The 72,089-nt window shown below is 35.6% G+C and overlaps 2 protein-coding genes and 1 long non-coding RNA gene across 5 annotated transcripts in view; all 3 read right to left on the bottom strand.

Annotated features, from left to right (window-relative positions):
* Positions 1 to 30,495: 30,495 nt before the first annotated feature.
* On the bottom strand, positions 30,496 to 31,117 carry LOC113353954. Its single transcript, XR_003361629.1, has 3 exons — positions 30,975 to 31,117; positions 30,655 to 30,732; positions 30,496 to 30,554 (listed from the first exon to the last, which is right to left on the bottom strand). It is a non-coding gene; the product is annotated as an uncharacterized LOC113353954 (long non-coding RNA).
* Positions 31,118 to 51,336: 20,219 nt separating this feature from the next.
* Positions 51,337 to 53,641, bottom strand: LOC113353953. 3 transcript variants are annotated; one of them, XM_026597421.1, is made up of 4 exons: positions 53,273 to 53,641; positions 52,902 to 53,063; positions 52,219 to 52,398; positions 51,337 to 51,736 (listed from the first exon to the last, which is right to left on the bottom strand). In XM_026597421.1, the coding sequence occupies exons 1-4, from the start codon at positions 53,408 to 53,410 to the stop codon at positions 51,659 to 51,661; spliced, it is 558 nt and encodes a 185-aa protein (XP_026453206.1). In that variant the 5' UTR covers positions 53,411 to 53,641; the 3' UTR covers positions 51,337 to 51,658. The 3 variants fall into 3 exon arrangements, with proteins under 3 accessions (XP_026453206.1, XP_026453205.1, XP_026453207.1); XM_026597420.1 differs by having other exon boundaries at positions 51,337 to 51,555; positions 53,273 to 53,639; XM_026597422.1 differs by lacking the exon at positions 51,337 to 51,736 and adding an exon at positions 51,753 to 51,957.
* A 14,959-nt stretch (positions 53,642 to 68,600) lies between these two features.
* LOC113349147 (probable lactoylglutathione lyase, chloroplastic) overlaps positions 68,601 to 72,089 on the bottom strand; it is a 5,091-nt gene continuing 1,602 nt past the window's right edge. Inside the window, exons 4-9 of the mRNA XM_026593067.1 lie at positions 71,914 to 71,978; positions 71,254 to 71,466; positions 71,083 to 71,130; positions 69,979 to 70,086; positions 69,581 to 69,721; positions 68,601 to 68,979 (exon numbers count right to left, since the gene is read on the bottom strand). Of these exons, the coding sequence (XP_026448852.1) occupies positions 68,938 to 68,979; positions 69,581 to 69,721; positions 69,979 to 70,086; positions 71,083 to 71,130; positions 71,254 to 71,466; positions 71,914 to 71,978 (617 nt within the window). The 3' untranslated portion in view covers positions 68,601 to 68,937. The remainder of the gene's footprint in view (positions 68,980 to 69,580; positions 69,722 to 69,978; positions 70,087 to 71,082; positions 71,131 to 71,253; positions 71,467 to 71,913; positions 71,979 to 72,089) is intronic.

Below are 72,089 nucleotides of genomic sequence, written 5' to 3'. Positions count from 1 at the left end.
TGAAATTCAATAAGGAAGGACTATTTTATTAAATAAGGAAGGTAAAATTTTAATTTTAACAAGTGTACTATCTCATTGACATGAATGCTTAACGTGTCAGGATATTTAGATATTTCTTTAGGGTTTCAACAATATTATAGGAGTCTAATTAGAACTGACAATCAGTAGTCTAATCCTACAATCATAATACAATATTTTTCTGCCGGGTCTCGCAAAATCCGCAAAAAAATCGCACTTTCCATATATCACCTTGATTTTCGTTTGTTATATTCATGGTAAACATAACCCACCCACTATATTTAGATTTGCATACTAGATATGTATAGAAAAATAAAAGAAAAACACTATATTTAGCTAGATTTGGATCCTAGAAATAAGAAATTAGATACCTCGTTCATAAGTAAAAGAAAGAAGGAATTGAGAGGATGAGTTCTAATGAGAAATGTGTTGTTCCTTCCAATGGTCTTGTTAATAATGATCCTCCTCCTCCGAAAGGCTTTGCTTCATGGGATGACTTTGTGGAAAGCATTGGTGATATACTAAAAGAGTATGTCGATGAAGAATGATAATTAGTTCATATTAAGAAAATGATTCATGTTGAGAATGATCCTCCTCCTAAGGGTTTTTCTTCTTGGGATGCATTTGAGAAAAGCTATGGTGAATATTTGGATAATGATTACAATGAATAAGAACATGGGAAGCCACCAAGACAAGCAAATTTATGGAAGGGCACTCGGCATTGACTAAATTCAAGTTTTTTACGTTATTTTTAGTATGCTCTTTTTATTAATGTGTAAGCAAAATTGTGTAGCAGTCAAAGGCCTACTGTTCAATTTTGCTCTCAATTCTGATTTTTTTTTTTGGTTAAGTTTGTCAGATTTGGCATTGCAATTTATGAAAAATTTGGCTATATTTTTCAACTCTGATACAAGACTCAATATACAGTGCCTATCATACTCATGATAAGATCACTTTAACATCAAAGCCACAACAAAATCATGGTTAACCCTAACTCTTTAGATCCAAATCTCTAAACCAAGCCCCCTTAAACACATTACTCGTTCATTCTGTTTTGTCAAAAGATTGATACCCCAACAGATGAAAAATGGACATAAATTAAACAACATATGCACTTGGAATCTAAAGAAAATATTGCATCCGTAAATATTAAACATTCAAAAAAAGTATACTTCCAAGCAGCTTTACAAATAGACTAATTAAACATCCAAAAAAAAAAACATAAGATACACTAATAACACACACACAAAAAAACATATATATATATATATATATATATATATATATATATATTGAAAAAGCGGGGGTCTAACAACACCGCCCAATATTTCGCTTAGCAATCTGTATGGACTAACTCCGAAATACTTTGCTAGAGAATCAACTAGACAGTCAGACTCAATCTAGATAAAAGTATCTCAAGGAGTTAATATATCTCTCTTGATTTGATTTTTACTCAAGCTAAAAACAATAGTGAGTCTTTATCAAATACAAGGAATACTTGGACGGTACCAAAGACCAATGTCCAAGGATCAATCAATATCAATCAACAACCAAAGGTTGGATTTCCAATTGATGGTCACGAACGCACAACTTGTATTATTTCAATTATATAAAATATAATGCGGAAAAGAAATAACACAGACACCAGAAATTTTGTTAACGAGGAAACCCCAAATGCAGTAAAACCCCAGGACTTAGTCCAGATTGAATACACATTGTTAAGCCGCTACAGACACTAGCCTACTGCAAAATAACTTCGGACTGGACTATAGTTGAATCCCAATCAGTCTCCCACCGATCCAAGGTACAGTTGTACTCCTACGCCTCTGATCCCAGCAGGATACTGCACACTTGATTCCCTTAGCTGATCTCACCCACAACCAAGAGTTGCTGTAACCCAAAATCACAGACTTGATAATAAACAGATCTGTCTCACACAGAAAAGTATATAAAAGGATAAATCTGTCTCTCACAGATAAACCCTAGGTTTTGTTCCGTCTTAAGATATAAAATCAAGGTGAACATGAATCAATTGATAATCCGGTCTTATATTCCCGAAGAACAGCCTAGATTAATCAATCACCTCTCTACTATCCTTCATGACTACACAAGAGGATTGTCGAGGAATCAAAAACAGTGAGACGAAGATGTTTGTGACTTTTTTTTATCTTGCCTATCGGAGAACTCTCACGATCACAAGTCAATCAATCGATTGTACTCGTACGATAAAAGATACAAGATCAGATCACACAACTACGATAAAGTAGTATCGGTCTGGCTTCACAATCCCAATGAAGTCTTTAAGTCGTTATCCTGATTTTAGAGAAGAAAATCAAAGGTTAATGGAGATCGACTCTAACGGGCGCACTAGTAGCACACAGACGTGTGGGGATTAGTTTTGCACAATGCTAGATGTCTCCTTTATATAGCCTTCAAATCAGGGTATTTCCTTAGTTACAAATAAATCCTTATTCACCGTTAGATGAAAACCTGATTTAGATTCAAGCTAATATTTCTCAACCGTTAGATTGAAAACTTAGCTTGTCACACACACTTGAGTAGACGTTTACTGGGTTCATGAAAACCATGCCCAAACATGTACGTGTATGTTGGTTCAACATAGTAACCCAAAAGGTTAACCATATGAGTATTTCATATTAACCTTATTCTTCTTCACCATAACTAGTTCAATTGAATCAAATGAACTAGTTAAAGAGTTGTTCAATTGCTATGAGATCTTATGTAACTACACAAGACACAATTGAAACAAAGATGATTCGATTGAATCAGCTCATGAACGTTATAGCCACGGTTTGCATAAATCATTCCTTAGTAATTTAATGTTTCATGTTCAGAGCACATCTTTAGATCATAACCTCTTAAGTTCACAAACAAGTTCGCGGACTTAAGCTAATCGATTGAGTTTTCCAAACTCAGCAGAAATTCTCGGAAAGAAAACTTCCGCCAGTTCGCGGACCGAGCACACAAACGAGTTTCGGAAAATCCCAGCAGAAATTCTCGGTCGAGAACTTCCGACAGTTCGCGGACTGAGTCTGCGGACTGGGTTCGCGGACTTGGCAAGCCAATTCCACAATCCTCCCAATTTCTCTTGATCAACAAAGTTCGAAAACTTCGGTTCAAGGAATACACGGTTATGTAATCTAAACTCTCATTTCAATCATTGAGACATTCTCAGATGACGCTATGTAGCCGTTATTCACAGACCGATTCACGTCAGAGCAATTCTCAAAGTGATTGAAACTTTTCATGACTTTCGTCACTAGGTGAAGATAAACTTGACCAAAGCGAAATGCTTTACCAACACACGATTTCGAGATAAAAGATAAGCAGTGAATGCTCATCTCGAAATGTCAAATGTGCATGATCTAGCCTATATAGCATACGATTTTTGTCTCATAAGAAGTAGGAGATATAAGAGATAGACTTTTGAGTGATAGATAAGTTCAAGTCTCCACAATCCTTTTTGTTGATGAAGTTCCACGGTTCCTTGTATAGATCTTCGTCGTTGTATGATGAATCTCTATGAAGCCCTTGAGATCAACTACACTTTTCTATCCTAGTCCGAGACTTAGCTATGTAGGCTAGAAATCAAGACTTATAGTTTTGATCACTAACATTGAAAAACATGCTTGATATAGCAACGCATGCGAGGTTGACCGAGCTATGCTCTAACATATATATATATATATATATATATAACTAAACAAAAGATGATGGATCAAGATGTGATTGAACACCATTCTTGCATAGAAGAACCGTGAAAACAGAGGACTAGATCAATTAGAATCCTCTTCTTCTTCATTGTTGCTGTCGACAATCGTAACCACATCTTTGTATGGCCAATAATCATCATCATCAACAACATCATCGACTTCATCTTCATCCTCAAGCGCTGGCCCAAACCAAAAGAAGTGTTCTGGATCATCATCATCATCATCATCCTCAGAATCATACTCATCATCCTCTTCATCGTCCTCCTCTTCTTCATCGTCAACAACATCATAATCATCATCCTCTTCATCTACAAAATAAGGAACAACCTTGCAACCAAAATAACCAACAATCTCTCTGTCTTCATCAAGAAGAAGAAATCGGAAGGAAGTAACTATTAGAGCAGTCATTTTTTCTGGTTTGATACTAAAACTTTCAGTTTTTGATACTGAAACCCTAGGTTCAGTTTAGAGAGAGACTCGGAAAAGAAAAGGCTGAGTAGTACTTTCCTAGTCTCCCTTGCTCGTTTTTTGTACCGTGACACACGTTTTCACTTTAATATTCAACCTCTAGCTTAGCCACGGACAAGCATGATAACTTGGCTAGTGAACAAGTATAACTTTCGAAAATAAATAAATATAGTATAATAATAATTTAAAATAAAAAAAATGGGTGGAAAGTTAACATCAAGGAATTTAACTTGGAAGAAATATAAATTGGTACAAGCTCGTCCAAGAGTGACATCGAGAAAAATGGAAAATTAGCATTAAGCAATTTGTCTCGGTGGAAATACTCCCCGAAAACTTACATTTGGACGAAAAATTCTTGCTAATATCGTGACATTGAAATAAATAAAAATTGGTTCAGAAGCTCGTCCAAGAGTGACATCGGTAAAAATTGAAAATTACCATAGATCGTGACATCGAAATATAAATTGGTTTACAAGCTCTTCCATGAGTGACATCGGTAAAAATAGAAAATTAAATCAATTTATCTCGATGAAAATACTCCCCGGAAACTTGGATTTGGATAAAATTTACTTTCTAAGATATCGTGACATCGAAATAAAATTCAGGGGTTTAGAAGCTCGTCCAAGAGTGACATCGGTAAAAATGGAAAATTACCATCAAAAAATTTATCATGGTGGAGATATTCCCCGTAAACTTAGATTTGGACGATAAATACTTGTTAAGATCATGACATCGAAATATAAATTGGTTTACAAGCTCGTCCATGAATGACATCGGTAAAAATAGAAAATGAAATCAATTTATCTCGGTGAAAATACTCCCCCGAAACTTAGATTTGGATGAAATATACTTTCTAAGATATCGTGACATCGAAATAAAAATCAGGGGTTTAGAAGCTCGTCCAAGAGTGACATCGGTAAAAATGGAAAATTACCATCAATCAATTTATCTTGGTGGAGATATTCCCCGTAAACTTATATTAATTTGGACGATAAATACTTGCTAAGATCGTGACATCAAATTAAAAATTGGTTTACAAGCTTGTTCAAGAGTGACATCGGAAAAAATGGAAAATTACCATCAATCAATTTATCTTGGTGGAAATACACTCGGAAACTTAGATTTGGATGAGCTATACTCTCTAAGATCGTGACATCGAAATAAAAATTAGGGGTTTAGAAGCTCGTCCAAGAGTGACATCGGTAAAAATGGAAAATTACCATCAATCAGTTTATCTTAGTGGAAATATTCCCCGTAAACTTAGATTAATTTGGACGATAAATACTTGCTAAGATCGTGACATCAAATTAAAAATTGGTTTACAAGCTTGTTCAAGAGTGACATCGGAATAAATGGAGAATTACCATCAATCAATTTATCTTGGTGAAAATACTCTCGAAAACTTAGATTTGGATGAACTATACTCTCTAAGATCGTGACATCGAAATAAAAATTGGTTTAGATGAATAAGCCATGTCCAAGAGTGACATTGGTAAAAAACTTGGATATCGAGTCTTGTCGACGAAGCCAATCATAGTCGTTCGTGAATTCATAATGCCGACGAATCAAATAAACTAGTTACACCTGATAACCTAACATCCCCAAACATCCTTGCCAATATTTTCTGCTGATCGGTCCGATACGACCAATAATGCGATATTATCAGATATTCATATGTATGTATCACTGATTTTTTATATTTCGTCTAGATTAAAGGCACAGACATGATAAAATCATATATTATCGGCCGGTATTTTAAAAAATAAATACTGATCAGTTCTTTTAATACAAATTTAATTGTAAGAGCTAGCTAGAATTACTTCTAAGAATATGAACTGGGATTTTAATCAAATAAATTGCATCAAAAAGCATTTATGATCTTCCAAGGCACTAGCTAGTACTATATTAATAATTTATTATTTTGCTTCTAAGAATATGTGAGTTGGGAGTAAAATAGTGCAATGTAGTTGACTAAGTAGTAAAGAAAAGATATTACTATATCCAGGGCACTAGTAACAAAGGAATTAGCTAGTACAATAATAAGTACTCCACTTTGCAGTGGTATGTTTTGATCTTTGATCATTTCTACTTTAACAATTTGTGTAAAATATTCTAGTGGGACCCTGTCCTAAATACCAGCCCCATCACTAATTATAGGAGTATATATATGGAACATTCCTATAATTGATTTTTGGATTTTAGGGGTGGATTCCTATGGTAGTTGTACTTTGGGACTTCTTGTTATTTGTGACTGAAAGAGGAGTATTATAACAAGAGCCTATATTGTATACCCCACAAGATCTGATAACTTTTGGTCTTATCAAAAACAATAAAAAGTTGGTATAGCCTTCTCACACTTATTTTTAAGTAACTTTTTTTGGTAACAAGATATAAAGCAAAGAAAGAAACAACCTAACTATATGCTTCTCACACTTTTGACTATCTAAACAAGTATTATTCTTAAATGTAGCAGTATCTTTGATCAGAGCAATAGAGCCTTTTTTTCTTGAATTTATTAACATTTTATTTGGTAAAATTTGGGACCATATTATTTGGAAATATATATATATATATATATATATATATTACCTTAGATAAAAGTGGTTGATTGTATGGAGTAATTTGCTCTTAACAGGGTTATTGATAGGGTTATGTGTGTTACCAGACCTTGTGTAGTATATTCTTTCCTTCAAAATAAGTATTTTGTCAATCACCACGCTACTGCTTTTGTCAATCATCATTACGCTTCAGTTTCTCATATTTCACTTCCACTGTTCTACGCAATCACAATGAGTATCTTATTTTTTGTGCGCATGCAAAAGAAGAAGATCTAGGTAGCCATAATGAGTATCTTGTTGCTTTTTTGGGTACATGCAAAAGAAAAGATAGATCTTTTCAGTACTCCTCTCCTTCTGTTTTGCCAAATACCAATATAGAGAAGATAATTTTTTGTTTCTAAAATGTCTGTCACATTGGGTTGGCTTGACCCAAATTTGTCATTGGTGCCAAGATCCCTTGTGGTCCAGTCTTTCCATAAATTATTGCTATATTTCTTCCATTTTGGTTGTGTCTAAATTAAAATTAAAATCTGATAACTATCATAAGGGATTATGTTATGTTATATAAGGTATATTACGGAAAACTGAATTGTGTTGACTCGACGAGTAAATTAAAATTGATTGATTAACAAACAAATATCAAGCAAAGAATCTGAACACAATGAACATATATTAAAGAACCAATATTTCTATTATTCATTCTAAAACTAAACGAAGAAAAATAATACCAACATCCTAAATAATTTTTCTTAAAAAATTAATCAGAATAAATAATTTCTAAAAACAAAAACCACATTATTCAAAAGTTTCTTTGATAATCTGCTCAACTAAAACCATCACATCTGGATCTGGTACTCGTGTTGCAGCTTTAGCAGGCTGTGATGGAACTTCAAGTACCTTTTCTTCTAGAGGTGTCTCCCTGGGTATTTCTGGTGTGCCAGACACAGTTTCACCAACAGGCTCATTCGAAGGAATGGGAGCATGGACACCATCCATTTCAACAGAAGCAGAAGCAGGAAGAGTAAGATTGTCAACATGAGCTTGAACTTCAGCTAACAAGGGCATGCCAGGAACCTTACACACGCCATCAATATTTATGGTGATCCTTAGCTTTCTTGGTACAACCATAACTATCTTTGGAATTGTTCTAATCCTCTCGGTATTGTTCTTATTGGAAATCATTTTTCTATCTTTTACGCTGGTGTGATTTGTACGACCTCTTTAATAATATATATATATATATATATATATATATATATATATATATTAGAAAACCCTAATTTTTTTTAGGTTAGGAGCATTATCTCCAATTACCTAATTTAGTTGTATTCCACATATCACTCTCAAGTAAAAAAAATATAACAGTTTCCATATCGATAAATATACGCTCATATACGTGTACAACACCACATTGATTTTAGTATATATATGATTTATCTAAAAACGAAAAAATAGCACGAAAAAATTGCGTAAACGCAAAGCCATGCGCAACAATTCCCTCCAACCAAGCGCTATAACCATGCCAAAATTCTCTTATGGCTTTCGTATATTGGTCAACACCATAAATTACATCTATGATTGGCAATAGAAATATATATTGGGATCATTTTTTTCTTCAAAAGATTAATATAGTATGGTTATAACCCTAATTTCTTGTCTTCAAAAGATTAATATACTATCCTAATTTTTAAATTTGCAATGGACACATAAATAAAATGTTGATAAACTGGAATAAATCTCACACAAACACGTGAAAATATCCGTTTCTTGTTTGGATCATGAATTTTTAAAGAAGGCATGCTGATTAAGGATGCGACCATTGGTCAAACGGTGTAATGGTTCGCACCCCTTCGTATTACGGGGTACATTAACCGAATAGATTTTGAAACACCAAAAGACGTGAAAATTCCAACAGGTGTGTTGTGTGGGGACACATACTACATCCATTGGATGTCTATATAAGCTTTACTCGTATCTGCTAATAGCATTCAACAAAAACGAAATACTAAATGCTTCTGCATTTAAAAAAAAATATTTCACCAGTAATAGTAATGGAAATGTTGCCAGATTTTAACTCCCGAGATACTATACCTCCTCCCAAGTACAGAAAGTATTTTGGCAAGCAAATGTGTATGCAAAGAGTGGAATTTTGTCCTTGCAGACAAAAGAATTGGACTCCTTTTCGGTTTCACTCGAAAAGTGAGAGAAGAAAAGTTACGAAACTCTTCTACAGAGAACAAATTGAGGAGGAAGATTACTACACTATGATGGGAGATTTCTATCCGATGTTATTTGGAAACAATGGTACCTGAAATGTTATCCAATCCTATGATGAAAACATGTCACGCCCAATCGTTGGATCTTGTAATGGTCTTGTATGTTTCACACCACGACATACAAGATCCTATTTATATTATGAATCCAACAACGGGTGAGCATCTCCATCTGCCACGAATATGCGATCCAACACCAACGCCACGAATTAGTTGGGATCGACGATACGTCGTAGGAGGTTTCGTCTATTGTGAACATACCGGTGAATACAAAGTAGTTCGAATTCAAGTGGACGGTAAAGTGGACGTACACACTCTAGGAGACAACATGGGATGGACGAACATCCGAGATTTTCCTTTTACCTTTTGGGATTCAGCTGTGCACGCACATGGTTGTATTTTTTGGATAAATCATTATTTTCATGACAATATTCAGATAGTATCTTTCAATTTGGACAATGAGACATTCCAGTCACATTCGCCTCCCCCACATCATATTTATGAGAATGGTGGTTTTAGTACTCCAAGACTTGGAATGGTCTTGTCTGGAGATCGCCTTTTATTTTACAACATTCACGATATTCATGATCCGCGGATTGATTTTTGGGCACCCATTTCCGATAATGCTATTCATGCACGGGCACCCGGTGTAGAATGGAATTGGGAACTTAAGAGGAGCATTGTCGTGGAAGAGCCTTCGAATCTATGGTGGCCGCCTTATAAGCTGGTAGCCTTGGGAAAGAACAACGACATCCTATTGAAAAACAACCGTTGTTTAGCACGTTATAATGAACTCACCAGAAATTTGACAAAAATAGGGAAGACAAGGTGGCCGGTAAAGGTTAGAGTTATTCCTCACATGAGGAGCATCGTCTCGTTGAGGAATTTTGGAGAACAATCGGAAACATGTACTGACAATATCCATGACACAAACATATTCCTTGTGTAGTGTTTTTTTTTTATTAGAGTAATGTAGTTTGATGTTCAATATATATATATATATATATATATATATTTAATAGTGATATTTATCATATTTGATTTTTTTTTCTTCGTATCTTGTCTAGACTAAAAGTTGTTTTTGAAATTTGAAGAATCGGACTTGGTTTTATTTTGGGTAATAATGGTTGGTATTTTATTTAATGGAGTTAATGCTTTTAAACATATTTCCGACGAGTTTAGAGGGGGACTTTCTTTTTATGGTGGTCAATTTGGTATAGAGAGAGGCATTTCTCTATTTCAGTTGTATTTATGGTTATAATTGCGAACTTATAGGGAGAGATAAAAGTAAATCCGAGAGAGAAAAAGAAAAATGTAAAAAGAAGTGAGAATTTGAGATGCAAATGGTATAAGTGATTGATAGATAAATCAGTGATGATATTCTTGAAAATGCACACGAATGAAAAAGATTTTGTAACTGATGGGGGATTTGAGAAGTCGAAAAAAAAATGTTGGTTACGTGACTAATCAGGATTCTTTTGGTATACGAATTATAGATTTGAAACTGGTGTTTGACACCAAAACACAAAACCAGAACATAAATGGCAAAACAAATTAGAGACATGTAACACATCATTTTAACTTCCAGAATTGTGTTATTACGTCTTTTTTATTAATAAATAACTAAGAAATATAAGAAATAATGATCAATAATAAACCTATTTTGGAAATCTAGTTTATTTTTGAATCATGAACTTTAAATGCCACGTCATAGTCGTTAATATCACGAAAAAATTGATCTTGAAGCCGATCAACTCGCTCTTGAAGTATATTCACCTGTTGTTGGAGACCAATATACTCTCCCCATGCACCAATTCCACACAATGCTCATCGACAGAAAATGCACTAATCTCACGCAAACGCCAATAATCTGCATGCTTCCTCATGCAGATTATGAACACGCGAGTCTAGGCTGAAGAACTCGTACATCGTAGTCTGAGATCTTAAAATCGTCTTCTAGGGTTCTTCTTAATGAATTGTACTCAACAGTTTTAGGACCCATAGCAATAAATTGGTAGCAATATTTTGTGCAGTTCATTCTGATCGAAAAGGAAGAGCGGCTGGTAGCAGGAGAGAAGAAAAGCTCCTTGTATTGACAATTAGATATGGACCATATGGTGTCCTAAAAAATTAGGTTGATTTATTTATTAAGTTCTTTATGTTCAGATACTACATCCGATAAAAAAGGAAATTAGATAAAGATGAAATATTAATTCCATATAAATATATATCTCATTATCTATTTTCTGTCATATTTATATATAGTGATACAAAAATTGAAATATTCGATGTTCTTTATCCAAAAAATGTAGGGGCTAAAAGAGAGATACATTATGGTACCATCATCCCATATTTGTAGTGTTAAATTCATGTTTTGTATTTTATGGATAATTCCGGTTTTATATTATACCAATGTCGTTGTAAATATTAAGATGTTGTTGTGATGGGTATTCTAATTCCAGGAGGTCAGCATTAGTGAATTGGTGCATAATAAGCTGTAATGAGAATCGCAGCTGGTTTCTGCAATTCAAATGAAAGCCAGGAAGACCCCTTCCCCTTGATGGACTCTAGTCTTAAGAATCCATGTAATTCAACAATCCTTTGTGATTTCAATACAATGTCAAATTTGTGTAATAAAATTAGGCGTGATTTTTCCAAGTTTTCAACACAATACTTGTTCTTTGTATATACTCCTATCCAGTTCTTTGGTCATAGGTTGAGTTTGATAATGCAACCAACAACTCCAACACCATTCAATCATACACAAGAAAACAATCATCATTAAACAAGAAAATTAATCCATTAGACAGTCATTAAACAGTCATTAAACAGTCATTAATTAAGCAACTCTAACACCATTCAGTCATTAACATTACAAAAACATGAAAATAAATCCGAAATCCAAAACATAAATTCCAAAAAACAGAACAAGATTCAATCGTCCGCAGTCCACAATTTCCCATTAGATCACTCTTAATTCCAATTTTTCTCTGTACTTTGATGACACCTATTTCTTCGAAATAATAACTTGTGTAACCATTTGCAAAATATGTATCATCATTTCCATTAAAGCAACTTAACCCAAAAAATCCACCAGCTATAAGAAAATTGGAATTGGTAGAGCCTTACCTGTTGTCGGCCATCACTCGGAGTCGTAATCCGACTTTTCCCCATCCGATCGCATATCAGTTTCAGAATCAGTCACTATGTTAAGTATGACCTCATTTTCATGTGTTGTTCGTGATAGGTACGCCTGATACTCATCCTCTACATTTCACAGGGTGGTCTGTATAATCCTTATATCTTCCAGCATAAATTGATGCTCTTCTAGCCCTAATCATTCTCATTAAAAACACACCTTGTCTCATTTTCCTTTTCTGCAACAACTGCAAAAATTCTTCTGGGTATTCTTCATCTTTTACTTTCTCTATGCTTCTCTTCTTTGTCTCTTCATTTTCTGCCTCACATACTGATTTTGCATGATAAAACTCATTCCACAACATATCCATATCATCATCTTGGTTATTGTTCTGCAAACCTACTTCTTCCTCTTCTCTCATATTCCTTGCCTCTTCTTTCTTCTTCTTTTTATTCAATCTTATTGCTTTCCATATATGGTACTTAGCTTTCTCTAATTGCTCCAAATTCATTTCACATACTGCTAATTTGAACCTCATCATCACTTCCTTTCTCTTCAAGCACTCCTCCTTATCAACTTCTTCCGCTGTCATTGGGGTCTTGCCTTTTGATGGTTTGGAACCACTCCCTTTTTCTGGGTTATTCGGAGCCATTGTTATCTCTGAAACTTTTTTTCTTCTTCTCCTCTCTTGGCTTAATTTTCTCTCTGGAAAATGAATATAATCCCTAATTCCTATTTCACATTTATTATCTATTTTTTTTCTTTTTTCTTCTGAGACCTATTCCCAAGAGACGCATGCAGCGGTCGAATTCAAATAAATAATAACACCCTACTAAAATGTCATGTCCTTTCAGACCTACTTCATGACGTAATGGTTATCCTTTATATTTTGTTCCCTTTTAAATAAAAATCCAGTTATAGGTTTAAGTTATAACCGCTTATAAGATAAAACGTGTAAATATGCGTTACTTGCCTGCTCATTAAGAACGCGACCATTCAAATAATGCCTACTCATCAAGGATGCGACCATTCGCCAACAGGTGTATTGGATGTCAATATAAGCTTTACTCGTACCTGCTTGAAGCATTCTACAATATTAAGAAAATCTTAAAAGCTTTTAATTTTTTTTTTTGATAATCTTTCATCAGTATAATAGTGATGGATATGTTGCCGGAATTAACTACCAAGATACTACAACACCTCCAAACTGCATAAGCATTTTAAAAAGCAATTGTGTTTCCAAAGAGTGGAATACTATCCTCGGGGAAAAAAGAATTGGACTCCTTTTTGGTGTCACACCAAGGATAGGGAAAGAAGTTACTCAACTCTTTTATAGAGAGGAAGATTTCAGCCCGATCGTAACAGCCAACAATCACGACTCCCAGAATGATGGAACCCATGAAGATTTGAGTAAGTTGCACCCAATAGTTGGATCTTGCAATGGTCTGGTATGTTTTTATGTTTCACACCACGACATACAAGATCATGTATATGTTATGAATCCAGAAACTGGTGAGCACCTACATCTGCCATAACTATGCATCCCAATTGCACGAGATCAAGTACTTTCGTGGTATCCACGATACAATGTAATTGGGGGTTTCGACTAGTGTCAACGTACTAATGAGTACAAGGTTGTTCAAATTCACATGGATGGTAAAGTTCAAATACACACTCTAAGAGACAAGAAGGGATGGAGGAACATAACAGAGGAGATTCCTTATACTTTTCGGAGTTCAGGTGTGTACGCACATAATTGTATTTTTTGGAAGGATTGTTGTCAGTGGGATGGTAGCATAGTTTCTTTCAATTTGTACACTGAGACATTTCATCAACATTCGCGACCCCATCCTGATAGTGAATTCCCATCACTTGGGATGGTTATGTTCGGAGTTCACCTTTCATTTTACTACATCCATGAGGCATATGATGAGGGGTTTAATCAGCCCCGGATAGATTTCTGGGTACCCATTTCCAAAAAAATATTCATACATGGGCACCTGGCGGGGAATGGAATTGGAAACATAAGATAAGCGTTTTCTTGGAAAAGGATGAGGATGAAGGGTGGCCTACCTATTACCCGATAGCTTTTGGAAAAAACAAGGACCTCCTATTGTGGCAGAATTGACGTTTATTGCGTTACAATGCACCCACCAGAACTTGGACGGAAATTTGGGGGAAACTATTGTGGGAAACAAACAGGGTTGCAATTATTCCTCATATGAGGAGCGCTGTCTCGTTGAAGAATTTTGGTGGACAATCAGAAACATGTACTCATGATGTCCATGCCACTAACACATTCCTTGAGTTATCTATGTAGATTTTTTTTTCTTGTAGTTGTGTTGTGTTTTTTTTTTTTTGGTATTTGGATTTTTTTTTCTATGTACAATTTATTCCTTGGGTTATCAATGTAGCTTTTTTTTCTTTTGTAGTTGTGTTTTTTTTGATGTTTGGATTATTTTCTATGTTGAAATGTACAATTTAATTAGTTTGGGTCATTGTTTAACTAGCCAACCTTTGATTTTTTCCTTTTTCTGCGTTACACTTATGGTCCAGCCCCCCGGGCCACCCCGACCGACCTAGGTAATTTGTCGAAAAGTAGAAAAATTATTTGGGTATTGCCTAAGAGATCATGATTTATTTTAGTTTGTTATGTTCGGAATGTATATTAGATCAAAAAAGAAATTAGATAAACATGAAAATATTCATTCCATATCTCATTATATTGCTACAATATCTCATTTTTTAGTAATATAGAAATTGAAATATTCGGTGTAAATACCAAAGAATAGTGATTTAAGATGGAAAACCTAAAAAAATTAGCCAACAGGTGTATTTTATATCTATCTATATATAAGCTTTACTCGCATCTGCTTCTAGCATTCTACAATAAGAAAATCCTAAAAGCTTGTAATTTTTTTTTTTGATAATCTTTCATCAGTATGATAGGGATGGATATGTTGCCGGAATTAACTACCGAGATACTTCAGCGCATCCAAACAGCAGAAAGCGTTTTAGCAAGCAAACGTGTATGCAAAGAATGGAATACTATTCTTGGGGAAAAAAGAATTGGATTCCTTTTTGGTGTCATGGGGAAAGATAAAGTTACCCAACTCTTTTATAGAGAGGAAGATTTCAGCCGGATCGTAACAGCCAACAATCACGACGCCACGAATAATGGAACCCATGATGATTGGACTATGTTGCACCCAATAGTTGGATCTTGCAATGGCCTGGTATGTTTTTATGTTTCACACCACGGCATACAAGATCCTGCATATATTATAAATCCAGAAACTGGTGAGCACCTCCATCTGCCACAACTGTGCATCTCAATTGCACCGGATCCAGTACTTTCGTGGTATCCACGTTACAACATAATTGGGGGTTTCGGCTACTGTCAACGTACCAATGAGTACAAGGTAGTTTGAATTCACATGGATGGTAAAGTTTAAATACACACTCTATGAGACAAGAGGGGATGGAGGAACATAGCAGAGGAGATTCATTATACTTTTCGGAGCTCAGGTGTGTACGCACATGGTTGTATTTTTTGGAAGGATTGTTGTCAGCAGGATATTGGCATAATATCTTTCAATTTGTACACTGAGACGTTCCATCAACATTCGCCACCCCTGCATCATATTCCCGAGAGTGAATTTTGGATAAATACTTACCCATCACTTAGGATGGTCATGTTCGGAGTTCACATTTTATTTTACTACATCCATGAGGGGATTGATCGGCCCCGGATAGATTTCTGGGCTCCCATTTCCGAAGAAAATATTCATACATGGGCACCTGAAGGGGAATGGAATTGGAATTATAAGATAAGCATTTACTTTGAAGAGGATGAATGGACGACTTATAACCCGATAGCCTTTGTAAATGACAAGGACCTCTTATTTTGGCAGAATAGGCGTTTATTGCGTTACAATACACTCACCAGAACTTGGACGGAAATTTGGGGGCACTACCGTGGGAAACAAGGGTTGCAATTATTCCTCACATGAGGAGCACTGTATCGTTGAAGAATTTTGGTGGACAATCGGAAACGTGTACTCATGATGTCCATGCCGCTAACACATTCCTTGGCTTATCTATGTAGTTTTTTTTTTTTTTTTTGGTATTTGGATTTTTTTCTATGCTGAAATGTACAATTTATTACTTGGGTTATCGCTTTTTTTTTCTTGTATTTGTGTTTTTTTTTTTTTGGCGTTTGGATTTTTTTCTATATATGTTGAAATGTTCAATTTCGTGTATCAACATGATAGTGTTGCCGCTAAATGTTGGGTCATTGTTTAACTAGCCAACCTTTGGTTTTTTCCTTTTTTTGCGTTACACCTATGGTCCAGCCGGCTGGGCCACCCCAACCGACCTAGGTAATTAGTTGAAAAGTAGAAAAATATTTGGGTATTTCCTAAGAGATCGCGTATATTAAATTAAAAAGGAAATTAGATAAATATGAAAATATTCATTCCATATCTCATGAGATCGTGATTTATTTTAGTTTGTATCGAATTATATTAGATTAAAAAGGAAATTAATAAACATGAAAATATTCATTCCATATCTCATTATATTGCTACAATATTCGGTGTAAATACCAAAGAATAGGTGATTTAAGATAATGATGGAAAACCTAAAAAATTAGGGTTTTCCTTACAAAATATATAAATTCCACCAAGCATAGAAAAAAATTAACATAGAGTATTAAGAGGAAAATGAGTTCTGCTAAGAGGGATTGTAGAGATGAAACTGAGAGGATCCAAAAATGTCCTCGACTGATGGCTGGTCCTCGTAAATTGAGGATTATCATTACTGTGGACGGAGTAAACTAATGTTCCTGGTGTTCCTCTAGACGCTGTAGTTAGTTCTGTTGTCAGTAGTTTTGACAATGATGATGTTCCTATATATATATTGATGCTATTCCTGGTGTTCCTCTGGACGCTGTAATCACTAGTGTTGAGAATGCTGATGTTCCTGCTTATGCTGATGTTCGTACTGTGAATGATGATGATCCTGCTTCTATTATTTATGAAGATCCCGATGTTCCGGATATGGAAGAGGATCCAAAATTTAACAAGCATGATCTTAACAAGCATGTGGAGCATGATGAAGCAGAAAATGCCAAATCTGAGGATGACAAGGCGCCCAAGCCTGCTGGTTGGAGTGATCAAGTTCACCTCAGCATTGCGAGAATAATTGTTTGAATATGGGGGATGGTTCATTTGATATGTTTTTTTTTTGTTTTTTTGATGATAGGGTTTGATTTATCGATTTCTTTTTGTGGACGCTTTGAAAGTTGTTTTCATTTCTTGTTTCGTTTGCTAATTTTGTCATTTAGAAGAAGGTGATGTTTATGAATTCTTTTATTATTTAGGTATTGGAATCATGAAATAAATCAGATAATTATTTACAAGTTCACAAACTTTACCGAATGCAATATACTCTTGCAAATTTATTTGTTTATGAGGTGTGCATTCTTTTAGCTGAAAGAACGGATGAAATGTAGAAAAATACAGTTGTTCCCCCGTAAACGATAAGAATCAATTTATCACTTTAGGTATGATTTTATTATCTCCTTGAAAATACTTTCATCAAAAATACGAGTTTGAACAAGTAAAGTGCTATTGAATGTAAAGTACTGCTATACGACGATGTTAATGATAATGATCTTTGCATGGATTTGGATGAGAATGAGGAACTAGACTAATCTGAAAAAGAACCAGACTCATCTAACAAGTTCTTTGCTTTTTTAAACAGGGTTTTTGATGTGTGAACTTTTAGTTTACGTATTTTAAAATATAAAGCATTTCGTCTGACCATTTTGTTTTCAGCGGTGGTTGTATTTATTTTTTAAGTACTGCACTAGATGCCGGATTTTTACGCTGATAGATAGGTTGACATTTATGTGATGAATGATTCACGCTGAACTTTTATGTTTTCTGGAAATGATGAACATGAAAATGGATGGGTTTAGTTTATTTATCTTTAGTAGCTTACTGTATGATTAGAATAATACGTTTCCTACATAGGTGCCACTAATAATTCATACGTTTCCTCCCTAAACCAAGAATAATACTGGAGACAACCCAACTTAAAATTATTAAGGAAAATATTATTCAAAATAGGAAACTAATTTTTTTCTATAGCCTCTTCTCGAGTTGGTTAGAGATAGGAAACTAAATTTCGAAAATTTTGGGAAACAATTTATCATAATTGTATATGATATATTCTCTCATAAAATAAGGAAACTAACCATATTGGTTACACATCAAAAATTTGGAAATAAAAAAAGAAAAACACCAAAAATGTTTTGTTTGGCGGGTGATGAAAATGAATTTTACTTGGCGGGATGATTTCAAAAGGAAAATCAATTCCCGCCTGATGGTTTGGTTAAATTCCAAAAAGAAAAAGAAAGATGAGTTCGATCTACTTTTTCAGTTTCTATTACTCGATTCATTCTCTCTATTAAATCATAATTCTACTACTATCTCTAATCTTTACAAGGAGCCTACCTCTTCAGACTCGATCTTTGTTGTTGGTATTATTTCATACAACCCATTATCGAATGAATATTAAATTGAAATTAGATTTTTTGTTCGATCTCATGGAATCAGATGTTAGATCTTATAGGTTTACTAGTTAAAGCATGATTAGGGTTTTTATTCTATCACTTCTTATAGGTTTACTAGTTAAAGCATGATTAGGGTTTTTATTCTATTACTATCTCTAATCTTTACAAGGAATCTACCTCTTTAAACTCAATCTTTGTTGCTGGTAATATTTCTACAACCCATTATCGAATGAATATTAAATTTATGCTAGATTTTTTGTTTGATCTCATGGAATCAGATGTTATATCTTATAGGTTTACTAGTTAAAGCATGATCAGGGTTTTGATTCGGCTGTATCAAAGAACAAGTTAATGACAATCACAGGTTGTACGATGAGATGTGATTTCATTTTGTTACAACAATAATGTTTTAGGCTTAAGTTACATGCATGAACTATTATAATATTTAGGTAAGGATCTTTCTTTCATGTTACTTAGTTAGGCTTTACTAGTTAGTTAGGTTTTACAAAATAAAAAAAAAAAAAACTTAACGATGCTAATTGTTTTCTAGGGTTTTTGTTATTGTTTGGGTTGGATTTTGATTGAGATCTAATAACTATACTTTGATCGACGATGTTGTGTCAATCATATATATATACAAGGCTTCTCAAGATTTAATCATTTGAGTCTCTGTTACTTGGAGAGCCTGTAACATCTGCATTTTAAGTTGTCACTTTTAATAATACCATGTTGCTGGTTGGCCAATTTGACTATCATCTTCAAGCTAAAAATGGATAATCATTATGTGGTGCTTTAGTGATCTTGGCTTTTGTAACAAAAAGTTATATAAGACCGTTTAACCGGTACCTTTCGCTTTGTGGATAACACAATAATCATGAGGAGATTTTGTGTGTTGCAGTGATGTTTTAGCCTCAAGTTACATGCATAAATGATTTCATGTTTGTTTTCTTTTCATATAATAGAAAATAGGTGTAACACATGTTTCCTATCCTGTTAGGTTTAACTAATATTTTCCAAAATAAGCTCAAATTCCTAACTGAGATGCACGTACCTACACAGATTTTGTCATGGGAGAAGATGATGATTACAACGTGTCCCTAGAGGATGACCAATGGAGGGAACCAGATGATGAGGTGGATTCTGATGAAGAAACGATAAACTTAGATGAGAGTCATGATGACATTGTACAATCAGATGATGATGATGGTGAAGATATGGTCCCCACTGATAAATTTGAAGAATTAACAGGTAATGTTCGAAATCTTGTACTTACTTGTTTCTACTTAAACATCACATGGTTTCATATGTTGCCTCGGTTATTTCCAGAGTCAGACGATTCTGAAAATGATGATCTCGAAGTGTTAGAAGAAAAAGAATTGGAAAATGCTCCAGAAGCAGAAAAACAGCCACAACAAGAAAACTCTACAGAAGAGATCATAAAAGAGATGGGAATGACAAGAATGTTGAAGCTGCATAAATACTTCTCGAATTCTAATGCCAGAAAAAGGGATATTGAATTTGACAAAATGTTCCGGCCTATTGGAGACCATAGAATTGAATTCAATAGTTACCTAGGCTATTTGGCCCGTGATATGGTTTGGCATAAAACATTTATTTTGGAAGGAAGTCCCTTCAACAACAAAAGAAAATATGTGGGAGAAAATTCTGGTATGCATATACGGTTATCAATTCGTCGTTTTTGTTGTCTAACTGTGAGTCTGTGACATACATTAGATGTTATTGCAGCTGCATTTTGAGGTGCCCCATGAAATGAAGCGAGTGGTCATGAAGCGTCTATCTGTTCAGCTGCGGGACTTCAGAAGGAAATTGTACAACAATCATGTAAAACCCTTCTTGGAAAGGCCGGGCAAACTAAGAACTTTCCACAAAAAGTACGAAACGGTAATGGACCAAAAAAACTGGGACAATTACCTTAATCATGTACTATCATCGCCTATATTTAGGGTATGGAATACACATTGCTTTTTCTAATTTGTGTTTCATTCTTATTGTCTATCCGAGCATACTAATGAAATTATTTTTATTTCCTCCGCAAGAAAAATTCGGAGAAGGGAAAAGAGGCAATATCACAATCCAAGTTCCCATATCAGACGGGACGAGGGGGATACTCGGGACTAAAACTAAAATTAGTAAGTCTGTTGTCCTATTTATTCTACACTGCACAGTAAAACCGGCCATATCAGATACTTCTGTTTTGTATGTCGTGTTACGTGTCTCATATATGCAGAAACTTATAACGGTATAGGGATGTGTCCTCTTATACCAACCTGTAATTTTGTCACACTAGATGCTTTGGAATAGGTTTTCTGTTTTACACAGTTAATATCTGTGCGGATGTAAATCTATACTTGTTTCTGGTAACTACTAGGTCAAAAGGGAAGATGTTGCCAAAGAAGATCTTGAATACCGGTGCTTCATGTGGTCAAGAGCACGCGAAAACAAAGACGGAATTGTTCCAGACGAATTTGTCAGGGAGAAGACATATGAAGTTGTGAGAAAACAGAAACTTCCCAGTCCTCATGTTTTTAACCAAAGTAAGTGCAAAGTAAGTGCGCAAGGTTTAAATCAGAATTTAACACATTATTTGAACAGGAAGAGAAGCGGAAGATGATTCTAGAGGGAACTCTAACGGTTGGTCATAACGAGGATGCCCTAACAGTTGCGATCGGCTCGGATAAGGGTGGACGTGTCAAGGGGGATGGATTTGGAGTGACGGCAACCCTTTACTTTCCAAATGGAAAAAAACCAAGACACTCGAAAGAGAATGATGAACTGCGTGAAAAGATGAAAGTTATGGAGAAAGAATTAGAGTCTACTAAAAATGCGTATCAGAGATTAACAGATAACTTGTTATCTCAAGGAGTCGACATTGCGAAAATTGTGGGCAACAGTATCAGCAAGTCTGGAGGAGAGGTAAATGAACTGAGTTTTGATTAAATTGTGTAATTTTTTTTTAAAATTGGCAGACAGTATCTGTTTTTTTTTCAAACAATGTGTTCAACTACAATCACAGGATGCGGGACCTAGCAACGCCTCTAATCGATCTAAGAATAATATAGGTCCAGAATCAGTTAAGCAACTTCCAAAAAACTCATGGGAAATCCGGTCCGCAGAAGTCATCTGAAATCATTAAAGGGTCCGCGAAGCGGGACTCTCCTTGTACTAAAACACCGACCGTTTCTACTGAATCCCCGACGTCTTTAGTATAAAAAAAAAGTCTCCGTCTCCTCCATCCACTGGGGAATCTCAGAATATGGCATCTAAAAAAGTTACCATTGATGTATGGTTTTCCAATGCATTTAAATTTTTAATCTGCCATTTACTATCTCTCATGCGCCTTGTGTTTCTGCAGGGCATAGGATGCAAACTTTGGTTTGGAGAAAAGGACAACATTGTTGCCATTGGTAGAGCTTACTCTACAAAGTCGGTACTCTATAAAATGAAGTCAGGAATGAAGGCTTCAGTTACATGCTATAGCGTCTGGGTTAGTGAAGTACTAAATGAAACCATCTAATTACCCATTGGCAAACCTGGGATACAAACTTTAAAAGATGTTGGTGATGCTGAAATTTGTTGGCCATCAAATCAAACCACCTTGGATCAAAAGGTTGGTTTCTTGGCTTGTTTGCTTTATTAGCTCATTGGATATGTTTTTACATAAACCAGTTTTATATACGTATCTTGTTTGACATAAGAGACGAATATGTTATCATCTATATGAATCACGGACGTTAGTGTCTATTTTAGAGAACCTTATAGAACGAGATATGTGGTTAGATATTTGATTGTGAGTCAGTTGTGCATTGTGCTTAAATGGTTTCACTGTAAAAAGAAGGCACAACTTTCATTTCAATTTTCTGATGCAGGTAAGTCAACCAAAAAATTCCGAGGCTGTGAAATCACCGGCTCTACTCAACGGAAGCCAATCTCATATCGCAATATCTGAAAAAGTTCCGAAGGTATGTGTTTTAAACCAGTTACATGATCTTAAGACCATATGAGTCTGAAATATTCTATCAACTATATGAATCACGGTTGCTAGGGTGTATTTTGGAGAACCTTGTATATTTGTTACCTATTCAATTCATCAGTGTCTTCGCATTCACGGTGGAATTTGGTATATTTGTTACCCGAATATGGAATATTACTCTACTGCTGCAGGTGACTCAACAAAATTTGGGGAAACATACTCTGGATGTGACATCAAAAGCTACATCTAATCGGAGCAAATCTGAGATCACGATGACTGCAGCACTTCATCCGGTATCTGTTTTATTTTTACATGCATTTTAAATCTCAAATTTTCTTTGAAGTTTTCGCTTGAAGATGTTCATATGCCATATATTTCCGCAGGGTAGAAGGTGCTACCTTTTTGACGAGCTTTCTAAGGCGAATATCCTTGCTAGAGGTAGAGATTTTCTGTTAGCAAGAAAACAACAATTACATGGAAAGGATGGGGTGGAGGTTGATTGCCACAAAATCCTGATTGAGGAAGTAATAAAACCGAATTTCTGTCTACCCGTACGATTTTATGGTATGGAAACATTAGGACAAACTCTTGGAAAAGCGATTCCTTGCCAAAGTATGGTGTTAAGCTTAACGAGCCTTATAAGAAGGTTAGTTGCTTGGCTTGTTTGATTTGTAAGTCGAATATACATAAACCAGTCTATCAATTATATGAATCACCGATCCAAGTGTAAATTAGAGAACCTAGAAAAATAGAAATATGTGTAACTTTCAAAAGTAACTAACTCTTTTAATCTTATGCAGAACCCTACCAGTAATTCACAACCAACTACTTCTCTGCGGAAGTCTCCTGCACGTAGCAACCCTTCTGATGGATCTAAGAAGCAGTCTCCTAATCTTGTGAAGAACTCTACCAGTAATTCCCAACCAAATCCTTCAATGTCTCTAGAGAAGTCGTGCACATCTACGACAGAACCTCTGGCTAAGACATCTAATGGAGTATGTTATTTTTGATTTTTTTTCTTCGTAAATCTATATTGCTAATTCTAACATCTTCTTTTTATATGATGTTCATATGTCGTATATCTCCGCACAAAGCAATATACGACTTTTAGAATGGATGTAGGGGAAACGTCGTTGATAGAGGCAGTATTTTACCCACGGTGCCTAACCAGAAAATACATGGAGAATATCTTCCTAAAAACTGTTATGTTGTCATTATTCAGGAGGTTATAGTTCCATCGTCCGTGTTAACCGAACCAAGTGGTGAGTTTAAGTTATTAGGGGAAGCTGAAAATAGTTTTGTGGCATGGCCGAAAGAGAACTGTTCCATCTCTGATGACAAGGTTAGTTTCTTAGCTCTTTTGCTTTGTTAATCAAGTATATAAATTGTTTTACATAAATCGGTATTCAGTTTGATTAAAGAATAAGTACGAGACAGAAATATATTAACACCTAAATGGAACATGAATGCGAGTGTAAATTATAAAATTAATATTTGGTTACGGATTTTATTATGGGCGTCGGCTGTGAAAAATGGTGCATCCTTCAGTGAAGTTGGCTTTATTACATTGTTGGAAAAATGACTTTTGTCTCTCTCTTGTTGAGAATTCAAATGACAGACGAAATCTCTTGCTGCAGGAAACTCTACAGAATGGAAAACCTCATAAGCAACCAGAACCAGTTTTATATTCTGAGAAGAAATTGGACAGTGACCTAAGAACAACTAGCAGCCTTGCAGATGATAAACGGAATGAGGAGCACCTAGCAGTCAATCCACATTCGGGGAGTCATGCATCCTCTGAAAAGCTTCCTCAGAAGACTAAAAAGGCGCATAAAAAGTTATATGTACAAAGTGTAGATCAGGTATACCAACTTCCAGATGGGAAACAGAGGATGACAAGGTTTAGCGCGTCAAGAATGTCACAACCTGATCCATTGCATGCAGAGACACCACCATCAAAAAAGTTGAAGAAAAACTGATGATTTTTGGATAAATGTTCTTTAATATTTTATTTTGCAAACTGTTAGACAAAAGCTCAACATTTTTTACTGTGTTATTAATAATAATATGAATTTTTGGCATATATGAATTTCAGATTTAACCACAATTTATAAAGTAGAAGAGAATTTGGATAGTGCCAGGTGGATGGTTTAGATGCGTCATATCTGAACGGCTTAGAGGCGTCACACGCGTAATACACACGCTTTGAGATTAATTGGCGTGGCTAAACATAACATAAAGACACATTAAGCAGATATAAATTGGTGTGGCTAAATATCACGTAAATCCATGCTATATGGCGTGTCTAAAGGATCTCCAATGAACGTCTTGCAACGTTACATGTGGACGGTGAAGGATGCATATAATTTAACGGTCAATATTTCATCATCTTAAATGAGATCCAACGATTCCTAATACGTCCACGTGGATCAAGGTAATTGTAAATTGGCGTGGCTAAATATCACATATAGCCACGCTATATGGCGTGTCTATAGGATATCCAATGAACGGCTCACAACGTTACATGTGGACGGTGAAGGATGCATATAATTTAACGGTCAATATTACATCATCTTAAATGAGATCCAACGATTCCTAATATGGCCACGTGGATCAAGGTAATTGTAAATTGGCGTGGCTAAATATCACATATAGCCACGCTATATGGCGTGTCTATAGGATATCCAATGAACGGCTCACAACGTTACATGTGGATGTTATTCAACGGTTCCTAATACAACCACGTGGATGAAGGTTATTGAAATTGGCGTGGCTAAAACATAACATATGGCCACGTTAAACCTATATGGGGCGTGTCTATAGGATATTCAATGAACGGCTAAAAACGTTACATGTGGATGGTATTCAACGGTTCCTAACACAGCCACGTGGATGAAGGTTATTGAAATTTGTGTGGGTAAAACATAACATATGGCCACGTTATACCTATATGGGGCGTGTCTATAGGATATCCAATGAACGGCTCACAACGTTACATGTGGATGGTATTCAACGGTTCCTAATACAGCCACGTGGATGAAGGTAAGTGAAATTGGCGTGGCTAAAACATAACATATAACCACATTAAACCTATAATGGCGTGTCTATCGGATAACCAATGACTACGCCAAAAAGCAATTTGCGTGTCTAAAATGAACCAAATAGCCATGCCAAAAAGCAATTTGCGTGTCTATAGTGAATCAAATAGCCACGCCAAAAGCAATTTGTGTGTCTATAGTGAACCAAATAGCCACACCAAAACAATAAATCGTGTGTCTATAGAGTACCAGTACTTAAGTTTTTGGGACACTATATAGCAACGCCTATATGGCTCTGGCGTGTCTATTTCATGCAGAAATAAACATGCAAGGCAGGCGTGGCTATAAGCTACCTAAAACCACGCCGTCATACCTAAAACCACGCAAGCAGAAGCCACGCCAAGTCCAAACCAAATTGGCGTGTCAAAACCCCTACGGACACGCCAATTTGGCGTAGCAAAAGGGTCTGTTTGTACTATTGTTTGTTACCAAGGTAGCATTGATTGCAAACCCTGATTTGAAGACTATATAAGGGAGAACTCTAGCAAATGGGAAACCTAATCCCCACACCTCATGTGTGATACTAGTTGCGACTAGAGTCGATTCTCCTTTAACCTAGGTTTTTCCTAAAACCATTATAGGTTAACGACTTAAAGGCTTCATTGGGATTCTGAAGCCAGACCCAACTATTTTTTTTGAAGTTGCGTGTTCTGATCTTAATTTGTTCTATCGTATTGATTACTATCTTCTCTAAGATTTTCTCGAGATTTAATCTCCGATGGGTAAGATAAAAAGTAGTCATAAACATCTTCGTCTCATCGTTTGTGATTCCACAATATCTTGTTTCGCTCCCAATAATTATGAGGTGATTGATATTATTAGGCCGTGCTTCGGGAATATAAGTCTGGTGTATCAATTGGTTCCTGTTCACCTTGATTTATCAAAAGACGGAACAAAACTCGTAGGTATTTCTGTGGGAGACATATTTATCTACTCAATAGACTTTTCTGTGTGAGATAGATTTGTTTATCAAATCTTCGACTATCGTTCATAGTAACTCTTAGTTGTAAGTGAGTTCAACTAAGGAAATCAAGTGCGCATAATCCGGCGTGGTTCAAGAGGCGTAAGGAACGCGACTGTACCTTAATCAGTGTGAGATTGGTTAGGGCTCAACTACATTCCATTCCGAAGTTAATTGGTAGTAGGATAGAGTCTATAGCGGCTTAATACAGTGTGGTGTTCAAATCTGGACTAGGTCCCGGGGTTTTTCTACTTTTGCGGTTTCCTCGTTAACAAAATTTCTGGCATCTGTGTTATTTCTTTTGCGCATTATATTTTTATATAATTGAAATATCACAGGTTGTGCGTAGTTTAATCAATTAGATAATCCAACCTTTGGTTGTTGACATAAATTGATTGACACTTGGATATTGGTCTTTGGTACCATCCAAGTTATGTCTCATACTAATTCGGCTCACAGATTTCTATATGTTCGACTGCAGATTGGTTTGAGAAATTGAGATATAACTCTTGGATATATTTTCCTTGTTTAAGTCTGACTGTCTAGTTGATTCTCTTGGAAATATATTGGAGTTTGTCCATACAGATTGTCTAAACGAAATATTGGGTGCGGTTGTTAGACCCCCGATTTTCCAATTGTATCAGAGCAGGCAAACACATTTAAGACCCCATAAGTCTGTGTTTGTAGCAAACTGACTCTATGGACAGTAGTGTTATCTCAATAAACGCATCACCAGTTTAGAAATGTTTTGACTTGGTTCAAAGCTCTGCTTCTCCTGAGGAATCTTTCTCATCCTCTCTATTGTCAAAAACTGTGTGTCTGGGAACACGTCTAGATGAACAGTTGGATGATCTTTTGGATGAAAGTGATTCAGACGATGGATACGACGTTGATGAGGAAGTATCTCAATGCATCAAGCTCTTTTACCATCTCATAAAGAAAAAGAAGTCAACATATTTCTTGGCTGAGTTTCTGACTCCTCTCTGTCTAGAAAACAAGAAATTGAGAAAGCTCTTTAAAGGTTATGATTGTGGATATAATATCTTACAATCCCTTCTTAAAGATCGTGAGGAAGATGTGCGTTCAAAGAACTCTGAATGTGAAAATCTTCGTCGAAATCTCTTTAAGTTGACATAAGAACTTGCTGAATCTGAAGCAAGATATGACTCTCAACAAAATTGTTTTAGTGACAGAGAAATCGTTTTTCTCGCTAAAGAAAAACAATTAGAGACTGACCTAAAAACTGCTCTTGATAAGGTCAAATCTCTAGAGGAGAACTTGAAAAAGTTCAACGTTAGCTCAACGAAATTATCCACTATGTTGGGAGCATGCAAGAAACATCGTGATAGAAAAGGTTTGGGCTATGAAGGAATAAACGCTCCAAGCTGTGGTGTGGTCAATTTTATCTGCGCAAATGACAACCTCCAGCATAAGAGTACCACTGATGGCAAAAGTGAAAATTTACCTTTGACAACAGAAGTTTTAACAAACCAAGGTAGTCTCTCTCCTAAAACTAGTCATATGAGAAAAGTTAATAACTCTCCTTACGGATGTTATTACTGCGAAAACAAAAGTCATCTTGAGAGGAAATGTCGTTTTCGTTTGCGAAATGAAAAACTTCACAACGTTCTTATCTGGATGTCTAATGAAGTAATCAAACCAACTTCTCATTTTACTGGTCTTAATTGTCCAACTCTCAGCCAAGAAAAGTGTTGTGATGAGCCAAGTCTTTCCTGTAAAGATAACATAAATGCTTTCTACAATTATAAAAAGAATTGTGTTATACGGACCAATGACTGTCTTGTTGATCCAATGAGCAAGAAAACTTCTTCGAAATTTTCTTCCGAGACTAGAGGAAGTGTTAGATCAAAAGCGTCATTTGTTCCTGAGAATATTCATATCAATAATCGTGTTTCGGAACTAAATACCAGTATAAAAAGACTCAAGCACATCATTAAGAAGGCAAGGAAGGCAGCAACTTCAGGTATCTCTTGTTCTCCTCTTGTTAATTCTCTTGAGACTAACTCTATTGACTTTCCTGATGATACTCGTGTAAGAAAAAGGGAAAATGTCAATTCCTATGATGAGCTACATGCTCGTCAAATTATAACTTGACTGCTTACAAGTGAGCATCCTCTTTGAGACCGTGTGAGGATGCTCATAATTCTCAAGAAGCTCTTCGTCTTGAGAAAGTGGTCTTTGTGGTACCTGTTTTTTGGTTTAAAAATAAAATGATCATCTTACTGTTAAGCCTTGCTCCGGTTAATTATTACATATTGTGATATATTTGATCAATAACTCTTTAGAATATTCTCTTTGTTGCTTACCTTGAAAACTCTCGTTTTTCTTCCTAATGAAAGTTAATATGTTGATTTCAACAATTATTTTATGCTCACTTCTGAGCTAAGTTGTTCTATCATTAGAATATGTTTTCATCAAAACATATTCTTAAAATAGGCTTCATTGGCTTCTTGGTTTTGAGCCTGGCTCATGACCACGGACGTTTGTGCACCCGATCCTTACCGAACGTAAACGTGTCACCGTAGGTTGTCCCTATGAAGCACTTATATATACAAGTGGAGTTCACGTGCGTTGCACGTTGGCTAACAACAATTCATGATATATGCATTTTCCATGTTCGAAAAACATGACATGCTGAAACAAAATGTGTTATTGTCATATATTAGAATAAAATAATAAAATATGGTCATAACTACTGGTTGAATGAGTTATGTATCTACATCCCTTACCCTCAACCCCCACACCATGTGCACATTCTATTCCTTAGAATCTATTCACTGTAGGTTTAGCATCTAAGCCTAATAGCCTAATACCATCCCTCGCATTGAGAACTCAAATATTCCGGGCTCTGCCCACGGTATACAAACAGTCCCTTCATTTTCTTGAAGATGATGTCCAAGTAAAAGCTGCAGAACCCTACTCTTGATTCACTTGCATTTAGAACTCAGCTGTAACGGCTAGCAAACCCACGAATCTAATAATCCTGCACAAATTCAAATTTATTTTTGCAACTTCCACCTATCATAAGAAGTATGTGAACCCTCTACTTACCAGCATAGTTATCCCAAAAGGAGTTGTCACCAAGTTGCAACCCAGCATTCCCATGTGGCAGGAGCACCTACACCTGCTATCGGACCATCAACCGCACTTGCAAGTCCAATTGCTGCTCTTCCAGCTTCAGGTGGGGACTCATCAACACCAAAAGATTCAAGTGATATTAAAAATGGTGCAATCTTAAAATCTCCATCGGCAACAACACAAACCAAATGACTAAATACCCAATACTATGCGTCCCTACAATCCACAACAAAAAAATTGCTCATATAGTAAATGTTGATAATGTTATTGAATAACAAACCATCCAAAATCCCGATATAGCCAGGGTTGATGTGTATGCAATTAGGGTATGTAAAGAAGAAGTTAAGATCTGCGAAAAACGGACTTAAGAAGAATAAATTGAATCAGTTTCATGACCAAATTGATGCAGCTGCAAAAGGGGTGTATACATCGAATAGGGATTTTTGCTCATCTCCCCATACTAAAGTTTTTCTGATTCGTACATTTCAGTTGACATAATAAATTGAGCATTATGAAGACTCACACCAATCCCTCTATAGTCTATACTATTAACATCATTTCTAATGCTTACCATGCCCAAAGCCGACTCCGCATCCCACACCTGCTTCAATATTCTTAGCTCCAAACCTTCTTAACTAAAAATGATACCAAAAAAACAAAAACATAAGAAAATGCAGATTGAAAACATTTCAAAAGTCCACAATTCCTTTTTAATCCCATAAAATTAAAACTTACAGTGCTGTACACATGTCTTCCAGCATCCGAAAAAGAATCAGTTTGCACTTCTAGCCGCACTCTTTACCTGTTGTAACGCTGGTATTCAAACAAATTGCATAAATTGCATCTCAATTGAAACACAAACTCAAACAACTTCTGCAACAAATTGATGAACTGACTGAAACAAAAACACATTTTTATTTGTATTACCAATTGATTTGAGCTGAGGGTTTTCACCATTATTATTATGTTTTGGAAATCTCCCAATATTCATCATCAACAATGTACAAAAACTCAACGAATGGTGAATTAAGAAAGAAAGAAACAAAAGGGTTTACCTAAATTTTAAAGGACGGCCAACGCGGAAATCATAAGAGAAGCAAAAAAGTGTGAGAGTGCATCATCATCATCGTGTCTTACTTCAGTTGATTACTATGAAGCACAGACGTTTTGTGCACCCGATCCTTACCGAACGTAAACGTTTTGTGGTGTGCACAATGGATGAAAAGAGGAAGACAAAGTTGAAAAGGGCAAGGTTATTGAGTTTCACGAGAACCCTGTTTTCATAACTTGCTATCATGCCGTTGATCATGAAAACAAACTTCCAGTTCAGATGTCATCTCAATTGGTAGGAAATATTCTTCGATATTTTGAGGTCGTACGTAAACAACTTGAAATTGCAAAAAAGAATCTTGAATTTCTGAAAAACGAACTGAAGAAAGCAACTGATGAACTTTTTTGTGTTCGATCTCTGGTTGCTGGTTATGTCTGAAGATCTTCGGTTGCGTTCTTCTTAGGAGTTATATTTCTTAATGTCTAGCAAATTTCTTATGAAAATTTATTCTTGTGTTTTAAGAAGGATAACTAGGGTTTGGAATAGCTTATTTTGTGATTACACATTTCTATTGCCAACGATTTTCATCTTGCAATGTTTTTAGATTTATTTATTTAAATTCTAAAGTTTATTCGGAAGATGATTTTGCAGTATTAATCTTTATTGGTTTTTTATATCACAAAAATTGTTATGGGATATGTGTGTTTGCGTCCGTGAACTATGATTGTCCCATATATGTTAAAAGTTAAGTCTATTATGTCATTATGCAAATATTGATGGAAGATAGGATGAACTTTTTATTTGCAAAGATTAAGTCTATTATGTCATTATGCAAATATTGATGAAAAATAGAATGAATCTTTGAATATTCCTCAGTATTGATCTTTCCCTGATCTACTTCTATGTGAAAGTACTGTATGGTTATGTAAGGTCTCTTATGTTGAGCATTTCCGATTAAATTAATCATGGGTTCTCTTGTGGTTAATTTAACTGAGTATTCTGAATACAAATTCATGTTTCATGTAATTTTTTAATGCCCAAAAAAATCCTTCTTTTCTTGCAAAAGTAAGGTCCCTCTTGTTGTTCTTTCGGGAATGACATTTTATGGGGGAGAGTTCTTAATTGAACTTGTGCTTAATTTCCAAATCTTTGTGGGGAGTGCGGTTGTGGATATTGTAGGAGTTTTCTTGTATCTTTATAAACTCCTTGATGAATACACTAAGTTTTGACTATGTGAAATCATCTAAACAAAGTTGATATGTTCTCTTTTAGTCATGAAGTATCTCTATGAGAATTTCATTATGATCCCACTAGTTTTCGTACCTTTGCCAATTTATATTGACAAAAAGGGGGAGAATTAATGTGTAGTTCACACTACAAATACATATGGTTTACGGATCATTATGTAAGGGGGAGTTGTTTTCATTATGAGATGAAGTATTGACTAAGGGGGAGTGATACATATCACCGTAGTATTATTGTCAAAGTTGTGATACAATTGGACTTTGATGCTGTGTAATAATACTATGACACTGTATAACAATAATTGAGAACAATTGTTTTCTTATTGTTATGGCTACGGATCTTCAACAACTATGATGTTGACTTGAACACGTTCCGAATCATTGGAGTACTTGGAAGTGACGAAAATTTCGAGTAATGTTGAAGAACCAAGGAAATCAAGCATTTGGATGAGAAGCTATAAAGTTTATTTATTTTGTAATCCATATGTATTGATAGTTTTGTCACTAAAATTGACAAAGGGGGAGATTGTTAGAGCACTACTCGGTCGAACTCGCAAGCGTTTCTATCTCAAGCTTGTTGTCAAGTTTAGTTGCCGAAACTATAAGTCTTGATTTCTAGTCTACTTATAGCTATGTCTCGGACTAGGATAGAATGTGTAGTTGAGCATTAAACTTCACGACGTTCATCGATTGAAGACGAAGAACTATTAAGGGGAGCTTGTGGAACTTCATCAACAAAAGGTATGTGGAGACGAACTCATCTATCACTCAGAAGTCTATTTATATTCTATCTCCTATTGAGACAAAAGTCGTATAGCTATTTAGACTTTAATTTATACACATTTGATATTTCGAGCTGAGTTTAACTCGCTTAGATATTTTTCGAAATATGTGTTGCTAAGCTTTCGCTTTAACCAAGTTCATCTTTAATCTTGACGAAAGTCAAAAGATGATCATGTGAAAATTGCCTGGTAACATCTTACATAATTTGTGTGAGACAGTCATTTGATGTAGACTCGGAATATTTCGTATTGATCTATTGATCACTTGAAAATTGCTTTGAAGCTAATAGTTTGTGTGAGACAGATTTTCCCGTCTTCCAAGAATGTTTCAATGATTAAGATGGAGTTAGAACAATTAACCATTGATTGAATATAGCACAGTATGCGTACTTGTATGCTAACTGTTGCAAGTTATTCAAAGTCCGGGAACCATAGTATGCATAACTGTATGCGTACTGGTTGGTTAGTTGAAAGTTCGGGAACTTAGTATATGCATACCCGTATACGTACCGGCGTAAATTTCAAATCCGGGAATTGAACAGAGTTTGGAGGTATGTGTACTCGTTCGCATACTGGAAAACCCAAACTATGTCCGACCACTTAGGTATGCGTACCCATTTGCATATTTGAGTGGGTTAAGTTCTAAATCGGTTTGTTCATGAACTATTTATATATTAAGGAACGCAATCTTTTGCAAACCGTGGATATAATGTTCATGAATTGATTTAAGTGAATCAAAATCGATTTTGCTTCAATTGTGTCTTGTATACTTCTATGAGAATATAAAAAATTGAACAACTCCATAACTAGTTTCATTTGAGTCATTTGAACTAATTGTGATTAAGATGAACAAGGTTGATATGAAAGTGTTCATAGGGCTAACTTCGGTTAACTATTGTTGAGCCAACTATGTGCACACGTTTGGGTATGGTTACTAATACCTAAATGAAGTCACATTTCATTTGTGTATAACAAGCTAAGTTCGATCTAACGGTTGAAAGATATTAGCTTGACTCTAATCAGTTTTTCATCTAACGGTGAATATTGAATGCTTTGTTACCAAGGTAGCATTGATTGCGAACCCTGATTTGAAGACTATATAAGGGAGAACTCTAGCAACTGGGAAACCTAATCCCCACGCCTCATGTGTGATACTAGTTGAGACTAGAGTCGATTTTCCTTTAACCTAGGTTTTTCCTAAAACCATTATAGGTTAACGACCTAAAGACTTCATTGGGACTCTGAAGCCAGACCCAACTATTTTCTCTGTAGTTGCATGTTCTGATCTAACTTTGTTCTATCGTATTGAGTACTATCTTCTCTAAGATTTGATCGAGATTTAATCTCCGATAGGTAAGATAAAAAGTAGTCACAAACATCTTCGTCTCATCGTTTGTGATTCCACAATATCTTGTTTCGCTTCCATATGATTAAGATAATTGTGAGGTGATTGATATTACTAGGATGTTCGTCGGGAATATAAGTCCGGTGTATCAATTGGTTCCTGTTCACCTTGATTTATTAAAAGACGGAACAAAACTCGTAGGTATTTCTGTGGGAGACAGATTTATCTACTCAATAAACTTTTCTGTGTGAGACATATTTGTTTATCAAGTCTTCGACTTTTGGTCATAACGACTCTTAGTTGTGGGTGAGATCATCTAAGGGAATCAAGTGCGCATAATCCGGCGTGGTTCAAGACGCGTAAGGAACGCAATTGTACCTTAATTAGTGTGAGATTGGTTAGGGCTCAACTACATTCTAGTCTGAAGTTAATTGGTAGTGTTAGAGTCTGTAGCGGATTAATACAGTGTGGTGTTCAAATCTGGACTAGGTCCAGGGGGTTTTCTGCTTTTGCGGTTTCCTCGTTGACAAATTTCTGGCCTCTGTGTTATTTCTTTTCCGCATTATATTTTTATATAAATGAAATATCACAGGTTGTGCATAGTTCAATCAATTAGATAATCCAACCTTTGGTTGTTGATTTAAATTGATTGACACTTGGATATTGGTCTTTGTTACCATCCAAGTAATTTCTTCTATTAATCCGGCTCACAGATTTCTATCTGTTCGATTGCAGATTGATTTGAGAAATTGAGATATAACTCTTGGATGTATTTTCCTTGGTTGAGTCTGCCTGTCTAGTTGATTCTCTTGGAAATATATTGGATTTTGTCCATACAGATTGCCTAAATGAAATATTGGGTGTGGTTGTTAGACCCACAGTTTTTCAAAATCAAACAGATGATACAATCTATAGATTTACCGCGGGAAAATTGGGTTCAATTGGCGCAGATAGTTCGTAGATATGCAGAGATAACTCCTCTAGAGACAGGTTGCACCTCAAAGATTTAGCACGCATACTGCATGCTAGAAGTAATCTTTCCACCAAGAATCGAGACCCCCGTCCTAGTAAGAGGTCCAAGCGTTCTGTCGAGGTTCGAGATGGTGATTGTTGCATGCTGGGAATCCCCACCACCACCACCACCACCACCCCCACCCCCCAATAGACAGAATGTATCAGAATTCGATATGGACATGAGTGAGTCCAGAGAAGAGGGAGGAAGGCATGCAGAGACTTCAGAAACCCCATCAACATAATTGGAGTGCATTGTCGATGGAGATGGATAACCGATCTCAGCGCAACTCTTTTCCAGTGAAGATCATGACATGGAACTGCAAAGGGGATGCTAAATCCTCCTTTGAAAGCATTGCTAATGATTTAATCAAGAACTATAAGCCTAATATTTTTTCTAAGATCAAGGCTATACCGATTCCCATTTTTAAAAGGACAAAGGACAAAATGGTTTGGCCTTATTCTAGAGATGGTCAGGTTTCAGTTAAGGAGTGTTATAATCAGTCGATTAAATCCAAAGTTAGTGATTTACTAGCTATTTCTAAATGGAGAACTCTTAGGAAGATCAAGTCCCCAGCTCATATTAAGCATTTTTTGTGGCTATTGGCGCATAACATGACTTTGGTTAGAGATAATTTGAAATGCATGGGTGTAAATATTGGTTATAGATGCCCTCTCCGCTTGCAAGTTCCTGAAACAATATCTCATCTGTTTATTGAATGCTCTCTTATGTCTCCGATTTGGGATTTTTTTTTTAATCTGGATTTTGGTAGAGAAGGAATTTCTTTGCCCATGGCTAATTGATACTATTAACCAGGAGTCTAGCAGGGATGGTGTGGAGTGGAAGACTTAAGGCCTTTCATTTTATGGAATATTTGGATTGCTAGAAATAATATTGTGTTCTGAGGAACTAGATTCGATTGGAAAAAAGTTATTGATTCCTCTTATAATGTTGCTAAGGAGTTTGAAATAGCCAATGAATGGGAATGTGTACTTCTAAAAATAAAAAAGTTATTTACGTTAATTGGGACCCTCCTCCTAATAATTTTGTTAAATTAAATGTAGATGGAGTTGCTAACGGAAGCGAGAATGCAGGTTGTGGTGGTGTTATTAGAAGCAGTGATGGAGGCTATGTGGCGGCTTTTAACATGCATCTTTATAGCAATTCCAATAATCTGGCTGAACTCTAGGCAGTTAGAGATGGCTTGAACCTGGCAGTCAAATTGGGCATTAAGAATATCAGAAAGTGATTCTCAACTTACAATAGACTTTTGTAAAAAAAAGAAGGTTTCATGGAAACTGGATTTTTGATAGTATTTTGATGGACAATAATATTAGTAAATTCAGCTGCTTATATTTTGGCCAAAAAAGCAGCCAATGAAAAGTTAATTGGAATGTGGGATGAGAAGCCACCGGACTGTGTGAGTCCTCTTTTTCTTTTTGATGTTTCGAGGAGGGCGTTCCCCGAGCTTGTAAGGTCCTAGTTTGTGTTTAATATATTTCTATTACCAAAAAAAAAAACATATATTGAAGTTTTTTTTCTTTCTTTAAAAAAAGATAAATACCATCCCACATGACTTTGTGGGATGGTTTCTTTACCGCAAAAGCGGCTTCTAAGACGTTGGATGAGCAAATAAACGACTCACCACTTTCAGTTCGGGATCCACCATTTTCCTTAAAAGGTTCAAGATTTTTATATCTGGATTTTAGTCGTGGGACATAGTGATCTAACGGTTTAGAAGCCGTTTTTGCGAGAAGATATCTCGTAAAGTCGTGCGGGATAGCACTGCTCCAAAAAAAAAAAAAAAAAACATGCATTGAAGTTATACTCTCATCTAATCCATGTGGACCAATTTATGATGGTACTGACATTCTCTGATCAAATGAATAGTATTTGTCATTTTTGAAAATATAGTTTTAAGCCACCATTAACTCCTATTTTAAATTTATTGGAAAGACATGCTAGCTGGTGACTTGATTCCGCATAGCTCTGATGATGCAATGCCAACAAGAAGCAGTCAATGCCCACAAGAAGTAGTCCCATTTGGAACAGGATTGTGGGGGCTCACTTGCCCATGCACTCTCGTGGAGTGCTTCATCTAGGATTTGGAAAATCCCCGGATATAACGTGGGTTCAGCTCAGGTCTTTAGTTCTAGTAAGAGTGGGATCCAAAAAAATCTTTGCAGTCATCCTAAGATAGTATAATGAAAGATATTCTCTTTCTACTGTAAATTCTTAAAGCATCCCACGTAATGCCAAAAATCAAGGTACTGCTTTTTTGAAAGTAAACAAGGTACTGAATCTACTGGTGATGATGTGCTTTAATCTTCGTAAATAAAAATGAAAGCCGCCACGCTATACTTGCACTGAACTAATCAAAAAGGGAATGGTATTTTGTCGTGTGGTGTGAACCCTGGCATAGGGATGCTCGTGATGCTATTTCCAAAAATTCTTAACAGACCTAAGGAAAAAACGGAGTGAAAAAACCGCCCCTCACAACTCATCCTGCACGTCCCTCGAGGGATGAGGTCCATTGGGACACGTGAAAAAAAAAAGAAAATTATGAGAGACGGTTTTAACAGGATGTTTTTCTCGATCTTCTAAGAACGATTGATTTTTTATTTGAGATAAAGTTTCAAACCAGACTATTCTGGTTTACAAAGTTTATCTATTCTCGTTACTCATATTTGAAGACACTCGTTCTCATATGGAGACTGAAGTGAAACTCAATTTGTGATTCAGTTCAAGATCAAACCGATTTTCATGAGTTCTAGTGACGCCCAATAACAGACAAATATAGCTTATGTCATTTCTATGGCCAAACTTAACATTCGAATTGATAGCTTGCATGGTACAATTTAGGTTTTGCATTATTGTAGACGGTCTTAGGAAAACAAAACAAGAAGCAAGATATACTAAGACAGGAATTTCTAAATGGTTCGCAATCGCATGTTGTTGTATCTGTACCAAATGAGCTAGAATGATAAATAATGATCAATTTGATTGAGGAATTACAAATTTCTACAATAATATTACAGAAGCGTCAAGAAAAGAAATATGCAACCATAGGGTGTTGAATCTATGGTATGCCAACACAACATAGGGTGCTGAAATATGTAACAAAGTCTTCCGCAACACAACTGCAAATGCACTGAGTACAGTTATCAAAATAAAATATCTTGTTCAGCAATGCTTTCAGTGTGTTAATACAAATCAGATAAATGTTGGGGCACCTGTGGATAACATTCAAATGTGGAAGCCTCCTCCCTATAATCATCTTAAGATTAACATTGATGCATCATATGATAAGAACAGTAAAGTTTTTGGAATTGGACTAATATTAAGAGATGTTTCAGGTATCTGCAGAGGAATCAGGGGCAGACACTGCTATGGAGGACTAAATGCTGAACAGACTGAATGCTTGGCGGTTGAAGAAGCTGTTATTTGGGCCAAGTCGTTGAATCTTTCAAATGTTATGTTCGAAACAGACTGTTTAAATGTAGTGAACTCTCTTAATGGTGCAACCCTGTATGTATAGTGGGAAAATCAGGATCTTATTATAGAAATCAAACACATGTTACAAGACATTACTAGTAGCTCAGTAAATTATGTAAGAAGATCTGCTAATAATGCAGCTCATAAACTAGCTAATAATGCTAGACTAACTAGATCATCTTTTGACTTTTTTGGATACATCCCAGAATACTATGTAGAAATTTTAAGGGATGTTGATGATCTACCTAAAATGTAATATCTATCTTTAGTAGTACATCTTGCTTTTGGGTTAAAAAAAGAAGAAGAAAAAATCTATGCTATGCCAATGCAACCATAAGTATAGTGAAAATTGATACTCCATTTCACAAAGATATGCTTGGTTGGTTTTGCACGGTATTAAGAATTAAAATAAATATAGCCTTTTCTCTCCCTTTTCTTATCTCACCCTTTGAAATTTTTTGAAAAATACATGTTAATGTGTATTTGGTGAATCAATATAAAATACAACTTTTTACTTTGCAAAATAAAAACATAATCACCTTTTGACTATACCCAAAAAAACAACCAGACATATGTTTTTAAAGCGGCTGAGTATATATTGTTAGCTAGTTTGGGACCTATAAAAATTATTTGAGGCCTATCACTGAAAGACAAAATAAGACCACTACAAAAAAACCGACCAAAAGCTACTTGACCAATGGTAGTGGCCTATTCACATCTATAGTTGCCAATCACTTTATGCAATTAATGTTAGTTGCCCGGCCATAGTGGCGTAAGAGTTTGTTGTCTCATGTTTAAAGCAACAAGTGCGCCAGGGTTAGTTGGTAGCAACGTGTTAAGCTACTAGTCTGGGTAGTTGACAAACAGTCGTCATCTAATAGGGAAAGCCACTAACTTTGGAAGTTGTCCAGATACTAGCGAAAACACTAAGGGAACTAAAATCTTTTAGTGGATTAATAGTTTTTGCATTCAGGGGTCTATCTAGTGGCCAACAACATAAAACCACTGCCTTTTGTGGTAGTTGTTTTATTAGCGTAATCATTTAAGCCACTAATTTTTTTGTCTAGTTGTTCGACCAAAACATGTACAACTACTGTTTTAGTGGCTTGATTTTTAGATCCACTAGTGTATCTAGAAGCTAAATAGTTAAGCTAATAACATAATTTGGTTAATTGCCATATTTCTTGCCGTAATTTTTGCGATTAAGATTATTTTGTTTCCAGTTTGATAGATCTCTGCCGTTATTATCTTAGCTAATTGCCTTCTTTTTGGCCTTAATATTTGGGGTTAATAATATATTTTGTTTCCGATTTATTAGATCCTAATAAATGAAAGATCTCTTCCGTTGTTTTCTTAGCCAATTGCCTTCTTTTTGGCCGTAATTTTTGGGGTTAATAATATATTTTTTCCTATTTTTTAGATCCTAATAAATGAAATATCAATCTTTCTTTCCTTTTTAATATCAATTGAAAGTGAATTTTATTAATTAGCATCCATGATATAAGGAAGTTTCTAAGGATTTTAGTCAAATCCTAGATCTTTTGATACATCCAAAATACGAAAGAATAAGCATTAAAAAGTTCATTATATTGGGCCGCCTTAAGGATTACATTAAAAAAGAAAAAAAAAATGCATCAAGTGGCAGTATGACAAACAAAACTACCGGTAATGACAGAAACCTTCTTCAGTTGTAGGTGGCTTCTTTAAAGGAGGAATGACTATCCCAATTCCAATATATAACAATGCGATGGCCCATTCTAGTAACTGTGTCATGAACAAAATTGTCTCGACAATTGATAACATGAATGAGGGATGATAGAATTCATAACTTTTATAACGAAGACAGTTGTACCCTAAGGATTTGATGCAGAAACTCAGTCACCATACCCCTTAACAGATTTGGTTCCAGACATACTGGATTATATCTTATATTAGCTCTCCACAAAAAAAAGTCTGTAAATTACATTCAACTCTTTATCATGTGCGATTCATTTTTCACATCTTCAGTGTGGAAACCCACGTCTGCATTGGAGATAATCTCTTTGTTAACAAAAACACGAATATTGTGCTTGTAAAGCCGACATGCAAACCATCAAACAACGCAGATAATCGAGACATAGAAAAAGGGAAACAGATTTAGTGGCGCAAGCAGTAACCACCAACCTCAAAGTAGGTTCATCTAATTCCATATAACTTGCAAGTTTCCCAATTGAAATGGTAGAGTATAACCTTCAGGTAACTTCTGATAAAATTGTTAAAGTTCACATCATCCATGAACAACTTTGTGCTCAAGACGATAAGCATCCTACAAAATCCAAAGAACATTATGTTATGGTCGAGATTCCTCTCAGACTCAAGTAGAACTACTGGATATATATTGTGTCATATATAAAGGTGTATGCAATGAGGTGTATCTATGGCTCTATATCTAATAACTCCAACTCGCAAAAAACAGAAAGGCCAAAATTGGAAACATAACACAAGTAGCTGTGAACCATTGGGAACACATAAGGTAAATTGGTACGAATTGACTATATCTAGTTTAGGGAGAACAGATCAATAGATCATACAGTGGTCGTTGTGTCTCTTCCCCCACAAAGCAAATGCCATCAGTGCGGGCACTAGCCGTCACATACCTAAAAACTAGGTGGTAAATAAACACAATAAAACACAAAACCATGACATGTCTAATTGAAAAATGCAATATGATTTCCAGTAACTAGTTAGCCTGAGGTTCTTATAGGACTCTCAGAAACCAGCATACACGCTTAACTTGTGAGCAGATAAAGGCAGTATTGGACTTATGAAGGAACAAGGGATGAACTGTTACCCTACATTTTGGCACAAGGTTTATGGCCTTTGGTTAAGTTTCAGCCACCTATAGAGTTGTATCCAAACCAAGTATCGGACAACACTCCCTTGCCTGCAGAAGAACTAGAAATCAAAACAATTAGTCGTATTTAACTTAAAATCTAGATGTGTGATCACAAGAAGTATATTTTATGCGCATGAAATATCCCTATGCATATTAATCCCAGCAATATGCCAACAAAACGAGAAATTAGCCACATTGCTCATGGTGGAATGCATTAGATCCAATCCATGACACTTACCAAATTACCTTGTTAAATTGATTGAAAAGAATAATAGAGACAAAAAGAGTTTAAAAAAAAATAAAATAAAAATAAAATAAACTAACAAACAAACAGTGGAAATAGAAAAAAGACGGGGTAACAAACCAGGGCATCTCTATCTCCATAGATATTCAACAGGACATTGCTATCTCGTTAGGTTCAAAAATTTTGGTATATGGAGAACATCTTCTTTCTCCCAGAAGTGGAAACACGATGAGAATGTTGTGCATCTGGTTCACAATACAGACTTACAATGAAAAATAAAATAAAAAAGCTATCAAAAAAGTTCATATAGAACATGAAAAAAATCAAGCCTCAATGACAATATGTTGAATATTGCATACTTAATTTATCCTTTTCGTTACTTCATATAGGGATTTTTTTGTGATTGATTTGAGTTTGTGGTTCTGGTTTTCGAGGAGAAAAAGGTGGGAGCTATTACTTGGATTTGATCTCAACGAGAGGGAAAATGATACGGTTTGCTTAGGGTTTTCGAAAAGCTCTGAATCTTCGATCTTCACAGTAGAGGCGGAGGCCGATCTAGGAAAGGAGGGAGGCGGATAGAGTGAAAAGTGAATATAGGTTTTCTTTTTCTCTCTTTTTCAGTTTTGAAGTTTAATGCAACATAGTGCATCAATTCTTTTGATGGTCAGCAAATAAAACTCCGTCACGTTAGAATGACTTTCTCATCTATAATATGAACCGTCCATCTCAGGGCCGTCCCGACGTACAAGCATTTGCAAAGTACATTAGCTACTCCAACTGAAGATAACTGCAACACCTCTTCCAACTTAAGTTAACATGCGACCTTGTTGGTAGGGGTCCAAAATTTGGATGGATTTGACATTCTATTCACGCTTGTATATTACCTCAAATTGTTACAAAAGAAAATAAAGATAAAAGTTGAAGCATGTTGCTACAATTTTTATTTTATCAACTCACAACTAAATATTGCTAATCCTGATACCATTGTGTCCATCCTACTTTTAGTTTGTACTAATTTGAATTCAACTTTTTTTTTTTTTTGGAGGAAAAGTATATATAATGAAAAAAAAGAAATATATTTATAAGAATTCAAGATGAACTCAAACTGAACTCACATCAGAGAAAGAAAAAGCAATTACACCATAAATCTCAGTTTCGCGGTGGAAACTTCCAAATCCGCTTGAATAATAATATTATATTGAAACGCTTATTGAATACCCAACAAGTTTTTGAGGAAACAATTAATATTTTAAATTTTGAAAAATTACTAGGAGCTATCTCAGAGATTACGACTTTATTTAATTTCACACGTTATCCATTAAATTAATTAGTTGAATATCCATTGATGTTTGTAAGATTAACCCATTGATTTACCGTTTATCAATCAACTTCATCGGATGTATTTTTCTCTACATTACCTATATATAAATTTTTAAGCATATATAATGGGGTAAAAGAAATTCTAAAGAAAAATAAAATTATTTTGGAATTGATTTTTGAAAATCTTTAAACGTGCCCAATATAAGCGAAGGAAACATAAAGTCTGATGAAACTTCTTGAAATCGACTATACGTACATTTTGTATGCATATTTAATGATATCGGATGAAATTTAGTGATTTTAATTGAAATTGAGTGAAACTGAGAACACTTGGACCTCATTTGTGGATACTTAGTGAATAATCGACGAAATAAGTGGCAGTATTACTCAATAAATTTTCTTCTAGAACATTACTAAAAACCTAATCTTTATGTGCTCTCATCAAACCTCTTTATTAGAAGGACCAATTAATATTAATCAATTTCTCCAAATTTCATGGATATGTTCTCAATCAACTTCACTGAATGTCCATCCACCTCACTAAATTTTAGTGTGTATTCATTAATTAAATCCAACATCGCTCGACCTCGCTCAATTTCTCATCGATTCGATAGGTTTATATAGTTATCTATTAAATTGAATTACATCACATTTACTTGATTTCACTTGTCATCCGTCAGTCTTACCAACGTTAGACGGCCTTACTCGATTTATCCATATTCGATCGATTTCTCGAGTTATCTATCTTTTCAACCGAGTACCCATCGCTTCAGCTCACTCAAATTCTCATGGATCCCAAGGGTTTATATGGTTATCTATCAATTTGAAGCCAAACTTTCATCAACTTTAGTTAGTTTCATTAGTAATCCGTAGTCTCACGGTATATCGGTCGACCTTACTCAATTTTTCTCTAATTCCATCGGTTTCTCCATTGATTATTAATTTAACCGGATGTCCGCTGACATTAATCAATTACATGAATTAAAAATGAGTATTAGTATGATTTTACAGAATTTCTAAATTTCTTACTCGATCACGAAATGAGTACATGAATTTATACTCGAACTGAAATCGAGTATGGAATCATACTCATTTTCAGATCGACTATGATTTAAATTATGTTTGAATTTCAAAATTTCATACTCGATCTCGAAATGAGTATATGAATTTATACGCAAACTGATATCGAATATGAAATCATACTCGTTTTCTTTCCCATAATCGGTTTTTGTGTACATTTGTAAAAAACGGTTCTGTTTTTTTATTGTGAATTTGAAAAATTAACCCAGAATCGATTTATGAGAGTACGAACATATACCGACTCTGGTTTGATTTTTTTTAAAAAGTTTTGATGAAGAATCAAGATTAGTTAATTTTTAGTTTAATTTGATTAAACATCAATTAATCACCCGATTATGCTAACTAATTTCATGATGTAAATTAACCACTTTAAATAATTAGATGAGGGCTGTTTTTTTTTAATTTTTAATGGCCTGTTTTGTCATGTAGTCGTAGGCCTAAATTAATGGCATAGACACCAATTTAGGCAGGAATGGAAAGCCAAAGATTTTAATAACCCCATTTCCAGCTTGTCTAGTGGAGGTAAAAATGACGCGCAAAATATTCTGGGTAAACTTTTGTTGGCGGGAATTTTGGCGCATTAGTTCTTTTTTTCCTCGCAAAGTATTTTGGAAATCCAAGTTCTCACTTGCTTTAGTTATCAAAACTCGAAACCCTGCAACTTGATCGTTTTTCCACCAATCTTTCTCATACCGCTATCTCCCAATTACTAACTCACACGCTATTAAAATATCTGCTGGACTGCGCAGTTATTAGTTGATTCCTAACCTTTTTCGATCGATTTGATCAAATACCATTAAAATCTCCAAAATCCAGGTTGTGATGCTGGACTTCGTAGTCTTAGAGAGATTGTTAATTTATACTGTATACTGGAAATTAGGGGTTTTGACTCTATGCTTTTCTCTACTGACAGTACACTTCATGGTTAGTTTATTGACACTCCAAATCTGTATTTACAAACGCTTATAACCTGTTTGACAAAATTACTCTGACTGTTATCTCTCAGATTTGGTTAATTCGATGTTGATGAACTCGACTTGTGTTTGTGCTTTAGATGGAATTTGGATTCTTGATGAGGTTGTCTGAAAGAGGGTACGAAGAATCGAAGATGAACTGGAGAATATTATGAGGTAATAATCGCTTTCTTAAGTCATGATTTATCTAATCAATGTGGAGATTTGACTGTCTTTTGCGGCGTTTGTTTGTGTTGGTAGTAGGAAGATTATATGTTTTGGTTGTTGGGGAATCTGGGTTGTGTTGGTACAAAATTAGGCCTTGATGCTTGCCTGATGCTAGCACTTCAAAGTGGAATGGATCCCACGGCCTATCAATGTTGGTATCCACTTTGGAGTACTAGCAACTTGCTAGAACCAACACGAGCATGGAGAATCTGAAGCTTAATTAATTTTGGACTAAATTTGCTGACATTGTTTACTATGAATGTTTTAGCTCTGGATTTTGATAGTTGATGTTGTTAATTGTACTGCCAAAGCTGAGTGAATCTTATTGTGTATGGAGGGACGACTTGGTATCTGGCATGTTGCTTGATCCTCATGGTTTAGATTTGTAGGGTGTTTAAAAGGATTTTGAAGGTTGGTGCTGTAACATATTGCACGCTATAATTTTTGTCTGTAGTTGTGGATCTTAGGTCGTCCAAAGTTTCCTAACTAGGAATGTTGAATTATAAAACCAAGTATGTGTTTGACCCTCTTGACAAACTAAGGTTTCGATGTCGTTACGGTTATTGTTGGGCTACAAGGTGACCTAACCCACTTTATTTATTTTGTTTAATGTTCTTTTTTGTCTGTGGCTTAACTCCTCCTATTTTTAAAGAGATTCAGAACTCATGCAAATGTATGAATACATGGAACATTCAGGTGAAATCCGTAGTGCCTTAGTAGAAGCACCAAAGGAGGCCTTACCTCTTGATTGTAGGCCTAGTTTTGGCACGGCATGGCTGACCGAAGACAACTTTAAAGTAGGTGATTGAACGTTCTCGAAACTGCCAGCTAATGTTGTTTATTTTGATTCTCATACAATATCATTTCATATAATTGGTAATTTCTTGTTATTCTCAGAGTGCTTTTGTGTATTGCAAGTGAACGGAACTTACAAATGTAAGTGCATACTTGGCATTTCCGATGTGGATATCTTTCGTGGCAATCTGTTCAATTGTCAAGCTAAAGACTCCTCAATGTTTGACATGATTCGAAGTTATTCCTCGTTGTGAGTGAATTCCAATCCTTTTGTTTGTTATATTTTGTTTAATATAAATCTGTTTTAGTAAAGTAAGAGACGGTATGAATGAGTCTTACTTGGATTGTTATTTGTCATCACTGGGGTTTGGTTGATTCTCCTCTTGAATTTTTCACTGATGGCTTTTAAATATGCAGCGGACTGAAATTCTATCATCAAATTCATACAACTGAACTCATGCTTTAAGTTGGTGAAACTAAGGTTGGTTAATTGATCCTTTGTATATTTGCTTATTAAAAAAAATCTCTGGTCTGACAGTTAATTGCTTAATTTTGTGAGTTACTCTCTTATTAAGGGATCAACACCTAGCTGTGAACGTTCTCAGCTATACCCAGAAAGTAATACTTGATTCATGTCAATTTGATCAAACTTCCAAGGTCCATGAACTCTTGTGACCCCTGAAACCGCCCAAAATTAACTTTTTGTAGTTGCAAGCAATTTGTCTCAAGGATTTAACTTGCCGCAGAGCTGCTATCCCTTGTTTCTAGCTTATTAGAACTTATATATTTTCTTATATATGGTATTTTTTCAGGCACCTAATTAGGATGGGTCTCATTTAAACGAGGAGTTGACTACCTATCTAGTTACTGCTACTCGTTCTAATCTGCATACAACAAATTTGGTTTGTTCAAATTTACATACAATTCTTTGTAAGTTCAAATTCTTCGTAAGTTCAAATTTGGTTTGTGATTGTGATCAACAAAGTTCGGTTCGTTCTTTTGGTTGCACTTATTTTATAGGAAATGGACAAGGACTTTATTGTTGTTTCTATCTTCAATGTGATTCAGATGGAAGTGCAATGGTGGAAATATTGAAAATAAGGCAATTTCTTGGAGCCAGAAGACGAAGTAGAAGGTTTTCTTGGAGAACATTAAAAAAAAATAAGAAAGTACCACAGCTTGCACTTCAGGTTTGTTCACATTCTAATTTTTGTTTTGTTTTGTTGTTGTTGCTGAAATCTTGTATGCTTATGTTTCAATTTGTTCTAATTACAACATCCGTATTCCAATGGTTTCTGACTCATTTATTTTTCTTTTGCGGATAAGGTTTGTTGTTACTATGACCAAGGAACCAAAAAGTAAGGCTACAATTGTGTTTCGTGCTTAAAGTATACTTTATTTTGGTGCCTCCAGTATACTTTGGTTTGGGGTAGGACTGACGTTCAGTCCAAATCCATCGGCCATGAAGAAGTAAGGGTTTGGGGTAGGACTCACTTACACCACTGACGAAGAAGACGATGACTTTAAACTTGGCGATATGGGATTCTAATAGCCCGCATTTGGCGAAGGTGCAGTTTATGCACGTTGTTCAAGTGTATAGTGGTCAAGTTTTTATTTTTGTTTACGAGGAATTCAACCCTTTGAACTATGTATGGAAACTTCTTCTTTTGGTTGTATGGAACTTTTGAACTATGTATGGAAACTTCTTGTTTTGGTTGTATGGAACTTTTGAACTATACATGGAAACTGAAAGTGATGCCCAGATTCTGTGAGGAAGGAACTTTTCTTTTCTTTTCAATCAAATTTTTACCACTATAGTTACTTTTGTTAACTTCAGGTGATGGAAGTTCTGGCCTTAGCCTTCATTTTTATTAAAACAAACAGAGTTTTCTTGCAATTGGCATGGTAATGTTTAGAATCTGATTTTGCATTGACGCGGAGTGTTTCTATATGTAGTCGATACACATTTTAACACATCTTAATTACTAAATTACTCTACAACAAGCTCATGTTAGTTGATACACAATAACATGTCCAGACTATTGAGTATGAGGGCTCACTTACAAGGCTTCTCTCATTAAATTATTTACTCTTCTCAAGTTAAGCTACTAAGATGCTCAAGTTGGTTCTCAAAAGTAGATTAATGTATATGCCTACTGTAGTTTCCATGGTTAGTTCCCAAAGGTTTAATCAACTAGGTTTACCTGTAGTTGCGTTACTTTAGTGGCTGAATAAAGAATTAGGCAACTAGTATCTTGTTGTTGGTTTTCTCCATGTGGTTGAATGTCTCAAGCTACTAATGCGTTTGTTTGGTTGGCGCACATTTATTGCTAATGGATTTTAGAAACTATAGTTGCTTACCATTTAGTGGCTTAAACCAATACACACCCCCGTTGCCTTTTCTAGTGGCTTAAAATGTTAAGGCAACTATATTTTGCTGCTGTTGAAAAATTTTAGTAGCCTTTGGTCAGTTTTTTTGTAGTGGACATTTTGAAGCAAAATACAAAACCTATTAGCCAACTATTTTTCTTAATGGCTAATTTACCGCTGATTAATTAGTGATGATTTGGTTGGTTAAAAGATGTTTAATCTTGTTAATCTAGAAATCAACTAATCTTAGTTCATCATTAAAACATGTAAAATTTTGATTTTTTTTGAAGAAACATCAACCCAGAATTGGTAGATGTCTATGCACTCGTAGACTGATTCTAGGTTGATGTTTTTATTCACGAAGATTACCTAGAATCGGTGCATATTTCTCACTACATAGACCGATTATAAGAATCGTAAGCACAATACACACACATAGACCGATTCTTAACACTGCACTAAATGAATCGGTCCATCCAAGTGCTCATAAAAACAGATTATAGGCTTAGCAGTTAAGAAATCAAAGGTTATATAGTCGCTTTATGTGAACATTCACATAATCCGATTCTAGCAGAAAAACATACAGAAAACTGAGTATTGCTTCCGTATCAGTATCCTTGGGCATGAACATCAACCGGTTCTGGTTAAATGTTCTTCAAGTACACTTACAGAATAAATCTGTGAACGTGGTCATGAATGTCGACCGATTATGATAAGAATCGGTCAATATGGACATGGATGCCGACCGATTACGGTTAAACACATAAACCCAAAACTGTTTGTAGTTCTCAATTTTGAGTGGATAAACCAATTACAAGTGCAATTACGAGTAATGGGTTGCAATCCACAATGTTTAGTTTGGAAAGAATCAAAAAAGGGATGATGAAATTTCCTTTAAATCGATCGATATAGTTAGAATCGATTGATGTACTTAGGTTTTGATTTTAGTTTGTGAGGAAAACGATTTGAATAAGTTTCAATTCTGAAAGGACTTGAATAGGTTTCAAATCTAAAAAGATAAGGCTTATGATTTTATTTTAATAGTGAAGTTAACTTAATACTTTTATCTATTTTAGACACCCCTATCCCCTTAGCCTAGGTTGGGCGAAAAAGATGGTAGACATCATATAATTCTTATAGGTCCCAAACTAGCCAGGATATAATTACAGTTCCTTTAAGTCCTTTAAATACAACCGTATATCAATGTGATGGAAGTATAACTAATTCAGAAGCATGCTTATTAATAATATAGTATGATAATCTTTATTCTTTTAAGAAAGCAGAGTGATAGTTAGTCGTTGAAAAAGATTTCAATTTGCAAATATTGTTAGAGGAATTTATTTATAAGAAGAAAAAAGAACAAAAATAACTTAAAAGTGAGCAAATATTAAAGGATTACTTGGATCCAATATCAATGAAATTGGCAGGTGTTTTTCCTAACACAACTATGCATATATATGTGATTGTCGTGTAGTCCAAAGATCATACCATATGAAATTAAATATTATAAGACGGGTTTTAAAATTGTAAGGGAGAGAGCTTAAGAAACCACTGTGTTTTGAGAGTTTGATTTTATTTTCCTTGTAACCATCAACAGTACATAGTGAAATCACTTCTGTGGACATAGGTTTAACACCGAATCACATAAATCGCCTATGTCTTCACTTAGGTAGCTTTTTTTCGTTATTTTTGTCATATTTGCTCACTTTCATCTCAACACTAGATTGTAGTTAATATTGGTGTAGCTACATGTTTTTCTTGCGGTTATGGCAAGTCTTATGGCGAAATCCAAGCTAATTTTGAAAATGTGTGGAATGTCAAGTTTAATGGTTTCTAAATTACGGTCATCCACACTTTTTCCAAAGCATGTTTCAAGGTTTCATGGAAGATACCTTGGAATCCAAAAATTGGCAATCTGAATCACACTCAATCTTTTTATTTCTAAAATCGGATGGTCTCTTCTAACCGTCGATTTTCTGGGCCAATTTAGCGCGATTCTGAATCACGTATAATGCAATTCTGAATCGCTTTATCTTCCGCCATTAAACTTGAACTTCCATGAACAATTCCAAGTGCAGAGAAATCGTACTTGGTCCCTGAGATCACAGACTAGCGGCTCCGACTTTATGATAAAGAATTGGCTCTTTGCCGCTGGGGCTCCATCTTTCTTACGGAAGGAAAAGTCCGGTCATGGAATTTAGAAGATGGAATTCTTCTACCATGAGACTTGCTCTTTAAGGGGTCATTTGTCAAGTAATTAACCTATAAAATGAAAATGTCAACTCTTTAAATAAGTGTACAGAAAATTGGATTCTACTCTCGGTTCTCTAAAGGGATTATATTGTCTAAAAGATTTTGTTTTTCCTAATAGGGTTTATGCTTCCTTGACTAAATAACGAAAATACACCACGAGAAAAAAGGTCCAAAATAATAAATATAATAGTTAATTTATTTTTTAAATTCACGTTTATTCTAAATCGGCGTACTATGATGGAAAGATTATCAATTTGATTTTCAATTTTGAATATACGAATATAAACTGGAGAAACATTCTGTAGACCGGTAACAACATCAAAGACCATGTAAATCACACCCGGTTCATCCCCAAATAAGGTTATGCATCTTGTCATAAAAATAAAAATAAATTAAATTCATCCCCAAATAAGGTTATGGCATCTTGTCATAAAAATAAAAATAAAAATAAATTAAATTACGGATTCGAAAGTAGTAACACACAGTTATATCTAAATGTTCATTCTTAAGGCATCAACCCATATCTAGCTGCTATATTCATCAACTGATCACGAAGTTGCTCTTCCGTCATTCTCGTCCCTTCTTTTACCTTCAAAAAGACAACAAATAATTGGGTCATCTTATTTTAGAATCCGGTTTCCTCCTCCTCAAAATTGAATGCTTGAATACATAGAAAGGCGATTATGTACATATTATATACATATGAGAGGGATGGATATCCACTCCCTTAACCATTTTGCTTCAGTATGGCGAATAAGCTCCAGAAACAACTGAAAAAACAGTGATATGTTAAGTCAACTGATAACTAGTGTTTGAGAACAACGATCATTCAAGACTGGATAACTAGTTTTCGAGGACGATATTGATCGGTTTATCCTATGACAAACATGTTCCATACTTGATTTCAATTTCTTGTAAAGCTTATAACCCTATAGCATCGGCAAAATAGCCTTCACCATTTAGACGGTTTAAAAACTGGCCATGATTGTACCTGCTAAAGATTTTCGAATGAATGACCCATTAAAATAGTAGTATCAGCTAATATATGACCTCATTATGCTTAAGAAAAGAAAAAAAAAAAAACGATCATTAGGAAATACCGATTGTTGAAAAAGATATATGTGCTAACAGGATACCGATTCATATAAAATAAAACAATCCTAACCACTAGATTTTTGGATTGGTACCCAGCTAACACTTGTAATCGAATGATTAATAAGCTTTAGAGAGAGAAAAAATTTAATGAATGTACCTTAACAAAGGCTGTTGTTAGCATACAATCAGGATCGTTGTCGTCATCTAAGATCGAAGTCATTGTAATGCTGAGACAGTCTTCAAGCACGCGCTGCACGTGGCCATTCTCGCTGAAACCTCTTCTCCAACTTATCTTCACCACAAATCGTCCTTCTATCATTAGATCATCTATTTCCATCTATACATATACAATATTGTGATGATCAAATTAAAAGAACAAATAAAAACTCTAATGCATGCACCGATAATACTTATTAATTAATCTATACCAAAAAAAAAAAAGATGATACTTATTAATGTGTACGTAAATAATACAATCAATAAATCATGTCATGGATTAACTAATTATGCAACATTATCAGAATCAAAACTGTTTAGATGCATTTTTGCATGCATGTACCCGTACGTGAATACATACTTTCATTATGCCGGCCGACGTATGGATAACCAGATAGACATGTTATTTATTTTGAAGACAGTGGAGTAGAGATTGATGAACGGATTAATTTAGAGGATTTTTCAGAACTCCTATGAACAATTTTTAATGACCCATGCAAGACACATACACTGTTAAATCAAGCTAAATGTCTTGTTTGCAGATCCAAGCCTAAAAAAAAATAAGGAAAAAATAAGGAAAAAGGAATACCAGAAGAGAGAAATTAGTGATGGAATTCTCCTTACACTTGATATTTTCGGACGCACTCCTACTAATGATGAAGATGAGCTGCCTGGAGTAGTAGTAGAGCGTCGCCGTTGCAATAATTCCCTCTCGATGCTCTCTGTCTCTTCATGAATACGTTGTATATATTCATGGGTTGCTTCAAGGATGGACCTCTCGTCCGCCTTTATAATTCAAACAGACACAGCAGATAACTATAATTAATTCCATAAAACAGGACCAAACAGATCATATTATACAATTGTAAGCGTCAACGTACGGGGACTACATAGAAAAGAAAGCGATGGAAGAAGAAAACTAGCTCTGATGAAATATATATAATGAGTTTCAACAATTAAGTGACGAATGAGTGAAATTTAGCATATATACGTACAGTGCCTGGAATGTTTGGAATCATAGACTGCAAAGTCTGCAATTGCTGCGATAAATTATTGCCTCTTTCTTCTGACGAAGATCGAGGGGAAGAAGAAGAAGAACAAGAACTGCTATGACTTCCATGGGAGCTATTCATGACGTATAACTTTCAATCCTCAAGAAGGGGTGCAAAGGAGAGTTCCGCTCATATGTCTGCTCACATTAATCTACTCTTTATAAGAATTCTTACACACGAGTTCTCGACTTTTAACTGGGGTGCACATTCCTCCCTACTATTTCACTCAGATTCAAACGAGGTTTCGAGTTTCCAGATATTTTTTTTCTGTTCAAATCTTACTTTTTTAAAACTTTTCTTCTTCTTGTTGTATACAGTCGATTGGAATTATCAGGCTTTTTCTTGCTTTTAGGAAAATATTCCATGTATATTAAAACAACGCATCACTGAGTCCCATCCCACGTGAAAAGGCATTGCTTAAGAGTCGATAGTGAAAATTACACCCACCGCTCAAATTTAGGAGAACTGTGGAGTCCCACGCCCATGTGACCCATCAGGAAAAAGCCTCAGAATGGCAAAAACCGGTTGGTACAAGATATTTGTGCAAAAGGACGAGCGTGGGTGCACAAAACTACTGTAGAACAAAGGGACGTGTAATTCTTTCACCTTTTACCGTTACTGAGAAAAACAGACTCGCTTTGTCATTTCTTAACTCCTTAGAAACACCAGGGCCAGCCGGCCAGGGGTTGTCTTATGTTGAAATTGGGATATTTGGTATATTAACTTCAAACACATTAGTGAGTCCCCCGCATGAAGAGGTAGTGCTCAAGAGTGGGCAGTAAAAGTTACACATACCGCTCAAATCTGGGTGAATTTTGAGTCTCACGCCGATGTGACTTATGATAAAAAAAAAGCCTTGCATTTTAGGGGCGATCCCAAAAGAATTAGGGGCGATTTTTTTATTCCCAACCCATATACAAGGTTAAGGGATATCCTAAAGATTAGTACAATATGTTAATGTCCTTCCGTAATCGGAAGTTATTTTGTAACCGATTGTTAAGATTAAATCGGTAGTTAAGAAACGCAAAGAGACTACCGATTGATATGAATTTGTGCCAAATGCCTATCTAGCTTCTATCACAATCGATAGAAACATGAACTCACGAGACTACCGATTGTTAAAGTATAGAAATTCAAAATCTTCAGAATTTTGCTATAATAAAATTTGGGCCTACTATAAAATCGGAAGGAAAAGAACATGTCTAAACTACCGATTAAGAAAGTCGAGAAATTCGAAAATTTTAGAATTTTTCTTAATTGAAATTTGGGGCTACTGTAAAAATCGGTAGTAATGAGATGGCAATTAACTACCGATTAAAACCCTTTGACCGATAAAACCTATGTTAACCTAATTTCATTTCATTTCTTTTCTTTTCAACTTCAACTCCTCTTCTCCTCCGATTGCAGAGAGGAAAAAATTGTCCCTCGTTCAACTCCGTTTCAATATATCGTTATCGTTAATCGTCGAATCGAATCATCGTCGATTATAGTCTATAAAGATGAAAAATAAGGAACCCAAGAAAGCTCGAACCAAAAACGTTTATCGTGGTGAGGATCCACAAATTGGACTGCATTCCTGTAATAAAGATACTTTAACTGAAGAATGCGAAGAACACGAAGAAGATGAAGTCCCTGATGTAGGTGATTCTGATAGCCAGACTCTCAAGCAACTTCAAATGGCCCCGATTAGGTAAAATTCTACCATTTTTTTGGTTTCTATTGCTTCAATTCGACGAATCCATGATTAATTTTTTTAGGGTTTTCGGTTATTATCCAGAATCGGTAGTTTAGTTATTGTTTTTAATTTCCGATTGTGGTCGAATTCTTCATTCCACAAGAACGTTGGTCATATTCGGGTGATAAAGTTTTAGGTTTCCTACCGATTGTAGAACGTTGTTTTTTACTGAGCCCTAAATTGACCATAATCGGAAGTTAAATGTGTTTTTTCCTTCCGAATATACTATGGAACTACAAGTTATAAAGACGTAGTAATAGGATGATATGTTTGGTAATTTGCTTCTGATTGTTTATGCTCAACAACTTAACTATTTTCTGGACACAAAATGATGCATATTCGATAGAAATTAATTTTGTATGGCTTCCGATTGTTTTGTATTCGGTAAGATATACTCTCTTTTGGCTTTCGATTATGTGCATTCGGAAGATAATGTTGAAATATGTCTTTCGATTATGATAGATAGTTTAGGTTGTTTGTTTTTGGATTAACATATTCAGTAGAAAAAACTTTCCTTTTGTTTTCGATTATTTATATTCGGCCGCTAATGTTAAACTCAAACTTTCGATTATGAATAATCGGAAACAAAATTTTGGATTAACTTCTGTTTATGTATATCCGGATGCTAATGTTTAAGTCAATCTACCGATTATGTATATTCGGGAATTTGGATTTCGATTAACTTCCGATTGTATATATTGTATAGTTTGTTAACATATGTTTACGAACCTATTGTACTTTATTTTGTTGTTTAGGGATAGGCGAGGTAAGAAAGCTGAAGATGCAATTGTCTCAGATAGTCCAAGGAGAGAAAGGCATAAGAACTTGACAGCTAGTGCAAGGAGAGCAAGAACTTTTAAAGCAAATTCAAGTGCTCATGATGGAACTCAACAAGGCAGTCAAGAAACTGTAGAACCAAGTGTTCCACAAGTTCAAGAAGATGTAGAACCAAGTGCTCCACAATCACAAGTTGAAATTCAACTTATTGTTCAACCAGAAGCACCAGAAGCTAGAGTACCATAAGTAGGACAGCCTAGCGGTACGCAAGAAGAAGGAAAAGTTGAAAAGAAGAAACCTCGAAAGAAAGCACAACACCTTGTCCCAAAAGAACTGAAGGTGAAGAATATTCCAGAAGGTGAAATCCTTGGACTGCCGCTGGATGGAGGAGAATTTTTATTTGGATACAAAGGCTCCTGGGCCAAAGAAATCTATGAAACCGAGGTAACAATCGTATCCATTTTATTAATGTATTGTCTTTTTCTTCGTAATAGTATTAAGGTTTATAGGTTTAGGTTATTCTAAATATTTTTTAACTTGTCGTGTGTTTAATAGTATCATTCTGATGCGGTTGGTATACTCAAACCCACCAGCACACCAACCAAAATGTTGGATTGGCCTTCAGACGGTGAATGTGAAAGGTTCAAGAAGATTATTGCAGATTCGGGGTTGTCTACTGCTGCCGAGAACTCAATGTTGGAACATGACCGGGTGGATATATCGGCGTTTGTAGAGAGACTTTATCCTGAGACCGTCACCTTCCATATGCCGTTTGGGGAGATGACGATTATCCCAGATGATGTTGTGCAGATTCTTAGACTCGCTGACCATGGTAAAGCTGTCAGGGCTGAGTATACAAAGCAGTTAAGTTGGGAAAAACTTTATGATATAAATAATAAGTGTTTTGGTTGGGATGGAGCGACATCAAAAATTGAGTTTGATAGATGCATGAGTTATAGAACTAGATATTTCAACATGAGTCATCTGATAGAAATGTTCAAGGGAACCAAGAAAAAAGAAGAGGAAGGAACTTTAACTGATGACCAAGTGAATCACGCGGCCACCGCATATCTCCTATGTGTATTGGGATGTGTCATTTTTCCCAATACCAGTGGCAATCGGGTCGACGCCAACCTTTTATAACTTCTGCATCCTCTCAATAAAGTGAAAGAGTACTCTTGGGGCATGACATGCTATGCGTGGTTGACGGAAGAGTTGAGAAAGGCGTTGAGGCTTGGAACTAGCCAAATTGTCGGGAACGTGAGTCTACTACAAGTATTTTTATCAACTCTACATACTTAGTTATGTTTTTATTTTTTCTAATTGAAGAATCAATTTCCTAATATTTGCAAAAATGACTATATAGACATGGATCTATGACCACTTCTCTATCTTGGAATTGGCCATTGAAAACCCGGCGTGGGAGAAAGGTGACCCCAGAGGAAAAAAGTGCGTCTTCAATGACAACCATTCTAGGACAAAGGAGCAGCAGTTGATTCGTTTGAGGGAGGTTTTGGACTCACTGAAGGCCCAAGACGTATGCTTTGATCGATACAAGGAAAACCGAGCTAGTGGTCATATAGCGGGTCGGGCCGATTTGGCCCTTTATTATGAACCGTTGTGGCACCCTACGGGATATGTGATGTACAATGCCTCAAGGGTGATGCGACAACACGGTTATGTACAATGTTTACCAAAGGAGGAAATGAATGGAAATTTCACATTGGATCTGGAACATTGCGAGTCTATTAAAGATTCTATGACGGTGGTTCACTTGGGTAAACCATTCATTAAATTCCATTGGGATAGAAGGATGAATTTCTTGATCAACTCTGGGAGACCAGTCAACCAAGGTTTTGAAAATTCTCCAAACTATATGGATTGGTACCGGAAAGTTTCTCATCTTCGTGTAATCCGTGATCTTAAAGCAAAGCCCACAACACCTTATAAGAGTATCCTAAGAGAAACCTCTGGGTTATGATTGATTGGTGCATATTGTTTGTTATTTTCGTTTAATATTATGGCTCAAAATCAGAGTAATAACCGTTTGATGTTATGCTATGTATAAAAACAGCAGGACAGGTTGAAGGTTTTCTCCAAATGGTGCACTAGTTGCATAAATTCCGGAGATCCTATGCCAATTGAGAAGATAAAAAAGCACCAAGAGTTAATTGATAACGTTGACAATGAAGAGTATGCATCTCAGTTCGGGGGAAAAGGCAAGAAACCTATAACAAAGGTGAACAAAAGATCTCGGGCCTCATCGAGCACTCAAGTTGAAGTCCTAAATGATGAAACCAATGATGATGGTGTTCCAAGTCGTGCAGGAGGTCGTAAAGTAAAAGAAAAGAAGAAGAACTAAACTCTCTATATTTTGTTAACTTTATGGATTCAAAGTTTATGTCGGATTATGTCGTATTCAAAGTTTGTGATGGATTATGTCGTTTTTAAGGTTTGAGTAGGATTATAAGTTAGTACATTATGTTTATGGTTTGTGAATGGTTAGTTTTATGGATTATGAATGGTTTTATTGTTATCTTTATGCATTTAACGATGACTCGCAAGCGAATCACATGCAGAGATATGAAACTGTTGAATTTGAAGCACAATCGGAAGATAAGTTTATATACTATCTCCCGATTCTTGGGATTTTGCAATTTGTCAGAATAGGGAGATACGTATATTATGTATCTACCGATTCTGGGGATTTTGCAAAATAACTTCAGAATCGGAAGATTTCTAAATTATTTGTCTACCGATTACAGGGATTTTGCAAAAAAAAAATTCAGAATCGGAATAACTATAAATTATTTCTTTACCGATTATGCTAAGTTAAGAAAACTTTGTCTTCTGTACCCAAATAACACCATAACCGTAAAGTAAGTTCACTCCTTGAACTTCCGATTATAAAAATCGAATGTTTGCTTAACCAAATGAACTACCGATTATAAATAACCGGAAGACTTTTTTATTTTAATATGCTTCCGATTACAACCATTACATAAAGTTCAAAAGACCTTAACATTACACACACGTTAAAAAAACCTAAATCCATACTCTCACAATCACTTAAAAATATTAAAAAAGATCATAACTTCCAGTGACCATAGAAATTGTCCCTCTTGATTTTGTAACATCCTTCATGTTCAAATCGTTTCCCGTAGAGGTCCACATACCGGCGATCAGCAAGGTATCTCTGAAATTACGAATGAGTAACAAGTTAGTACTAACTATAGTTTATTTGAGCCGGAGTTAGAAAGATACTTACTCGTCGTTCATACGTCCACCAAGGAAAAGCGTTCCTAACAAATCGTTCCTCATCTTCAAGTTTGTCAATCTCCTTATCGATCGTCTTCATTCTTCTCTTAATGTCATCAGATGATCTCCCAATTCGATTACTATCTAACGCTTCAACTACCATTAAAATACGGTTCCAGCATTGTTCTTCGGATTCCGGTTTGTGAAGCGAGTGATTACGATCATGAGTAGTTACCACAACGTACTCTTTATAAATAACACAATCTTCTTATTCAGCAAAAGGAATAACCATGTTTTTGTTCAAATGAGGAATGTTTTAAAATTAGAATTGAAGAGAGGAGAGAGTTTGGTGCAAATGGGTTGATAGATATGTGTTTCTCTATATATATTTAAACTCCAACGGCTATTTTTTTTTCCAAAAAACTAGTCGTGCCTTGAAAAATGCACAAAGGCGGTAAATTCAAAATTCAATAAATGAGGGATTTTAGATAAATCTCGTTTTGGGGAAACTAATAATCGGAATGTATGGTAACCTAATTATCTTCCGATTATGGCTACATCCAAAACACGAACCTAATGTTTACGGTTGTCTCTGTACGCTCAAAACCTATGGATTTTGGAAAAGGTTGAATTTGGGGCTACTTGTAATCGACAGATATATAAGTTCAATTATCTACCGGTTATGGTAAATTCAAAATTCAATAAATGAAGGATTTTAGAAAAATCTCATTTTGGGGCAACTAATAATCGGAATGTATGGTAACCTAATTATCTTCCGATTATGGCTACATCCAAAACACAAACCTAATGGTTATGGTTGTCTCTGTACGCTCAAAACCAGTGGATTTTGGCAACAGTTGAACCTGGGGCTAATTGTAATCGGGAGGTATACAGTTCAATTATCTACTGATTATGGCAATTTCAAAATTCAATAAATGAAGTGTTTTAGAAAAAATCTCGTTTTGGGGTAACTAATAATCGGAACTTCAATTAAATCCCTTAACTACAGATAACGGGAATCGGTAGGTATGGTAACCTAATTAACTTCCGATTACGGCTACATTTTCAAAAAAGAATGACGTTAGGACTCTCATCTATATAAGGAGGGTAACCTCCTATCATTTATGCACCACACTGAAATTATTGAGGTGAAAATTAAAGTGAAAAACATTTTCAATGGCAAGTCCATCGTCAGTCGAACACATACTTAGAAGATGCAAGCGAACAACTACATCAATTGTAGCAATGGAAGAAGAGATACACAAAAGAAGCAAACAACCGAAAAACACTAGACCATCGTTATTGGCAATGAAGGAGGAAGAAGAGGAAATCAATGCAAAGAAACGAGGTCAAGAACAGTTCCATCAAAGAGAAAAATTAAAACAAGTTGAGGAATAGACCGAATGGGTAAAAAATTATTACATTGTGAAAGATCTACCCGAAGAACATCCGGGTGAGACTATATTTTGGATTAATGTTTCATGGGGTCCTTTCGTTGGAAAGATGGAAGGTAAGAAACCACGCCATGATTATGAACCATCCCACGTTTGTTCAAGGGTGAATCATGTTCTGAAATTGTGCACCAAGTACAACGAGTTTCTTGTTAGGCACAGAGGCGACAGGTTTGCGACACAAGATGCTTATACCAAGTGTAGAGGAGAGTCATTTCTACCGACTTATCCAAAAAGGAGTGAATGATTACATAACGATACAAAAGAGGATCTTTAACCCTAGCCACTTAAGCTTGTCGATCCAACAATTTGCAAGTATTTGCATATTTTTTTTACATAGCGGAAAAAGGAGACACTTAAGCTTGCCGATCTACTTAAATTATAACAAAAATTTGTTGGCTTATGTAGGAGACACTCACAAAAAGGAAATACTTAGAGGAAAAAGGAGAATAATTCATATATGATGGAAGTTATGAATTCCTGAAGTCTGTGGCCACAATATAGAGAATAATGGTTATAATCGGAATTTATTATGTTATTTAATCAACCGATTCTGAGAAAATTTTCAACATTTCTTGTCAGAATTTGGGTATAATCAGAAGTTACTATATTATTCTATCTACCGATTCTGGGAAAATTATCAATTTTTTTGCCAGAGTCTGGTTGTAATCGAAAGTTAGTATGTTATGTAATCTACCAAATCTGGGAAAATGTTTCAATTTTTTTTCAGAGTTTGGTTATAATCGGAAGTTAGTATGTTATGTAATCTACCGAATCTGGGAAACTGCAAAATGTTGTCAGAGTTTGGTTATAAACGGAAGTTTGTATGTTCTGTAATCTACCGATTCTTAAAGCATAAAAAAAAGAATTATCAGAAGATTCCATATTCGAAAGTTAAGTGTGCAAAATAAGCTACTGATTTCCATAATCGGTAAGCATATCATATGATATACCTACCGATTATATCATATATCTTCACAGGATTTTTCAAAAAACATGTACAAAAAAGGCAACCAAAATACATTTTCCAAACATAACGATCAAACATCTTCATCATCCGAGGGGATCAATTCGAGTAACCCACCGGGATAGTTGTCGTTCATGACGTGATCCCAATCATCCATGTTGGACTCATATTGTTTCACCCAATCCTTGCAATGGTTTGTTGGGAAGTAATCATGCCACTTACTTAATAAAGGTAACGAACAATCTTTCTTTACCCTTAAACCGATAAAATGCATGTCATTCACAAACGCAATAACGATTCTTCTATCTTTAACCGACTCGTCGTAAACCGACCTTGTGGGTGCAAACGTCATACTAAGTCCATACTTAGGAGGAACACAAAAATGTACCACGTAATTCAAAACGTCCGCTAGGAGATATCCACATCTAGGCATAGACATCCAATACTTGTCTCTGATTGTCTTCAATCCTTTTTGGCACTTTACACGCGCAACTAAAGTTTTGAACTCTTGTTCCTTGTCGTATCTATCTCCTCACCCCATCGTCGCCATATAGAAATCCTTGTCCTTCATTAGTTGTACCACCATATTATTTCTTAAATATTGGCATTGGGTGACATCTTCGATAACCGCCTCTCTAAAGTGACCTATTTGTTCCGTAGCGACGTGATACCCACAATTGCCATCCCCATCAACCTCATCAGTGGACAAAGAAAATGAAGTAATGAGAGGAGGGAGTTGTTCCAAATACTCTTCGTATATTGTATACGTGGATTGATTTGGTCTTCCTTGAAGATCCCTAGGACAACTAAGTGTACCATACTTCTCCTTCATAGTCACCATTTCCATTGATTGGGTTTGTTGAGAGGTGCTCATTTGCTCAACAACTCCTGATCTAGTTTGGGTCTCCACCAACAAAAATTCTTCAACCACCTCAACTTGACTATCTTGAGAAGGCTCCGTAGAAACCTTTGGTCTCACTTGTCGTGTGGTTGGTCCAATTTGATCATTTTTTGGACGACCTCTTTTCTTAGGTTCCGAATCATCTTCAAATTCGGCCTCCGAACGCTCGTGCCTAGACAATATTCTTTTATTTGACAAATGCTCCTTCAATTCTTTTTTTTGGATGGTCCTAGAAACTTCGGTGCTCGGCCTACCCGCCCCCTTTTGCTTAATAGGTTCATCAACCTCCCTTAAACGAGGGTGAAGGGCTTCCTCCAAATGTTGCATCAATATTTGCTTCTTGGCGCCATTTGTTGTAGCATAACGCTCGGCTATTCGTGTACACAATTTCGATTCTATAAACGACGGACCATCAACTACGGGGGTACTTGGAGTGAAATTTAATTGCTTTCAAAATTGATGAATATCATTGATGTCAATCACTTCGACATTACCTACCCATTTTATGACAACAAGGGAGTCCAATACCTATCATATCCTTGCAAACACAAACCGTATTCTCGTCATCATAAGCTCTATAAAACTTCAATTGTTCCATCATGTGATTTATTGCCCATCTTGAAACTTTATGAACAACGCCCCTTAGAAGCAATCTTTCCTTATCATGTTCCATAGGGAATTTATGTGCACTAACTTGCATACAACCCCTAATCTTTATGAGATCACGATTGGTGTATTCATGGATTGCTTATTGGATCGACACAACTCCATTTTGACTACCGAGTAGTATTTTCTTTAACCGGCCATGAGACCCCTCCGCAATGCTTGTCGCCTCGTTCTTGAAGTTACGATATTCATATGTCCATGCAAACACAAACTTCTCCCTAAGTGGTACCAACCATTGTGTTTTACAATACTCAACGGGTTTTGGGTAGTTCGTGCCATATTCATCCTCAAATTTCTTCAAGTTATCTTCGTATTTTCCTCGGTCATCGACCAAACGATATTATCCCATGCTTTCATGAACATTCTCCAAATTATTTCATCCTCCTTCCATTTTTCATCAAATAACCTTTTCTCTTCCTCTCGTTCTTTCACAGTTAATTTACTTATTCGCTCATCCTCTTCCTTCGACCTTTTGATACCCTTCCTTGTTTTTTTAGCTTGGAAATGATGATGGAAATTGGATTTGAGGTTGCGTTGAATGTGCCACATACATTGAAATTTTCGGGATTCCGGAAACACTACCGCTATTGCGTCCATTAAGGCTTGATCGTTATCCGTTACAATAACCCTTGGAAAATTATCGCCTTTATAAATTGACCTCAACTTCTCCAACATCCAAATGAAACTCACATTTTTCTCATGGTCCATTAAACCCCATGCAGTCGTAAACATGTTTTTGTACGAAGTGCGGCAAGCAATGTTCAACAACGGCATGTTATATTTGTTTGTCTTATAAGTAGCATCTATCAACAAAATTTGATGAAAGCATTGATCCAATTGGATAATTTCGGGATGTGCCAAGAAAATACGAACCACTTTACCATTCTTTTCTTCCCTTCTCAACGTGTAGTCGTGTAACTCAACTAACCACTCTGATTGTTGCATGACCGTTTACCATTCCATTCCGTCCTTTCGATCGTAGCTAGGGACGACTTAATTGTAGACAAATGAAAACAGGTTTTCGGGGTCATCCGCCTTTATTTACTTAAGATCGCACTCGCTTTTTGGATCCACATAGACCTCACCGTCTCCATTTCATTTGGTTTTATCTTAGCAACCATTACATGTCCAATTAGAGTATCCGGATCATCGTGGTTGTGACAACCATTAGCAACTTTAGACATTTTCCACTCTTTACTTTCCCTACCGTCGAGCTTATAGAAGACAATCTTAAATGCGCATCCAATCTTCTTTGTATGGATTCGGTATTTCCTCTCCGTCTTCCTTATGTACTTATGATTCTTTACCTCGTGACTCTTTTTCTCCCCACCTTGCTCACAAATCATTTCAAAATGAATGTCCTTCATACAACTGTTCTGAACTACCATGCACATCTTCTCTTTTGCCTTGTTCATAAGTCATTCCTTTGCCTCCGCCTTACGTCCAAATGTCTAAATGCGCATATAACAAAACAAAACTCATAAGCATAACCATTTAACATACATTATTTGAAAAAGAAAAGATAATTCATGAGCATACCAAATCGTTTGCATAGTGTAGGGAAGTATCAGGCCTCAAATAATAATCGTCAACAACCGCTGCAATAGCCTACGTGCGATAACAACAAGTTATGCATTAATAATCGGAAGTAATATTAAGAAGATTTAAAACCGATTATAACACAATCGGAATCATATACGACACAAGGAAACCGGTTATCAATCAATCGGTAATAATATACGACCCTAGACTACCGATTAAAGAAATAGAAAAATGTTTAATTGTTCTGTATAAAATACTTCAATAATCAGAGGTATTATTCATTCACGAACATCCGATTACAAACCAATTGGAAGATAAATGTGAATACAGTAGAACCGATTATATGTTGTAAAATTCGAAATTTTAAAGTTATTTTCTTTCCGGGGCGACAACCACAATCGGAGGATAACTGAATTTATAAAATACTGAATATGAAATATGAAGAATTACGAAAGTTTCATTTATGGAGAAATTTATTTTTGGGGCGACTGCCTTAATCGGAGGTTAATGGTTTTTAATAATCTACCGATTGTAAAAGATGAATCAAACAAGTATTATAAGTCTGGAGAAATTCGTATTTGGGGCGACTTTGAAAATCGGTAGTAAATAAAATTTGTAAAACAAACGATTATTAAAAATTAAAACTTTCAATTTAGGGGTTTTCAAAATCAGTAGTTTTATAATCCACAGATTTACCGATTGTAGATATTTTGGATACAATTTCTTGGAATCGGTAGATATGGTACTACAATATCTACCGATTCTGCAGTTCATGGCATTCAATGCATGCAGAAATCGAATTTTCTTGTTTACAAACGCACACAAAATGGGTATTTGAGTTTCTTGACAACATACCTGTATGTTTGATCGATTATTAACTTCGATCTTGTGCGATTCTTCATTTTCTTCTAGGGCTTCTTCTCCTCCACAAAAGTTTGGATCATTCAACAAAAACCCCAAATCGTCTTCTCTAAACGGTAAAGAACCTTCAACATTATACTCTTCATGATGTTTCTCACCTTCTTCTTCATACCCATCCATGTTTGTTGTGGATTTAAGAAAAAACGGGGGTTTACTCTCACTTCTTCTTTTTTTTATTTTCTTTTTCTTCTTCTCCCACTCTAACTACCGAATAACCCAAAAAAAATCCGAACACAATTAGAGGGGCGGGTCACCCATAAGTAATATCAAAAACCCCTTTATCTCAAATAATTTTGTAATGACCAAACAACCCTTGTTTATCTAATTTTTATTTAGTTTAATTATTATCTAATCTAATTAGATTAAGAAGATGAATTTGATTATATACTTGTGAATTTTGGGACAAAGTTTTTGTGGGAAGAAAAACTAGAGAGAAGAGAAAAATGAAAAAATTTGGAGATTTTTTTTCAAAACCTAGATTTTTTGATTCCCTCAACCAAAATGGATGAAACAAGTTACCAATTCGAGGTGGGTGAATCTTTGTATGATAGAGAAAATAAGTTATACATTCCTCATGTTGGAGACCAAGAGATTGATGATTTGTTAGATGGTAGAGAGGGTTTACCACAAAGTGATGATGAATCTCAACCAATTGAAGAAATAAATCAACAAAGTGAAGAACCAATGGTTGAAAATCAACAGGTAAACCTCTAAACTATCTCCCATGGGTTCAATTTCGCTCAAAACTAGCTTAAGTACATAAAAAGTTTGATATTTTTAGACTTTCATGGCAAATTACGGTTGGGTTGGGCTTCGTTTCCAATCGTAATTAGATTTTACGCCTGGGTTTGGAAGAGGGTTGAGCTTTGTTGCCAACCATAAGTTAGGTTTACGCCTAGGTTTGGAATAAATCCAAACGTAACTGGTTTCCAATAGGACAAAACCAAAATTACGTCTAGGTTAGATTTGTCATCGAAACCCAGACGTAAATAGTTTTTGCATGGGTATTTATTACTTGTTTTACGTCTAGGTTAGGGTTTTGGATTTCCAATCGTAAGTGAAGACGTCTGGGTTGTATTTTCTTCTTTCCCAACCGTAATTACAAACATCTAGGTTAGATGTTGCAAATTCCAACCGTAATTATTCCCATGCCTTGAAATCAATAATTACGGTTGGGTCCGTGTACCTTCTAACCTGGACGTAATTTTGGTTTTCCTTCTTTTTTGACTAGTGTTGTGATATTTTGGTTCATAGATCGTTCTTCCACCTAGCCCAATGCCTTCTCAACCTAATGCAAACGAAATTCTAACTAAAGATTCATCCCATCACTATGAATGACTTGGTAAGTGTATTTTTTCTTTTTTTGAAACTAACGGAAAGATATGTTGTTCATTCACTATGTTTTTGTTTTTTTACTAACTTTGAGTTTTTGGAACATGTAGACATGGAAAGATAAAGAAGATGCAAAGAGATGGGCTAGAGAACGTGGCAAGTTAATTATGTGTGTTATAGTTTGTAATGGATCAACCAATGATCGCCACTTTCAAATGGTTTGCGAGTGTAGTGGAACTAGCAAAAGTCATGTGAAAAAGTGTACCGAATCTAAAGGAAAGACGAAGAGGAAGAACACTACTTTCACCAAGAAGACAAATTGCCCGTTCAAACTTCAATTCAAGCACAACAAGAATAATGAAAATGATTTTTGGTATTTGGAGAAAGTTGTATGCGGTCGTCATAACCACCTAATACCGAAGTCCTTGCTAAGCCATCCTTATGCGACGCGGCTTAATGATGAAGAAAAAATGATTGTAAGTTCCATGACCGAAAACCGTATGAAACTCATTGATATACTCGGTCATATAAAGCTCCTAAACCCGTCAAATGTTTCTACTTTGGCAACCATCTACAACGCCAAAACAAAATTGAAAATCAACAATGGGAAAATAGGAATCAAATGCAACAATTAAGGCATTTGGGGGAGAAGTATAATTACTCGGTTTTCCATAATGAAGATGAGGATGAACAAATAAAGAATCTCATATTGGCTCATCCTGAGTGTATACAATTGGCGCGGTGCTCCAATCAAGTACTTTTAATGGATTGCACGTACAAAACCAACAAGTATGAGATGCCGGTGTTGAACATTGTTGGACAAACTTCCACCAACTCTCCGTTTAGTGTCGCTTTTTGCTTCTTGGAAAATGAGCTTGAAGAGAGTTATGTGTGGGCACTACAACAAGTGAAGTTATTCTACGTGGAGGGATATACTCCAAAGGTGATTGTCACCGACAAGGAACAAGCATTGTTGAATGCAATAGCGAGGGTTTTCCTGGATGCTCATCACCTTCTTTGCACGTTCTACATATGGAATAACATTGAGACTGAATGTAAGACAATAATTCGTCCAACAAAGAAAAGTGAAATGGCGAGAATAAAGAAACTACCGGTAGATAAACAAGAAGAAGCCAAAGAAAAATTCAAGAAGGATGACAAGTTGGCGATTATGTTTTCTTAGTTACCGATTTCGGTCTTCACTACCGATTATATTAAGGCATATTAGCTGAAATATCCACACAATAATCGGCAGCTACTGATTCTATATTTTCCTACCGATTATATTTATTAGCTACCGATTATTGTTTTGGCTACCGATTATGAAAGGACATATTAGCCATTTCTGAAAATCAGAGATAAGAGATGACTTCGTTTTATGTTTGGATGACCTTATTTTGTCTTATTAGTCGCCCCTAATTCATTTGGGGTCGCCCCTGAAAATGCCAAGATAAGAAGCCTTGCAATAACTGGTTGGATCCCCAATAAGGGAGAAACGTGCATCCTGGTCAAGTGGGGTTGCATGAAGATTCTACTTTTATCTAGCCTCTTCCTTAACTCTACTGTGCGTCAGATATTGAATTTCACATATTTCCATGGCCAAGGAGAGCAAGACGAGGCTAGCGAACATAGATGAGTTGGAATGCACAAAATGTGATAATCATACGTGGATTGGTGGCACAAGACAGATGCGGTATCATGTTAGAAGTTTGGAAATAATCTCAAAAGGAATGGAAGAGAGCAGATTCAAAATTAATAAAAACAAATTCAATTAACAGGAATATTATTAGAAATATCCTACAGTGCTGGAGCTAATGAAGGAAGCCAGCGGTCCTTATCTTACAACTCTTACTAGACAGATTAAGCAATTTAATATTTTTTTTATCTTATCTACAGAACCTAATTCGGTACTCTCTTACGCAGGGGTGTGCTTTTTAGAAGAATCAAATCAGCAGCAACCTTGATGTCGTTACTGACATAACCACTGTAGATCCCAGCAAAATTGATTCAGTCATGTAAAGCTCCAGCGTCATGTGACTGTGATATTACTATTCTATGTCACTCAAGCTCTTTGAGGAAATCAATATTGTCAACAAACACCTGTATGAATGAGAAAAAAAGAACACAAAATTGAATTAGAACCATCTTCAAGGGAAAAAAAAAATAAGTAGAAAAGTAATACGTGCTAATTGGCGCTGCTCTAGCTAGAAAAATTAATGGCCGCATAATTAAGCATACTGGGGAATATACAAATTAGTAACTTCACTTGATTTAACGGAATATTGTGAAAGACATAAATGTAAATACAAGATGTTGTCCTAAACCAGCAAGTAAAAAATCCAAACACGGAACCTAATAACTCAACCATATCATCCACAGAACAAAGTTTCATCTTCGACATGTTTTGCCACCAATGGCATGCCAAAATGCTATTACTATCAGTTTTGCGCATTTCTCTTATAATTGGATGCATTTACTGCCATCAATCGTGTGCTTCTTCATGAATATTATATTCAGCTAACGAGAAAACTGTAACAATTGCTAACCCAGTGAGGTGGCTGTACAAGACTGTTTATTTAGTATTGACATTGTAACAATTAGCAGACATGCAACATAGCCTAAGTATCCCCATAAAAGAACACGTGAAGTTGGTGGATAATAACTAAAAGTTTTGCAAGATGCCAGTGTTAAGAAGCTGTACCGTTTTCCACCCATCGGGATCCACACATGCTACTATCTTGGTACCGATGCCTGGCAAAGGCCCAGGTTCACGGGTTATCGTTCCACCATGCTTCTTAACTGCTTCTGCGGTCTTGTAAACATCATCTGTTCCTATAGCAATCTGATAAAAAAGATAGATGAGACATTTTAAAAAAGATAGATATGCTGTTAGAATGACATAAATTTTAAAAATCCTTAATTAGCCTGGTGTGGACAGTGTGGTGGAGAAAATAATTCTGATTTTCCAAATATAATATGAACAAAGATGATGACAACATTAAGCTAACTGTGATAATTAATTAATTTGTAATATCATCGTTCACTAAATCAGTGCCCTAATTGCTGCTTTGAAGCTAAAAGAGTTGAAATTAGCTTAACCTGTGCATAAGCATTTCCTTTCGAATATTCAGTAACACCGTAGTTGTATGTTAACTCTAGAACCATGCTCTTATCTTCAGGACCGTATCCCATCATGGCTATTGTATACTGAAATCATCGGAAAAACAGAATATCAGTCCAACGATGACGTGAAAATAACACCACGCAGCACCTACTGACCTATACAATGAATGCATCAAGTGTACACCTAAAATATAGAAAGACACAAAGAAAGAACAATTGATCTTAAACAGGAGAGAAACCAAAGAAGACAAGTTAGCTGATAACAAACAAATGCAACAGCTTGGTTAATAGCTTCAAAATCATCAGGATTAACATATTATTATTCTATATTATCACACTGAAATGCATCTAAAGTTCTGAACGTGAACATGTATAAGCCAATTTTATGCCCCTTAAAAATAATAAGAATCTGGAAGGCAATTAAAAATAATAATGTAATATCTTTCAGTCACGCTTGAAATGTTGATTAGTCAAATTACAACTAGAGATGAACACAAAACTTTGCCTAGTTAAGATGTACATATACTATTACAACAAAGCAGCTCATGGTGTACCACACCCACCACCTCTATATGAGGAGGTATGGGGAAGTTCACATCTGTTGGTGAAGTCAACACATATTCACCTTAACCATCTGTGCATATGTACCCTTTATATCACCACAAATGAGGGTTCGTAGTAGTTACAGTCATAAGACAAAATAGGATACACTTGTACTATATATATATAGGACACGAAAGAGAAATTATAGACATTGAAGTCAATGTGAAGGGGAGGAATACGCAGCCCTATTAAAAGAAGGTGCATAAATTTGGACAGAGAAATTATAAGTTGGACAAAGACAATTCTAAAATGGAGAACTGACATAAGTTAAAAAAATGTTGATAGAATGACCATCATTTATTGCACAACTTTGAATTACGTTAGAAAACACTCATACGACGCGAGTTACCTGCGTCGGAGGCGCATATGATGTCGCTATTATCTTTTAGGATGAAATATAATGGGTCGTTAAGAAGTTACGGAGTATCACTGTTTGGCTTAAATATCAATAGTAGATAGATTAGAATCTCAAGTTACCTTGTACTCTGGATTATCTCTTTTCCTGAGTAGCTCCATGCCAAATGCCTGCAGATGTGGGGGAGCAATGTAACCATTTTTAGACAGTGCAAAAAAGGGCGGACAGAATATCTTCTCGTGTACAAACCATAACTTCAAAGTGGTAGCATATCCTTAACGAACAAATCTTACCTTCTCATAGTAATTTATGGCGCGGTCAAGATCACCTACACGGAGCATTACTTGACACAGGGGCTCTGGTGTAGGTCCCCTCTCTAAAAGCTCAAACTTGTAACCATCTGGATCTTCAATAAATGCAATCACAGTACTGCCACCTTTGACAGGACCTGCTTCCCTCGTTACTTTTCCACCCTTGGCCTTTACGAGATCCACAGTCTTTGCAACCTAAGACAGGAAACAAGTATATAGAACCCTTGTCTAGATAGATCAAAATAAATAAAGAAAATCACTAGGAAAAAATTCTGAAGGGATTTGATTATTGGGCTTTTTATATCTAGTTTTCATTTACACGAATATACACATACAGGAAAAGGTAAACTCATTCTCCGAAACATAATATCCACTCCAAAGACAAGTTGAAACAGATCAGTGGACTAGATCACTACAACATAACTTTGTACCCCTAAAGGCTAAAGGAAATTCGGATCATTAGGAGTGCATAAAATGCTGCTATATTACTTCAGTAAACCTAAGTGCTTCTTTTTTAAGTGCTAACTGAATTTTAGAATAACAGAAGTGGCAAGGTAAATAAATAAGAAACCTTTGAAGCATATGTCGTAGATAATGTGCAAATAACAGAGAAACAATGTCCTTTATGTAAGATAAACTTACATCCTCAACTGCTATACCAAAATGACCAAAACCACTTCCGATATCATAGTTGTCGACCCCATAATCTACAACAAAGTATAAAAACAATCAGGACAGCAAGACACCGTTGACATCAAAAAATCATACAAATGTTAGTAACTGTGTTCCAGCATTTGGCAGAGTTTGGAAATAATGTT

Source organism: Papaver somniferum, chromosome 2 (genome assembly GCF_003573695.1).
Source record: "Papaver somniferum cultivar HN1 chromosome 2, ASM357369v1, whole genome shotgun sequence".
NCBI classification, from domain to species: Eukaryota; Viridiplantae; Streptophyta; class Magnoliopsida; order Ranunculales; family Papaveraceae; genus Papaver; species Papaver somniferum.
Note: the sequence above shows the minus strand (reverse complement) of the source record. Positions and strands in the feature narration are given on the sequence as shown.

Excerpts from the sequence above, each read along its gene's own strand:
- LOC113353953 (XM_026597420.1), bottom strand. The coding sequence starts at position 53,410 with ATGAATAGCTCCCATGGAAGTCATAGCAGTTCTTGTTCTTCTTCTTCT. Across the intron at positions 53,064-53,272 it reads TTCCAAACATTCCAGGCACT|GCGGACGAGAGGTCCATCCT; the intron begins GTACGTATATAT and ends TGAATTATAAAG. Across the intron at positions 52,399-52,901 it reads TGCGTCCGAAAATATCAAGT|ATGGAAATAGATGATCTAAT; the intron begins GTAAGGAGAATT and ends GTATATGTATAG.